A 72,089-nucleotide genomic window follows, 5' to 3' on the forward strand; every position below is an offset into this window, starting at 1 on the left:
CTCTTAGGGCCCCTAGGAACCTATCTATAAAACATAGTGTAGAATACTCTTAGGACTCCTAGGAACCTATCTATAATACATAGTGTAGAATACTCTTAGGGCCCCTAGGAACCTATCTATAAAACATAGTGTAGAATACTCTTAGGACTCCTAGTATCCTATCTATAAAACATAGTGTAGAATACTCTTAGGGCTCCTAGGAACCTATCTATAAAACATAGTGTAGAATACTCTTAGGACTCCTAGGAACCTATCTATAAAACATAGTGTAGAATACTCTTAGGGCTCCTAGGAACCTATCTATAAAACATAGTGTAGAATACTCTTAGGGCTCCTAGGAACCTATCTATAAAACATAGTGTAGAACACTCTTAGGACTCCTAGTATCCTATCTATAAAACATAGTGTAGAATATTCTTAGGGCTCCTAGGAACCTATCTATAAAACATAGTGTAGAATACTCTTAGGACTCCTAGTATCCTATCTATAAAACATAGTGTAGAATACTCTTAGGACTCCTAGTATCCTATCTATAAAACATAGTGTAGAATACTCTTAGGACTCCTAGGAACCTATCTATAAAACATAGTGTAGAATACTCTTAGGACTCCTAGGAACCTATCTATAAAACATAGTGTAGAATACTCTTAGGGCTCCTAGGAACCTATCTATAAAACATAGTGTAGAATACTCTTAGGGCTCCTAGGAACCTATCTATAAAACATAGTGTAGAATACTCTTAGGGCTCCTAGGAACCTATCTATAAAACATAGTGTAGAACACTCTTAGGACTCCTAGTATCCTATCTATAAAACATAGTGTAGAATACTCTTAGGGCTCCTAGGAACCTATCTATAAAACATAGTGTAGAATACTCTTAGGACTCCTAGTATCCTATCTATAAAACATAGTGTAGAATACTCTTAGGGCTCCTAGGAACCTATCTATAAAACATAGTGTAGAATACTCTTAGGACTCCTAGGAACCTATCTATAAAACATAGTGTAGAATACTCTTAGGACTCCTAGTATCCTATCTATAAAATATAGTGTAGAATACTCTTAGGACTCCTAGGAACCTATCTATAAAATATAGTGTAGAATACTCTTAGGGCTCTTAGGAACCTATCTATAAAACATAGTGTAGACTACTCTTAGGACTCCTAGGAACCTATCTATAAAACATAGTGTAGACTACTCTTAGGACTCCTAGGAACCTATCTATAAAACATAGTGTAGAATACTCTTAGGACTCCTACGAACCTATCTATAAAACATAGTGTAGAATACTCTTAGGACTCCTAGGAACCTATCTATAAAACATAGTGTAGAATACTCTTAGGACTCCTAGGAACCTATCTATAAAACATAGTGTAGAATACTCTTAGGACTCCTAGGGACCTATTTATAAAACATAGTATAGAACACTCTTAGGACTCCTAGGAACCTATCTATAATACATAGTGTAGAACACTCTTAGGGCTCCTAGGAACCTATCTATAAAACGTAGTGTAGAATACTCTTAGGGCTCCTAGGAACCTATCTATAAAACATAGTGTAGAACACTCTTAGGGCTCCTAGGAACCTATCTATAAAACATGGTGTAGAACACTCTTAGGGCTCTTTGGCTTTCAACATGTCTTGACCAAATCTGATCCAAGCTCTCTCCTACACGTTCCCAATGAGGGTTCTTAGTGACTGACTCACTTGGGTATGAATAAAAGCTTTTTCTTCAACTACTGGATACCCACAAGTGTTGGATTGGGTTGAGGTCTGGGGACCGTGGGTTGCCAGTCCAGCACTTCTACATCATTGTCATCGAACCATTTCTTTGCTAATCTTGGCGTATGCTTCAGGTCAATGTCCTGCTATGTTGTCTTTGTCATACCCATAGTACTTGATTGTGCCAAGTAACTCATCTTGTAGGATACTCACATATAGCTCAGCATTTAGACCACCATCAATCCTGGTCAAGTATCCAATGCCTTTGGCTGTGAGGCATCCTCATATCATCAGGCTTCTTCCATCAAACATTACAGTTTCTTCAATTTATCAATCATTTAGCCTCCTTTTCCCTGGTTTGTTCCAGACCCATTTGCACCCATTAGAGCCCAGTTTATTGACACTCATCTCATCGCTCTACATCACCCATTTCCAATCTTCTACTCTCCACTTTTTGTACTTTTTTGCAAACTTCTTCCTCCTCCGCCATTCCTCCACGGAGGAAGCAGTCTCAAAGAGAAAACTCCTTACGTGTGCCACCTGCAGAATCTCTCTTCCGGACAACTCCCAGTACTGGATTTGCCAGGGATGTAAAGCTCCCTCCACTGAGGCGACCCCCATGCGTGAGATGGTATCCTGGGTGAAGGGATTTGTCCAGGATTCCATGAAGAGGATGGAAACCTCCGTCTCACACCTGGCCAAGAGACCGCGCCTGGACTGTGAATTGTCCCTCCCGCCCTTGGAGAACCTGCGCCTCAGAGATGTGGAGTTGTCGTTGGATTCTGAGGAAGAGAAGGAGATCTTCCCTATGGAGAAGATGTCAAAATTGTTCAGAGCACTCAGGATCAGAGACCGGGAGGGTGGAGAAGGCGCAAGCCGCAGGTTCCGTACCTTCAAGCCTTCCTCAGAGATGCTCCACCTGATGAAAGGGGAGTGGAGGCGCCCAGAAAAACCCTTTGCCCCATCTAGGCGTTTTAAAACCCTATTCCCTGTCTCTGAAAGCCAGCTAAAGGCGTGGGGCTCTCCACCTAAAGTGGATGTGGCTGTCGCCAAGTTATCAGGACGCACGGTCCTCCCGACTGAAGACGGGTCAAGTCTGAGGGATCCTATGGATCGACGGGTGGAAGGATCCCTGAGGCGAGTGTATTCGGCCTCCTCTGCCCAGGCCTCTCTTGGCATAGTCGCCAATGAAGTAGTCACTGGCCTGCGGGCAGAGCTCTCGTCTCTGGCCAAAGACATTGACTCCGGAGTGGATCGGGACAACCTCCTAGCAGCGATGTCGGACATCACCTTGCTGGTAGACCACTTAACGGAGGCCACCCATTTCCAGACCCGTCTGGCCGCTAGATCTATGGCGTTAGCTACCGCTTCTCGCTGGCCCCTGTGGCTGAAGCCCTGGAGAGCTGACCTCACATCTAAGAACAGCCTATGTAGCCTTCCCTTTGAACCCGGCCGGCTGTTCGGGAAGGAGCTTGATCGCATTAGGGAGGGATTGGCCGACTCCAAGGCAAAAATCTACCTCAGCCCTTTGAAGGACAGAGCTCCTCCTTTCGGGGTCGGGGAGCCTCTAGAAGAGGAACCAGAGGCCAGCGGTGGTCCGGCGGAGGAAGAGGTCGGGGTTCCTCTCGTGGCTGTAAGAGAACCTCCTTCTAATTCTCCCACCTTTCCCCCCCCCCCTTCCCATCCCCCCCTTCCCTGTGGTGGGCGGCCGTCTTTCCCACTATGTGGAGGCCTGGCGCCAAAGTGTTCGGGACCCCTGGGTTATCCTGACGATCCAGGAGGGTTATAAAATCAATTTTATTTACCAGCCGCCAGAGAAGATGGCAAGAACCCGCCCTCTTCAGTGCTCCAAACAACTTCATCTGGAGAAATCGATTCAAGAGTACGTGGACAAGGCCGTGCTGGAGGTGGTACCTCGCGCCAGTACATCACTTATCTTCTACTCGGAAGGTCACCATCAGGATGGCTATGAAGGTCCTTGGATTGATGTCCGCTACCCTAGATGCAGTTCCTTGGGCCCTATGGCATATGCGCCCACTACAGAACGAGATCTTGAGAGTCTGGAATCACAGTCCTTCAGGTTTACAGAAGCCAATCCAGTTAACCATCAGCACCCGGCAAACCTTGCCCTGGTGGACCCATCTACAAGATGGGAAGTCCTCGGTCCATTTCGCCTGGACCCTGTTGACTACAGATGCCTCCCTCACAGGCTGGGGAGCTCATCTGGGGGAGACCCCGGTTCAAGGTACATGGAATCAGCGGGAGAGGACGCACTCATCCAACTGGCGCGAGCTTACCGCAGTTCATCGAGCCCTTCTGTCATTTGCACCACTTCTACGGGGGAAGGCGGTCAAAGTAAGGTCGGACAATCTGACGACAGTCCATTATATCAACAAGCAGGGAGGAACCAGGTCCCCCTCACTCCTGCAAGTCACCAACCTGATCTTCTCCTGGACAGAATGGAACCTCTCCCAGCTGGCCGCGGTACATATCCAGGGCCGCCTGAACATCCTAGCGGATCAACTCAGCAGAGGACGCCCGCAGGCGAATGGTCCTTGAATCAGGACATCTTCCACTACCTGACCAGGAGGTGGGGTCTCCCCGAGGTGGATCTGATGGCCACCCAACACAATGCCAAAGTAGAAAGGTTTTGCTCCCTGTACCGGGAAGACAACCTTTTGGCTGTGGATGCCCTGTCAATACCATGGAGGTTCGAACTGGCATACGTGTTCCCTCCCATCCCGATGATCCCGAAGGTATTGGCGAAACTCAGGCAGGACCAGACTTCGGCTATGGTGATCATGCCGTTCTGGCCAAAAAGGGCATGGTTCACCGACCTTATCCTTATGAGTCGGGGGAACTACTGGAGGCTTCCACCAGTCAGGAACCTGGTGTCACTGAACAGTCGGCCTTGCCTGGGCCTAGACAAACTCAACCTCACTGCCTGGAGGTTAACCGCGCCATACGCGCAGACAGAGGATTGTCCCAGGGAGTGCTAAGTACCTTAGCCCATTCAAGAGCAGAGGCAACCAATCAGAGCTACCAGAGGATCGCCCGGATATTCTGAGATTGGTGTACAGGCAGCCACCGCGGTCCAGACAGAGATGCAGTCCTAGAGTTCTTACAGAACGGCCTGGAGAGAGGACTAGCACCTGCCACCCTCAAGGTTCAAGTGTCAGCTCTATCTGCTCTCCTGGAGACATGGTTATCACAAGATCCTCTTGTCAAACAGTTCCTTAGGGGGGCTGCCAGGCTCCGCCCCCAGGTACGGCCCCCTGTCCCAAGGTGGGACCTGGCCGCGGTTCTACAAGGGCTCTGTGCGCCCCCCTTCGAACCCTTATCTGAAGTGGACTGGAAGTACCTGTCATTCAAGGTGACGTTCCTGCTGGCAATAACCTCCGCCAAGAGGGTTGGCGAATTGCAGGCCCTAGCGGCCTCCGAACCTTTCATAACCTTCTTTCCAGACAGGGTCCAGCTGAGGTTCGTCCCGAGATTCTTGCCAAAGGTACCCACACTTCAGAATACCAACCAAGTGATCACCCTACCGGGCTTCTTTCCCTCTCCTGCTACGGAGCAGGAGGAGAAGCTACACACACTGGATCTGGTAAGAGCACTACGTATCTACCTGGACCGTACAGCACCGTTCCGAAGATCAGAGAATCTTCTGGTTAATGTGTTTGGCCACTATAGAGGCTGTAAAGCATCAAAGGTAACCCTGTCGAGATGGATCAGAGAAGCTATCAGCTGTTCCCTACGGGCCCAAGATCTTCCTGTTCCAGAATTCATACGAGCCCATGCCACCCGGGCACTGGCGACATCATGGGCAGAGAGACGGTTCCTCTCTTTTATGTGCTGCAGCCTCTTGGAGCTCACAACTGACTTTTGCCAAACATTACAGACTGGACTGGCGTACGGCTGATGCTACAGCATTTGGGCACTCCGTCTTGGCATCAGCCTGCCAGGAGGACCCGCCCTAGGGGAAACAATACTTGCTAAATCCCCAGTTGTGCTGCTGTTGGGCGTAGGGGGAAAGAAGGATTATGAATGATAATCTGTTTTCCCTTAGCCCAAACAGCAGCACAAGGCTCCCTCCCTAGGAGGTACTGTTGTACAGATTCTTTATGTGTGTGTACCACTTTGTAATTGCTCTTTATCTACTATACTTGATACTAACACAAGGGAGGAGCATGTCTTCCGGCCTCTTATAGGGGTCAAAGCTGTTAGGTAATTAAAAATTCCACCTGTCCTAACAGCTCATTAGGGGCAGAAATACCCCAGTTGTGCTGCTGTTTGGGCTAAGGGAAAACAGATTATCATTCATAATCTTTCTTTATATTTCAGTGTACAGAGCTGTGTAAGTGTCTTTTCTTGTGGAACAATATGTTGTCTTATTGATACCATGTTGGTATTTTTCACATTTTATTCGATTTTTTTTTTTTTTAAAAAAAGCAGCAAAAAAATCCACTGATTCAGCCATTTAGATTTTTTCCTGATGGGTCCCTACTGTGCGTCCATTCTGCTTCAGAGTAGACGCCATACTTATCACATGCACAAGGACGGGCATGTAGGTTCTGTTACCCCGTCTTTTATGCTGCCGGTGCTAATAACATGATGTCCGATGTCTTCTCCCTGTTCATAGTAATAGAAGTAATACACTGAGAGCAGACCCATGCATATTGTATAGATACTTTATTATTGGCCCATACAACACAAATACATATTAAAGTCATGTGCACAAAGTCTTAATGATTTCTTCGCTTGTATTCCCTCGACTTGCCATTGGCTGCTCCATTAGACTTATGATCAGATTTGCTCATGTCCATGTCGTACACATTTTACACACTGACCACTGTATTGCTGTATAAGTTGCTATGTGTTGCTTGCAGGTACAAAGAATAAGGTGGAACTGTAGTTGCGTATAGCCGATGTACTTTGCACTGGCTGCAACATGATGCTTGGGTTGTGCCAAGGTGAGGGATTATAATTTAAGATTGGCCTTTGCATCTTTTTGAGAGTTCGTACATGGGTTGTTCAGTCCCTGCAATCCCGATAAGCAGCTAACACGTCTACAAGGATCTGAAGGCCAAGTCCATGAGTGTGGAAGCCAAAGCTATTCTTGAGATGAGTTCTGTAACTTTTTGTACCTTATATCTCTTCATCTTTCGGTTCCAGTATTGGAACGTCTAGTAGTCTTCCTTTTGACTCAACTATTCTGTATCACTAGTCCTGTGCTTGGTACGAAAGTAAGAGTCTGTCTAAGGTTCTCTTCCTGAAGTGGACGTGGTTGTGTAATGTCTTGTGAATATCTTCACTTCTTGACGTGGTGGTGGTGGTGGTGGTGATTGGGTTGGAGTATTAGGATTTCTTCTAGACTTCACTCAGTTTAGAACTCCTCTCTAGACTAAGGTTCTCTTATGTTGTTTCTCTATGTTGAGCACTCTTCTACTTCTGGTCCAACTGAGATGTCATTTCCAGGATTCTAGGTTTATCTTCTCCAATCAATAGGTTGAATTCATGACTTATGTAACCAACATAAACCAGACCAATTCTAGAGCTTTACTACGATAAAATCATAATATGTGTTTCCAAATCCTCAAAGATTGAATATGTTTTACAATGGCGCTCCTGATGTCCTGGTTTCTCAAGCTGTAGATTAAAGGGTTAAACAATGGAGTCACCAGTGTGTATAGAACAGAAAGAGCTTTGTTGAGGTTTATGGAATTATCTTTTGGTGGGAAGATATAAATGGAGCACAATGTCCCATAGTACGTGCACACGATGATCAGGTGGGAGCTGCAGGTGGAGAAGGCTTTATGTCGTCTGGTGCTGGAGGGGATCTTGAGGATGGTCCAAAGGATTGATATATAGGAGGCTCCAATAAATATGAAAGGTGATACAAGGACGGGAAATGCCACTATAGTAGTGACCAACTCTACAGAGGACGTACTGGAGCAGGACAATCGTAGAAGAGGAGCAATATCACAGTAGAAGTGGTTGACGGTGTTGAGACAACAAAATGTTAACTTGCTTAAGGAAATGTACACAAAGAGGGACAAGATGAAACCCAACAACCAGCAGGAGGTGACCATCAGAAGCTGATGGGAGAAGGTCATAATGGTGACATAGTGTAATGGTCTGCAGATGGCTACATATCGATCAAAGGACATGGTCACCAACAACAAGCACTGGACAACAGTTGGTGCACTCAATAAGTAGAACTGACATATACATCGGGCAACCGATACTTTTCCTCCTCCCTCCAGTATCAGCCATAACATGGTGGGCACAATGTTACTGGTGAACAGGATCTCACAGAAGGACAACTGGCTGAGAAAGAAGTACATTGGGGAATGGAGGCTCGGGGTGACCCCAACCAGGACAATGACCAGGACATTTGCTGTCAAAGTTGAGACATGGACAATGAAAACCAAAGCAAAAACTAAAATCTTGAAGTTATGGAGGTCTCCAAATCCCAAGAGGAAAAATTCTGTGATTGTCGATTGATTTTTCTTGTCCATTTCCTAGAGAACAGGAGACAGAAGAAGATCAGAGTGTGTTAAGCCAATGGAATACTGTGAATGTAGTCACAAAATGTTATTTATTATGTGCTAGCAATTGTTCCATGGCCTTATCAATGTACAATTGGTCTATATCCAGAATTACTGGTCACTTTCAGGACCATATTTTTTTACGCTAGACTCACACTAGTCACACTAGCCATCTCTCTGTTGCTTGAGTCCTTCAAGGGACCTTTACAATGGAAAGACAAAAATGGCAAATAACACATTGACTATGAATGAAAGTGGAGGGGGAAAAAGTCTGTGAATGCCTCTTTCCTTTGCCACTTTTCGGCAGACATTGTGATGGAGTCTTCAATGGGGACCTTGTCATTTATGCCTCAGTGTCAGGCAGACAGGTTACAAGTTATTGCTGCCAGTGCTAAGGACGTGGCGTCCGATGTCTTCATGGAATGTCGTCTCCACCATCTTCCTGCCATTGACACCCTGTTCTCAGTAATAGAAAGTAATACACTGTACACCTGGAGTACACCTATACCAAGTAATACCCGAGTACACATAGTACACCTATGGAGATTGTATAGATGCTTTATCTGGTCATACAACACAGATACATATTATGACCATGCAAAATGATTTCTCGGCTTGTATCCCCCAGCTTATCACCGGCTGCTCCATTGGACCTACGATCAGATCTGTCCATGTCCATATTGACTCCACTGAATGGAAGGATGTCAGTCCTGTGAACAGAGATGATGTCTGTAACGAACTTGCCGTTTCTCACCTGACATGATCTGTGACACTGAAGACCAGATGTGTTGTATTGAACTACAGAAATGAAGCCATTTTATGTAGCATCGTGAGACCCTCCTGGGAGTCTCCACCGCTCTTCTTATTGTCAGTAGACTTGTTAGTGGTTGTATCTATATTCTCCAAAGACCAGTTATTTATGACTGTGAAGTAAATGTGTTCATATTATTTCAGGATTGATGTTTTTCTTATACATGGTGACCTCCTTCACCCCCAAATGGAGGACCTAGACACAACCTGTGTGTATCCTCCAAATAATCCAATCCAGATGGGCTTAGAAGGAGTTAGTTTGGCAAATGTAAATGGGCATATACACTGTCCAAAATAGGTTGGCGGCCATGCTGCGTTAATGCATTGTGTTAGTTGCTGTGTTTTGCTTGTGGGTGCAAAGCATAAGGTGGAATTGTTGATTAAGTCCCAACACTGGCACAATATGGGGGTATTTCTGTCCGTTTGCTGGTAGAACAACCCTCCACTGTGTCAATTATAAAGAAGAAAATATAAGGGGGACACCCACCACCTCCACCTACCACCATCTCCCGGTTTGTTGCTTGACTTTGGACCACATACGTATGAGTTGAGAGGCAAAGTGTAGGAATGCCAGGTGAAGCGCTCTGAGTTCTCTCCAGTTGGATGACACATTTCTTTCTAGGAAATTCCAGTTCCCTTCTCTCCCCATTGGAGATAGATGCATGCGTTGGTGGTCAAAAGGATCCTATGAGGTTGGACTGTGGACATTTTGTTTTTCAGATGTAGCCACCATCTCAGGGAGGTGGAGGAAGTTTTCCAGCGAGTAGACTCAAAGAAAGAATCAGTTAAGCAGGGAGGTTGGTGGAAACCCTTAACGTGACCAACAAGGTCTTATACAGAGCACATGTTTGTATGTCCCTCATTGGCTTTGATTAAGGGATGGCTGGAAGGTTATTAAATGACTGCTGGATTGAAGAGTCACAGTTCCTATATTTTGCCTGAGCGGCCACAGCTTACTTTGTGTCTGCAGAGCTTGCAGACTATGATGTTTTTGATAGAGGACAATGTATGTTGAAAATTTCCACCATGGGAGATGCCCCCACAAAGCAACCAGCAGCAATGCTTGCAATATTTCTACAACCACCAATACAGCTTGCCCTAGGCCCACCCTGCCAGATTTTTTTTTTTTTTTTTTTTTTTGGGGGGGGGTCAGCTATAGGATTCACACTATCACTGTCACCAATCTCCTCCTCTGATGTCATCACTTCCTTGTCTTCCTAATCTGATTCTTAGGTCCTGTCCAACACATAATCATCATCATCATCATCATCATCACCACCATTCCTGCAACTTTTCTCAGATTTTGATCTCATAAGATCCTTGCACCTCTCATGATTTCAACCTTTAGAATTGCCCTGATTACCACCATGGCTACTAGTGCCCATAACACTGCCACCACCAAAATGGTTGCCACCACCAACATTCGTATAGCTGATCATCAGGAACATTATCTTGAATATCTTCCTAAGAAGTCGCACCCAGTGTTCTGTCTCTCAAAAGAAGGTGATCCACTATGGGTCAGGGAAGACACAAATGATAGAATAAAACATATTTATATAGGCCACAAATGATGGTGGAGGAGGACAAAGGCATCGTATGCTGGCTCAAAGTCATTGTGTCACTGTCAGAGGCAACATCATCCTGCTGAGATAAGGGAAGAGCTATTCAGTCCTCTATGTTATCTGCTTCCTCCACAGCAATATACCTACCAGAGGTAACTGTACCCTGTTACTACTGGCCAAGGGACTGGTACCAACAAATCTGCTGCTGCTGGTTTGGGGTATAACAGTCCGTGGAGTCTCATCTTCCTCTTGTTTGGTGACAGCTGGACACGTATTGGGCAGCGATCTCCACAGTGGCCGTCTTGGTTTTCTCAGAGTCACAGTATCCCCATAATAGTGATTATCTTATTGCCCTAATACAGACTCCTCACGTCTCAGCTGGCAGTAAGCGTCACGTGATCATGTGTATCTCATTTTGGATATCAGTGAAAAACCTGTGATCAGTTGTTATGGATACCTGGAGTAAAGCTGTGTGTATGTGACCTTGTGTAACAGTGTCATCCACAGAGCCCTTGCTATGGAAACCTGAAGTAAAACTCTAATGTGTAGCACTCTGTGCAGAGCCATCTATCTAATCCTCCAGCATATGGTACTGCATGCTCCTCTCCTGTGTAGTACTGTATGTAAACGCACGTATCTAATCCTCTGGCATGTGGTACTGTCTGAAGACATGCGTATCTAATCCTCCAACGTGTGGTACTTTTTGAAGATACGTGTATCTAATCCTCCGGCATGTGGTATTGTGTGCAGTGGCTTGTATCTAATCCTCCAGTGTGTGAAATCGTGTGAAGACACACGTATCTAATCCTTCAGCATGTGGAACTGTGTGCAGACGTGCATATCGAATTCTCGGTCATGTGGTATTGTGTGAAGAGGCGCATATCTAATCCTATGGCATGTGGTACTGAGTGCAGACGTATATATCTAATACTATGGCATGTACAACTGTGTGCATACGCATGTATTTAATCCTCTGGCATGTGGAAATGTGTTCAGATACGCATATCTAATCCTACGGCATGTGGTACTGTGTGCAGACATGTATCTAATCCTCTGGTGTGTGGAACTGTGTGCAGAGGCGCGTATCCAATCCTCTGGCATGTGGTACTGTGTGAAGACGCGTGTTTCTAATCCTATGGCGTGTAGAACTGTATGCAGACGTGTGTATCTAATCCTCTAGCGTTTGGGTCTGTGTGTAGACACGCATATCTAATCCTCCCCCGTGTGGTACTGTGAGCTGAGATGTGTATCTAATTCTCTGGCATGTGGTACTGTGTGCAGAGGCATGTATCTAATCCTCCAAAGTGTGGTACTGTGTGCAGATGTACGTATTGCCAGGGTCTGCGGTTGCTAGGTGGGGTAGCATAGACAAAGTCCAATTTCTTTTAGTCCAAAACAAAGGTAGAGTTTATTTTCACTCAAAAGGTAGTGCAGCAACAAAAGGAAACAATACAAAAATAAACATAGCAATGTCCCTATAACACAGTGCCCTCATAAGTCTCCACACACCTATATGGTGGTCTCTCCCCAAGGAGTGATGATACCCCCCTTACCCTGTCTAAGCCTCTCACCTCTACCAGGTTATAGTCTTTTCTACACTGGGCTGACAAATTGCAAGTACATCAAAACGGCCGTCCTCAATTGAGAGATTATACCTGGTAATAATCCCAGCGTCGTTGCAAAACAAAGGCCTCTTGGAAGGTCGAGCTTGATGCTAAACGGAGCAGCCTTTATTGGGCTATATCAGTGAGATTCTGTCTTCCTAATTACATCAGGGAAGACAGGCTTGCACATTCCAGTGAGCGCCCTCTATTGGTTTGCAACACTGAAGCCGCAGCTGACTTCCTAATTACATCATGGAAGACAGATTTGCATATTCTTCCCATGGTCCCTTGCGAAGTGGAGTGCTAAAGGCTTAATAAGTCTCCACATACCTATATGGTGGTCTCTCCCCAAGGAGTGACAATACCCCCTTAACTCCTAAGCATCATTAATAGTGCCTTTATAACCCGGTGCCTCTATAACACAATGCCCCTATAACACAATGCCCCATTAAGAGAGTCAGTAGCAATGTCCCTATAACACAGTGCCCTAATAGCATCAGTGATAGTGTCCCTATAACACATTGCCCCTATAAGAGAGTCTGTAATAATATCCCTATACCACAGTGCCCTCATAACACAATTCCCCTATTAGAGGCAGATAACTGTGCGAGTATTGTTACCTTGCCCAAACATTCTATTATGGATGACGATGGAGTTAAACTAGGAGATGGTAATGATGCCCATGACCATGTACTAAATATCCATGAATTCTGGTACTATATGAGGATGATCTTGCTCAGATTACTGGTCAGTCCAACCTTGTGTTAGGATTGTGCAGTAACTGCGGCCATGATATGGGCATCACTGTCTGTTCCTCTGCACAATCCAGGGTTGCAGGGGTTAATCTGCCTTGCAACATCCGAGCGTGGTCGACTGGTTGATCTACATGTGTGTCGACCAATGGACGCTCGGATTGGGCAACTGGGCTATTTGCTGGTGACCGCCCCTTGCCTGTATAAGGGGGCTGGTCTGGACGCCCGGTGCTCTAAGATCAAATTCAAATCCTAACCTGAATTGATGTGTGTGTGGTGCTTGGGTTCCAGCCTGTCAACACTTAGTGGCCCTAGTTAGAGTGATCCCCTGAGTCAGCAATGCCATTTCTAGTTGGGCAGCATGCTGCCTTGTGTGTGTGTGTCAGTCAGTATTCACACTGACCAGTTGTTAGGCTGTAGCTGCATTGGGGGTTGGGTGGCTGGAAGCACACAGGGTTTGTTGGTCTCTGGCTAGTCCAGGAGTTCTGGCTAGCCAGTTAGTTTATTTGTGTGGCTGCTCTGACTACACAGGGCTCTGTGATTGGTGACAGAGCAAACCTGGTCCTTTTATTTAGCTGGCAGTGACAGTAACTGTTGACAGCATTCACACCAGGTTGTTTAGCAGTCAGTAGCCCAGTGGGCTCCACAGGGTTTAATTTGTTTGTTTGTTTTTTAATAAATCCTGCTGACCATAACAGTATCTTAGAGCCAGAGCCTTGCCGCAATATGACTTCAAAAACGCATTTAGTGAATCTTGTTGAGAGCCTGAACACACGCCTGGGAGCGGTGGAGCAACACTTGCAGCAATCTCCACCAGCTGCCCCAATTAATTTTTCTGACCTATCTCAAGGTTTAGTTCAGGCTATGGCTCAGTTGGTTGGTAGTCTGCCGACCCCTGCAGCGTCACTGTGTCCTCTCCTGCCTCCGGAGCGGTATGCAGGTGAGTCGCAGGGATGTCGGGGATTCATTCACCAATGTAAAACATACATTTAAGCCTGTCCCAATCTCTTCCCAGATGAGAAATCTAAAGTGGCCTTTGTGGTTTCCTTGCTCACTGGGAGAGCCTTGGCCTGGGTTACCCCGTTAAAAGAACAGGACGCAGCGGACTTGGCTACACTAGCCGCGCTGTGTGAAGCACTATGCCTGGTGTTTCATGGCCCAGTGCCCCAGTCAACCTTTGCCTCTCAGCTCTTACGTTTAAAGCAAGGCCAGAGCTCAGTAGCGGACTTTGCTATCAAGTTTCGAACCTTGGCATCCGAGCTGGATTGGCCAGACAAGGTACTGGTGGCAATATTTTGGGAAGGTTTGTCCTCAAATATAAAGGATGAACTAGCAGGCCGAAGGCCTTCCACCTCCCTCTCTGCCCTAATAAATTCAGCTACTCGTGTGGATACACAGTCGTCTGATAAGAGAGTGGAGCGGGGCTCGAGCGTAATCTTATGTCACAGAGGGGGGTCATAAAATCTACCACTGCCTTACCTGTTGAGGAATCCATGGAACCTATGCTCCTGGTGGCAGCAGGAGTAGGAATATCAGGGGGGTAATATCAGGGGACGCTCAGATTGGGCAGCTGGGCTATTTGCTGGTGACCGCCCCTTGCCTGTATAAGGGGGCTGGTCTGGACGCCCGGCACTCTAAGATCAAATTCAAATCCTAACCTGAATTGATGTGTGTGTGGTGCTTGGGTTCCAGCCTGTCAACACTTAGTGGCCCTAGTTAGAGTGATCCCCTGAGACAGCAATGCCATTTATAGTTGGGCAGCATGCTGCCTTGTGTGTGTGAGTGTGTCAGTCAGTATTCACACTGACCAGTTGTTAGACTGTAGCTGCATTGGGGGTTGGGTGGCTGGAAGCACACAAGGTTTGTTGGTCTCTGGCTAGTCCAGGTGTTCTGGCTAGCCAGTTAGTTTATTTGTGCGTCTGCTCTGACTGCACAGGGCTCTGTGAACGGTAACAGAGCACACCTGGTCCTTTTATTTAGCTGGCAGTGACAGTAACTGTTGATAGCGTTCACACCAGGTTGCTTAGCAGTCAGTAGCCCAGAGGGCTCCATAGGGTTTTTTTTTTTTTTTTTAAATAAATCCTGCTGACCATAACACCTTGCCACATGCTTATTTTCTGCTTGAAGAATTTGTACATCTTGTCAGCGGACAATACAGAGACCACCACACAAAGTCACCACCACAAAGTTTTCTCCAGTTATGTATTTTGCCTTGGTGAGTTATCACCTGTTTAGACTTTTCATTCCCAGTGTGGCGGTTGTGTCTGTTAACAAAACCTGCAGGAATGAGGATTGTCGGCTCCATTAGCATACCTTTGCTAACTTCATTATCCCAGCAGGGGAGCCTCCTGGAGTTGTGCACTGAAAGACCTCTAAATACACAAAACACCAAAGGGAATATGGTTTTATGATATTTGCCTAGGAGGAGATGCCACAGTTGTACCGTTAAATTCTTTGGGTGTGCCAGGTGGAACCGAATGCTCAAAGTCCAAACTTGCTAGTGTTGGGAGCAGGGGAAAGGTCCAGACATAGAAGTCATTACCTAAAGGAAATAGGGGTGTCATCATTGGTGTCTACACAATAGGGATCTCGCCATCAACTGACCACCGGCAAGCCATCCACTATCCAGTTTCTCTGGGGTTTAGCGTGGAAACATGGTGGATGGACAGGGGTGAAGTGTGAACGCCCCCTAAAGCATGCACCCTGTGGCCTGAAAGTGAGGTCCCAGAGAACCAACTACAGACTCATGTTGGTATTTAACCTTTTCTATCTTTTAGTCCAATTTTATGTATTGTATTGTGCTTTTATCTGTTTTTTCTTGTCATCCACTGATATGTATTTTGGTATATGTCAGTGGCCACTTGGGTTAATAAATATATAAAATGTATAAAGCTTGTTTCCTATTATTCTATAAGACCCAGGTATACTCGCAGGGTGCGAGTGGAAGTAAGAAAGAAGGGTGATCGCCAGGTGTGCCAAAGCCGGTTTGGTAAGGTGATATCCTTCACAACTCAGATATAAGCCCTATGTGTCCTTCAAGAATTTGACCCTGGTGGTCTTAGGTATGTAATGGTTTGAGGAATTCCATGTATCCTCCTCGAATCTGTCTCATGTGGGCTTAGGCTATGTAATGATGTGATTTCATATCTACTGGAGTTTGGGATTTTGAGCTTGTATCAGAAATACTAAGTTCTGACTCTGGTTCTAAGTAGGGTTGAGCCGATCTTGACTTTTCAGGATCGATTTTAAAATCTGATTTCCGATCATTTTTCATTCGAACCCGATCTCGATCCCAATTCCGATCCCAATGCAAGTCAATTGGATTTTTTTATTAATCGGAGATCGGATTTTAAAAGCAATCCTATTCACTATACAGCATGGAATCTAAGAATTGTTAGAATCCATGCTGTGTATTGAATCACTAAAGTAGCCAGAGGATTTTTTTTTCCCCCCCTGGTGTCCACTTACCTCCAGAGATGGCAGCTCCGGTGCCTTCCTTCTTCTTTGCCTCGCTGCCGCTCCACGCTGCTCTTCTCCCTTCACTGCCCCCTCCCTGCCAGGTTAGGAGAGTCTGGGCGAGTTAGGAGAGCGTGGGCGGGTACTGGGAGGGGAGAAATCATGTCTCCCCACCCTGTACCCGCCCACACTCTCCTACGCCACAAGCCCCACCTTCCTAGCTCTTTAAACACTAACCTGGGAGGCGGGGCAGCGAGGCAAGAAGAGCAGCGTGGAGCGGCAGCGAGGACAAGAAGAAGGAGGGCACCAGAGCAGCCATCTCTAGAGGATAAGTAGCTGCTAGAGATGTTTAGTTTAGCCTCTCATTCGAATGAATGGAGGCAGCTGGCGCGCAGGGGGTTAAGGCTGTGTGCCGGCTGCTTCCATTCATTCCTATGGAACTGCAGCGGAGCCTTCACACTGAGTATACAGCGTATACTCAGTGTGAAGGCTAAGCAAAGCATTGTGGGAAAAGATCACCGATCTCGATCCCACATAAAAAGATCGTGTTCGGAATTCTGATCGCAATCGGAAATTTTCTCGATCGCCGATCGGAATCCGATCTTTTCCGAACACGATCACTCAACCCTAGTTCTAAGTTCTCATTTTGGCATACAATGGTGTCTGAATAGTTCAGTAAAGCTGAAGGCTCCCTTGCACCCAGCAGAATACAGAATACAATTTTACCAATTTCATTTTTAGTGCAGCCGGTGTATAACTTCACCATCCCAGGGGTTCATGTAACTTGTACGTAACTAATCTTTATCAATGAAAAACAGGTCAATTTTTAATGAACAAACAAGTTTTATAAAGCAACAACTCTTAAGAGGAATAAGAATGAAGAACCCTGATGTTAGTGCAGTCAGCGTAGGAAACAAGAGCTGGTATTGTTATTGTGTATCACTTCACTGGGAAAAGCAATAGCCAAGTTACACCACACCAGATTTTGCATCCAAAAACTTCTGCAAGTACATAAAACTCAAGGCACAAGAGAGCACACAGGTTGCACCCGTCAGAGGTGTGGTGTAGGGGCGTGTGACCCTGAAATGCCATATTGGCGTTGTGCTTGTGTGTATTAGACAGAAAATAAAGGATCGTGGATTTTTACAATATTGGGTGAGCGCTGAGCCTTCCCTGGATCGCTTTTTCCCTTGATTGGAATTGGATTTGGACTTCTTTTGCTGTATTGACTCAACGTCCTATTCTTTGAGATGTATTCTGGCTCTGGCTGCTGTCACACACATCAACTTGAGGATAGTAAAAGCATGTAAGGTTGTCGTGTCCAACACACAACCCAATTGTTATGTTCTCACCTGTTCGAACCTCTGTGCCATCCTCTAGACACATTGTACGGTGCAGGAGACGTTTCCACTCATGATTACCTGATCTGGACTCTAGTCATTTTATTTTGGCACTGTCAGGGTTTGTGTGCATTGTGATTGACAGCTGATCTACCAATCAAACCCGGGGTGAGTTCTGGACTTCCTATCATCTGGTCATCAGCCCACATATGGCTGCAGGCTATTGTGTCTCTGACCTTGCTAAGCATTTGTCCTTGCTCTTGTTTTATATTTACTGACCTCTGCTTTTTGGCTTTTGACTTCTCTTTGGATTTCGATTCGGCACTGTTTGGTCTCTCTGGTTTGCCCTCGGCTTGCTGACTCCTCTTCTGTGTTGTGTGTCCTGTCCTGTTTTGTGTAACACTTATCTTGAGAAGGAAGTGTCGCCCAGTTGTCCTCTACCGCCTAGGGTAGTTGAGGGAAGTAGGTAGGGACCTGGGGCTGGATCAAGTTTAGGACTCAATGTCTCCACTAGGGTTGAGCGATCGTGTTCGGAAAAGATCGGATTCCAATCGGCGATCGAGAAAATTTCACGATCGCCATCGGAATTCCGAACACGATCTTTTTATGTGGGATCGATAGCGGTTATTTTTCCCACAATGCTTTGCTTAGCCTTCACACTGAGTATATAGTGTATATTCAGTGTGAAGGCTCCGCTGCAGTTCCATAGGAATGAATGGAAGCAGCCGACACACAGCCTTAACCCCCTGCGTGCCGGCTGCCTCCATTCATTCGAATGGAAGGCTAAACTAAACATCTGTAGCAGCTACTTACCTCTAGAGATGGCTGCTCCGGTGCCCTCCTTCTTCTTGCCTCGCTGCCCCGCCTCCCAGGTTAGTGTTTAAAGCGCTAGGTAGGCGGGGCTTGTGGCTTAGGAGGCTGTGGGCGGGTACAGGGCGGGGAGACGCAACGTCTCCCCTCCCAGTACCTGCCCACACTCTCCTAACCTGGCAGGGAGGGGGCAGTTAAGGGAGAAGAGCAGCATGGAGCGGCAGCGAGGCAAAAAAGAAGGCACCGGGCACCGGACCTGCCATCTCTGGAGATAAGTGGACACCAGGGGGGACTAAGTAGCCAGAGGATTAAAAAAAAATCCTCTGGCTACTTTAGTGATTCACTACACAGCCTGGATTCTAGCAATTGTTAGATTCCATGCTGTATAGTGAATAGGATTGCTTTTATAATCCGATCTCCGATTAATAAAAAAATCCCATTGACTTGCATTGGGATCAGAATTGGGATCGAGATCGGGTTCGAATGAAAAATGATTGGAAATCAGATTTTAATATCGATCCTGAAAAGTCAAGATCGGCTCAACCCTAGTCTCCACAATTCCCTTCCTCCCAGGTTTCAGCAGCAGCCACTGGGAATTGCTCAATGGGCAATTACATAACACCATTAAGGCATGAGTCCCTCTCTTCCTTTTTAAGATGAATTATGTACTGTCTTACACGGTGTTACACTATGCACCACTCGGTGCTTTTTTCTTTTGTTTCTAAGCACATGATGGTCTTGGTATCATTTTAAAGATGAAATTCTCATCATCTTCACATTCCTGATGGAGATATGGGGCTCCAAAGTGTCAGCCTGGCTCGATGAATAAATATGTGGATGGCAAGTAAAGGGTTACACTCCATCCTGGTAGTCTTTCTTGTGCCCATTACATGCACATTACAGTCTATAAGCCCAGTTCTTGAAATCCACTATGGTGAAATCATATTATTTCTATTGTCTCAAAGATTGACTATGTTTATAGATGGCATTTCTGATGTCCTGGTTTCTCAAACTATAGATTAAAGGGTTAAACAATGGTGTCACCAGTATGTACAGAAGAGACAGGCCCCTGTTGAGATTTACAGAATTATGTCTTGGTGGGAAGATATAAATGGAGGACAATGTCCCATAGTATGTGCACACGATGATCAGGTGGGAGCTGCAGGTGGAGAAGGCTTTATGTCTTCCAGTGCTGGAGGGAATCTTGAGGATGGTCCTAATGATTGAAATGTAGGTGGTTACGATAAATATGAATGGTGATACAAGGAAGGGAAATGTTAGCACAGTAGTGATCAGCTCTACAGAGGCTGTGCTGGAGCAGGACAACCGTAGAAGAGGAGCAACATCACAGCCAAAGTGGTCGATGGTGTTGAGGTTACAAAATATTAACTTGCTTAAGAAAATGCATACAATAAGTTCCATGGCAAATCCCGACAACCAGCTGAAGGTGACCATCTGAAGCTGATGGGAGAAGGTCATAATGGTGGGGTAGTGTAATGGTCTGCAGATGGCTACATATCGATCAAAGGACATGGCCGCCAACAACAAGCACTGAGCCATGACAGCAACACCTAAAAAGTAGAACTGAGCTATGCATTGACCAACCGATACTTTTCCATGTCCCACCAGTATCAGCCATAACATGTTGGGCACAATGTTACTGGTGAACAGGATCTCACATAAGGACAACTGGCTGAGAAAGAAGTACATGGGGGAATGGAAGCTCGGGGTGACCCCGACCAGGACAATGACCAGGACATTTGCTGTCATAGCTGCAATGTAGACGATCAAAACCAGAATGAAAACTAAAATCTTGAAGTTGTGGAGATCTCCAAATCCCAGAAGGAGAAATTCTGTGACTGTCGATTGGTTTCTTGTGTTCATTACCTGGTGAGTAGAAAACAGAAGAAGATCAGAGGAAAAGTTCGGATTCCGATCAGCGATCGAGTAAATTTCGCAATCGGAATTCCAATTCCGATCTTTTCTGGCGGGATCGAGGTCGGAGGTTATTTCCCACAATGCTTGTTTACTGGCCATGTTAGCTACTACTACTACAATGTACAGTAATGGAGATGTAGCAGAGTCCAATATACGGCATATCAGGGAGGAAACAGAAGAGTAGATACTATCTATCTACTCGCGAACTTCAGCCATGGCTTATTATATGGCGAGTGCCTCCTCGTCCTCACAAAGTGATTAAAAAACAATGTTTCATGGCCATTTAAGTGTTCCCTTGCTCTTTCTATGCATACTAATGTATTTTTGGTAACTTTTTATAGCTTTTGAAAACGATCTTAGAAAAAAAAATCCCATTGACTTGCATTAGGATCGAAATTGGGATCGAATGGAAAATGATCGGAAATCGGATTTCAAAATCGATCCTGAAATCTCAAAGATTGGCTCAACCCTACCAAAGAAGTAAAAGTCTCAAAATTGTATATGTTATGTTCTAGTCATTGTCCCCTCTACCCAAAACTTCGGTTCAGAGCTGGCTATGCTTGTAAGGCAACTGGCTGCAGCAGGAACGTTCCCCTAGATTAGGAGTAAAAGACCAAGTACACGCAGGTCTCTTCTCACCCACCTTTCATCAATGGAGATAAGAAAGTAAATAAGCCCAGACTTTATGGCTGGAATGACCCATCATCATCACCACTAAGTCCTATTGAAATTTCTGCTGCTATAGAAAGGAAGGCTATGACCACCATTTTGATTTGCATTACAATGATTCAGTAGCCACAGTCACAAAGACTTGTAGCTACAATGTTGCGTCAAAGTTTGTGAACCTTTCAGAAATTTTGATATTTCTGCATAAATTTGACCTAAAAGTGCATCAGATGTTCACACAAATCCTAAAAGCAGATCAAGAGAGTCTGGAAGACAATGGTCCAATATCAGGAACCTTCGAGAGGCAACAGCATGTGAACCTTTGGAATTAGCGGATAATATAAAGTTAAATTTAGAGTCATGTGTTTCCAATCGATGGGATAAGAATCAGTTGGAACTTGTCACCTTTAATTGAGTGTCCTGCATACTCCGAGCTGCACCAAACCCAAACCTCCAGAGATGTTCACCAGAGCCCCTGATGGTGGAGATGGAGTGGCAAGCTACTATTGGGCAGGGTGGTTACAGGTAAGAGAGCACCAAATTCACAGTGCATCAGTCGTCTGAGCAGACCCAGAAACTGAAATCACTTACCAGAAGGCTTCCAGAGACAAGATGAAGGTCTGAAGAAGCATAAGGCCGTGGATGGAGGTGGCCAGAAAATGGAAGCAGTACTCCAATAGATTAGCTGTCCAATCCAAGTCATCAAGTGCAATACAGAGGGTAATCCAGGAGAGAGGTCAAGCAAGCTGGGTCAGTAACAGGAGAACAGAACGGTACCAAATCTTGTTCAAGGAGCAGGAGTGTTTAGGCAAGCTGGGGTCATTAACAGGAGAGAGCAGAGTAGAGAGTAAGGAGGTGGGAAGCAGAGTCAGGGACAGAGCCAGGAGATTAAACTGGAGACACACGGGATACCAGTATGGACCGAATAGCCAGCGGGGAGCAGAAGTAATGAAGATATAGGTTCCGACAGGCCCAGCATTAACCCTTCACAGGAAGAAGATGGGAGGTGGTCCATGTCAGCAAAAGACCGTCAAGCCCTCATGCCTCCTGAGAGTTTCCTACCAAAATACCTTCAAAGCAGAGCTCAGGTGAACAGGTTGGGAGCGAAAACCCAACAAGAGCACAGAGCTAAAGAGAGCAGATTGGGAGAGAAAACCCACCCACATAGCAAGATAAGAGTGTCAGTAACCATGTCCCCATAACACAGTGCCTATATAGAGTGTTAGTAATAGTGCACCTACAGTACTGTGCCCCATAAGAGTGCTGAACACAATGCATCTATAATAGGGTAGAGCCAATCGTGAGATTTCAGGATCGATTTTAAAATCCGATTTCTGATCATTTTCCAGCCGATCCCGATCATGAAATTTTCTCGATCGCCGATCGGAATCCGATCTTTTCCGATCCCGAACCTCAACCCAAGTCAACGCTTCTCTATGGGAAAAGTCACTTTTAGGGTTGAGCCCAACTTAAGATAACCTCCGACCTCGATCCTGCTGGAAAAGATCGGGATCGGAATTCTGATCGCGATTGTGAAATTGACTCGATCGCCGATTGGAATCCGATCTTTTCCGATCCTGACCGGTCAGCCCTAATCTATAAGGCTCTATGTATAAGACTGTTTGCTTTGTAAGGGTGCTTTGTGTTCTTCACAGCTATCACACTGACCTATATGTCTTTATGGTCCCATGCATACCCCAACAGTGAACCTGGGGCAAAATTTAGGACAGCTCCTATACCTATCCATTTTGTGGCCCCGTCTCACAAGATGAAGTGAATGGGTCGGTGGAGTCAGGGGTGTACAAGGATGTCATCCTTGTGTAGTTGGTGGGATTTACCATAAATTGTCTACATGTAGCCTAAGAGAGTCATTTTGGGCTTCCTTATAACAGGGTCAGAACACAGTGACCCCTTAAAGGGACCCTGTCATTTGCGCTCCAGTTCTAGAAGATAGTATCAACTGAAATCTCACAAGATTCAGTGAGCGACAACACACAAGGCACAACGTAAAACTCACCGACCAAAAAAATTATTGTAAAATTCAGACTTAAATAAATATATAAAGATAGAAAAACACAGAACAAAACCCCAATAGGAATCATCATAGGAATAATACATCACAATATGAAAGAATGGACCAGCAAGGTGAACGTCGCCAAGACACGTTTCGCCACTTAAAGCTTTGTCTCCTCTAACCTTCCAAGATGATTCCTGTTGTGGTTTTGTTCTGTGTTTTTCCTCCCTTTATATAGATGGTGTTTGTTACTTTTAATATGACTTGTCTACAAGAGATTGTATTCGGGCTAAACTCTTAGTCTATTTATTGCCGCCGGTGCTAAGGACGCGGTGTCCGATGTCTTCATGAGATGACGTCTCCACCATGTTCCTGCCATTGACTGTCTTTTTCCTGATCGGAGTGATAGGAAGTAATACACTGAGCTCCAGAACAAATTTGGGTACAGACCTATAGATGTTTTATTAGGGGTCCTGACAACACAGATGTATATTATGGTCGTGGGCACAAAGTTTGGTTTCTGGTCATGAATCCTCCCCAGGCTGCCCTGTTAAACCTATGACCAGATCTGTCCATGTCCAGGTCGGCTCCCTTACGTGGAAGGATATCAGTCCCATGATATCTGGGTGTAGGAATAGTCTGTAGTCGCTGCTGTTTCTCACCTGACGTGATCTGTGATGCCGAAGACTAGATGTGTTGTATTCAATTACAGAAATGAAGCCATTTTATGAAGTGACACGAGACCCTCCTGGGAGTCTCCACCGCTCTTCTTATTGTCAGTAGACTTGTTAGAGGTCTTATCTATATTCTCTGAAGAGAAAACCTACAATTGTGCCGTAAATTGTTCATATTTAGAGATGTGTGTGTGTGTGATGCGGTAAGACCTTCCAAAATTCACTTTTATGGCCCTTTACGTGAGCCCTTCCGAAATTAAGTTACAGGCCCTTAAGCTGAGCTACCTGCAGAGTTTTAGGCCCTTTAATTTAGTTCAGCCTTCACCAGCAGAGATTTGTTGGTTCTTTGGGTGAGTTGAACCTTTAAAATACAGTGTTTTTGGCCCTTGGAGTGAGTAGAGTCTTTATAAAGCAGAGTTTTTGGCCCTTGGGGTGACCAGAGCCTTGTAGCAGCATTGCTTTATTTTTTGGCCCTTGGGTTGACCCCTAAAAAATTAGATTTCAGGTGCTTGGGGGTGAGCCCTAAACCATTAATTTTCAGGCCCCTGTGTGGGGTATGCATGAAAAAATTTATTTTCTTTTTTTTTTTTTTTAATTAAAATAATTTATTACTACATTCAGTAGTAGGGGCTGGGGTTGTAGGAGGAGGATGAGAACTCCTCCGTTGTCGTAGTTCCTGTCCCACCTCCCCTGTGCAGTTATAGCGGACCAGGGAAGGTGGGAGGGGAATACGAATTTTTACTGTGTATGCGGCCTTGTATTCGATTGTGAACAAATACATTGAACGCCATGATATTCGATTGAATACCTATTCGATCAAACGGCATTCGCTCATCTCTATTCATATTATATCAGGCTTGACATTTGTGTTATACATTGTGATGGTGACCTCCTAAATCTCCAAACATAGTGGAGGACCCGTATACAAGTCCCATGTGTCCTCCTAGAATCTGACCCTGGTGGGCTTAGGTTATGTAATGATGTGAGGGGTTGTTGTGTCCATTGGAGTTTCCTCTGTCTATGTGAAGGGAAATTTGGGATGATGAGGTTATATCAAAAATACTAAGTTCTGACTCTGGCTCTAAGTTCTCACTTTGATATACAAAGGTTCCCCAATAATTCTGGCCCCCTTGTACCCACCAGAATATAGGATCTTCTTATTCAATTGCAACTTTTATGAATTGGATTTTTTATGCTTTTCCGTATATACTTGAGTATAAGCCGAATTTTTCAGTACAGTGTTTGTGCTGAAAAAGCCCCCCTCGGCTTATACTCGAGTCAATTAGTTTTACCCAGTTTTTTGTGGTAAAATTAGGGGCCTTGGCTTATATTCGGGTTGGCTTATACTCGAGTATATACAGCACTTTTTAATAACAGAACCATCCTAGTCCTGGTGTCAGTGCAGCTGACAGGTCATTGTGGCTGCCCAGTGAACGCCGTAAAAACGAAGCCCGTAAGAAAGTCGCACAAATGCACGTTTTCTTCAAATCCCCCCATTCTGATTTTTTTCAGCTTCCCAGTACATTATACATTAAGACCTCATATGGCTCTGTGAATGGAAAAATAAAAAAGTTTTATGAGGTTTGGAAGTCGAGGAGTCAAAAACGAAATTCTAAAAATGTCACCAGTGGGAAGGGGTTAAATAAAAAGACCCCGACCAAAAATAAATAAATAATAAATCACCGATTCTTGCCAGCCCGACACAATATTTTTGTGAAATTCTGTAGTTGTCACTCCTCCGCCATGTTGGTGAGCCAGCTGCCCTGGGATAAAGGGATAAGTCTAGGTGGCCAAGATGGCTGCCGTGCTGATCATAGTGGCTTTTGGCATCGGGCCCAAGGCTGGCACACTGATGATTGGGTCTCACTGAGGGGTGCTCCCGACTACTTAACTCTCATGTGATATTTTTTGAGGTGTCCTTGATGTTAAATGTGAATGAAGGTGCAAGAGACAGGACGGCTGGCAGGCTCCACTTACTTAGCAAGAATCCTCCATTTAAAGAACAACATGGCGGCATATCCCTTAGAGCAGCAGGTTCCACATGTTTGGCGGTTTACGCATACAGACAGGATTGGCTATGGCTCTTCATCTCTTCTTCAGTCCTCTGACCCTTTCTACCATGACATTCTGGAGCAATCCCTGGGCTCTAGTCCTCCTTTTCAGCTACTATTGGGGAAATGCAGGGTGCGTCTCAGCGATGGATACATAAGTTTAGCGTCTTAGTTCTACAAGCCTCGGGCTCACTGACAAGGAACTACCTGTTAGCCCTATATGTCACAAGCTAACGTACAGAGCTAGAAGTAACCTGCAAGAAACTAAACTGTCTACATCTAACACTAGAAGGAAGGAGGCCAACGGCTAGAGATGGATGTCTGCGCTCTCTGGCCAAAGATTGGAGTGTCGACAAGGTGAATAAAATAGATGACCTTTATTAGACAAAAACATACTGCACAACGCGTTTCGAGCTCCACAAGCTCTTCTTCAGGTGCACAATTACTTGCCAGGTAAGGTAGGATGTGTGGCAAGCAAATTTTGAGAGGTTCACCCATGTCTATGGATCACCATGTGCCAGGTGAAGATGTGTCCTGCCTATAAAGACGATCATGGGGAAAAGGAATAGAACAGTCTTGCTCTCTTGGTGGCATTGGCAATTCCATTTAACCAAATGAGCTGGTGATGCCAATTCATGTGACTACAGTGACCTAGTTCATCTGGTAATGTTCAAAAAAATTCCTGTATGGGAGATGAGCGCACGTAACTGCCACCGCCAAAAGCAACAGCGGTGGTAACGTAACAGTCAGTGCCATCATCTACCTGAGGTTGCCACAAATCTTCTCCAGACAGGCCTTTTGGGTGTCGGGCCTGCACATAGGTAGGAATTTTTACCCCTGACCGAGTTGCCAGGTCCAGATCTGCAATAGAATCATTATAAGATTATGTATCATCTGTATGACTTTTTCATGACTCATGTAATTGGATTCCTAAATGCATAGATTTCCCCTCACCAGTACTACCACCAGTAGCATAACCCCTGCCTCTACTACCTCCTCCAACAATGTGTTTCATTTCTACCTCCTCTACATTCAAAATACAATGGCCATTCTCATCCAACTCATCAAAAAGAGGAGGAAGAAAAGGAAGCCTTAGACTATCAGGAATACCAGGACCTCTGCAGATCAGTTTTTCCAGGACAGTGCTGCCAAAGGTAATGGTAACAATTCCAGGAGTTACACTACTATTTGAATATTAGTGATTAGGGTCAGAGGGGTATTACAGAAGAATACCCCTGTGATTAGGGTCAGAGGGGTAATACAGAAGAATACCCCTGTGATTAGGGTCAGAGGGGTATTACAGAAGAATACCCCTGTGATTATGGTTAGAGGGGTATTATTGAAGAAAACTCCTGTGATTAGGGTCAGAGGGGTATTACAGAAGAATACCCCTGTGATTAGGGTCAGAGGGGTATTACAGAAGAATACCCCTGTGATTAGGGTCAGAGGGGTATTACAGAAGAATACCCCTGTGATTAGGGTCAGAGGGGTATTACAGAAGAATACCCCTGTGATTAGGGTCAGAGGGGTATTACAGAAGAATACCCCTGTGATTATGGTTAGAGGGGTATTATTGAAGAAAACTCCTGTGATTAGGGTCAGAGGGGTATTATAGAAGAATACCCCTGTGATTAGGGTCAGAGGGGTATTACAGAAGAATACCCTGTGATTAGGGTCAGAGGGGTATTACAGAAGAATACCCCTGTGATTATGGTTAGAGGGGTATTATTGAAGAATACTCCTGTGATTAGGGTCAGAGGGGTATTACAGAAGAATACCCTGTGATTAGGGTCAGAGGGGTATTATAGAAGAATACCCTGTGATTAGGGTCAGAGGGGTATTACAGAAGAATACCCTGTGATTAGGGTCAGAGGGGTATTACAGAAGAATACCCTGTGATTAGGGTCAGAGGGGTATTACAGAAGAATACCACTGTGATTATGGTCAGAGGAGTATTACAGAAGAATACCCCTGTTATTAGGGTCAGAGGGGTATTACAGACGAATACCACTGTGATTATGGTCAGAGGGGTATTACAGAAGAATACCCCTGTGATTATGGTTAGAGGGGTATTATTGAAGAATACTCCTGTGATTAGGGTCAGAGGGGTATTACAGAAGAATACCCTGTGATTAGGGTCAGAGGGGTATTACATAAGAATACCCTGTGATTAGGGTCAGAGGGGTATTACAGAAGAATACCACTGTGATTATGGTCAGAGGGGTAATACAGAAGAATACCCCTGTGATTATGGTTAGAGGGGTATTATTGAAGAATACTCCTGTGATTAGGGTCAGAGGGGTATTACAGAAGAATACCCTGTGATTAGGGTCAGAGGGGTATTACAGAAGAATACCACTGTGATTATGGTCAGAGGGGTATTACAGAAGAATACCCCTGTGATTATGGTTAGAGGGGTATTACAGAAGAATACCACTGTGATTATGGTCAGAGGGGTATTACAGAAGAATACCACTGTGATTATGGTCAGAGGGGTATTACAGAAGAATACCCATGTGATTAGGGTCAGAGGGGTATTACATAAGAATACCCCCTGTGATTAGGGTCAGAGGGGTATTACAGAACAATACTCCTGTGATTAGGGTCAGAGGGGTATTACATTATCCCTCTATGTGACAATCAGAGACAATAGTACATTATGCTCTGTGATTGATAGGAGAGGAGATAACATGAACAGAAGTTGCTGCTAATCCCTAGGATCACATACAGGCTATGCACAGATGATGACGCTTTATCATGTCTCTGCAGTTCTGCTCCTTCCCCCTCCTCCTTCAAGATGCTGCCAAGGCAGAAGAGGGAAGGACACTTTAGAGCTCAGGATCTGTTAGGGCTATGAAGTTGATGAGAATCTCATCTTTAGAATGATTCCAAGACCATAACGATAGCCCTTACAGATTCATTGTTAAGTACACTGTCAGGAATGGAGATCTGCATTGAGATTTCCATACTGACTAGCATTTTCACCAGCCAATACCTCTGGATCTGCGGCTATCATGATGATCTTGATATTGTTTTAAAGATGAGATTCTCATCCTCTTCATAGCCCTGACGCACCCTAAGATATGGGGCTCTAAAGTGTCACCCTGACCAGACGTATAAATATGTGGGTGGCAGGGAAAGGGTTACACCATCCTGGTAGTCTTTCATGTGCTCATTACATGCACATTACAGTCTATAAGCCCAGTTTTGAAATCCACTATGGTGAAATCATATTATTTCTATTGTCTCAAAGATTGACTATGTTTATAGATGGCATTTCTGATGTCCTGGTTTCTCAAGCTGTAAATTAAAGGGTTAAACAATGGTGTCACCAGTATGTACAGAAGAGACAGGCCCCTGTTGAGATTTACAGAATTATGTCTTGGTGGGAAGATATAAATGGAGGACAATGTCCCATAGTACGTGCACACGATGATCAGGTGGGAGCTGCAGGTGGAGAAGGCTTTATGTCTTCCAGTGCTGGAGGGAATCTTGAGGATGGTCCTAATGATTGATATGTAGGTGGTTACGATAAATATGAATGGTGATACAAGGAAGGGAAATGTCAGCACAGTAGTGATTAGCTCTACAGAGGATGTGCTGGAGCAGGACAACCGTAGAAGAGGAGCAACATCACAGCCAAAGTGGTCGATGGTGTTGAGGTTACAAAATATTAACTTGCTTAAGAAAATGCATACAATAAGTTCCAAGGCAAACCCCACTAACCAGCAGAAGGTGACCATGTGAAGCTGATGGGAGAAGGTCATGATGGTAGGGTAGTGTAATGGTCTGCAGATGGCTACATATCGATCAAAGGACATGGCCGCCAACAACAAGCACTGGGCCATGGCTGGAACACCCATAAAGTAGAGCTGAGCTATGCATTGACCAACTGATACTTTTCCATGTCCCACCAGTATCAGCCATAACATGTTGGGCACAACGTTACTGGTGAACAGGAGCTCACATAGAGACAACTGGCTGAGAAAGAAGTACATGGGGGAATGGAGGCTCGGGGTGACCCAAACCAGGACAATGACCAGGGCATTTGCTATCAAAGCTGCAATGTAGATGATCAAAACCAGAGTGAAAACTAAAATTTTGATGTTATGGAGATCTCCAAATCCCAGAAGGAGAAATTCTGTGACTGTTGATTGATTTCTTGGATTCATTGCCTAGTAGCAAAAAATAGAAGGAGATCAAAGAAGTTAAAGTTTCACAAGGTTGTTATTACCTGAGGAAGCCCTTGCATGGGGTACTTCTATGGAGTCTCATATAGTTACATAGTAGATGAGGTTGGATGAAGACATCAGTCCATCAAGTCCAACCTATAACCCTACAATCCCCTACAGTGTTGATCCAGGGGAAGGCAAAAAACCCCATGAGGATGATGCCAATTGGCCCATTTCAGGAGAAAAAATATTCCTTCCCGACTCGAATCTCTTCAAGAAATGCATCCAGGTCCTTTTTAAACTTGTTTAATGAATCCAACATCACCACTTCCTGGGGCAGAGAGATTCAGAGCCTCGCTGTTCTTACTGTGAAGAATCTCCTTCTATGTTGCTGGTGAAACTGTCTCTCCTCCAGACATAGAGGATGTCCCCTTGTCACTGTCACTGGTCTAGGTATAGAGGACATCCCCTTGTCACTGTCACCGGCATAGGTGTAGAGGACATCCCCTTGTCACTGTCACCGGTCTAGGTGTAGAGGACGTTCTCTTGTCACTGTCACTGGTCTAGGTGTAGAGGATGTCCCCTTGTCACTGTCACTGGTCTAGGTATAGAGAACATCCCCTTGTCACTGTCACTGGTCTAGGTGTAGAGAACGCCCCCTTGTCACTGTCACTGGTCTAGGTGTAGAGGACGTCCCCTTGTCACTGTCACTGGCCTAGGTGTAGAGGATGTCCCCTTGTCAATGTCACCGGTCTAGGTGTAGAGGACGTCCCCTTGTCACCGTCACTGGCCTAGGTGTAGAGGACGTCCCCTTGTCACTGTCACTGGTCTAGGTGTAGAGGACGTCCCCTTGTCACTGTCACTGGTCTAGGTGTAGAGGATGTCCCCTTGTCAATGTCACCGGTCTAGGTGTAGAGGACATCCCCTTGTCACTGTCACTGGTCTAGGTGTAGAGGATGTCCCCTTGTCAATGTCACTGGCCTAGGTGTAGAGGACGTCCCCTTGTCACTGGTCTAGGTGTAGAGGATGTCCCCTTGTCACTGTCACTGGTCTAGGTGTAGAGGATGTCCCCTTGTCAATGTCACTGGCCTAGGTGTAGAGGACGTCCCCTTGTCACTGGTCTAGGTGTAGAGGATGTCCCCTTGTCAATGTCACCGGTCTAGGTGTAGAGGATGTCCCCTTGTCACTGTCACCAGTCTAGGTGTAGAGGACGTCCCCTTGTCAATGTCACCGGTCTAGGTGTAGAGAACGTCCCCTTGTCACTGTCACTGGTCTAGGTGTAGAGGATGTCCCCTTGTCACTGTCACTGGTCTAGGTGTAGAGAATGCCCTCTTGTCACTGTCACCAGTCTAGGTGTAGAGAACGTCCCCTTGTCACTGTCACTGGTCTAGGTGTAGAGGATGTCCCCTTGTCACTGTCACTGGTCTAGGTGTAGAGGACGTCCCCTTGTCACTGTCACTGGTCTAGGTGTAGAGGACGTCCCCTTGTCACTGTCACTGGTCTAGGTGTAGAGGACGTCCCCTTGTCAATGTCACCGGTCTAGGTGTAGAGGACGTCCCCTTGTCACTGGTCTAGGTGTAGAGGATGTCCCCTTGTCACTGTCACTGGTCTAGGTGTAGAGGATGTCCCCTTGTCAATGTCACTGGCCTAGGTGTAGAGGACGTCCCCTTGTCACTGGTCTAGGTGTAGAGGATGTCCCCTTGTCAATGTCACCGGTCTAGGTGTAGAGGATGTCCCCTTGTCACTGTCACCAGTCTAGGTGTAGAGGACGTCCCCTTGTCAATGTCACCGGTCTAGGTGTAGAGAACGTCCCCTTGTCACTGTCACTGGTCTAGGTGTAGAGGATGTCCCCTTGTCACTGTCACTGGTCTAGGTGTAGAGAATGCCCTCTTGTCACTGTCACCAGTCTAGGTGTAGAGAACGTCCCCTTGTCACTGTCACTGGTCTAGGTGTAGAGGATGTCCCCTTGTCACTGTCACTGGTCTAGGTGTAGAGGACGTCCCCTTGTCACTGTCACTGGTCTAGGTGTAGAGGACGTCCCCTTGTCACTGTCACTGGTCTAGGTGTAGAGGACGTCCCCTTGTCAATGTCACCGGTCTAGGTGTAGAGGACGTCCCCTTGTCACCGTCACTGGCCTAGGTGTAGAGGACGTCCCCTTGTCATGGTCACTGGTCTAGGTGTAGAGGACGTCCTCTTGTCACTGTCACTGGCCTAGGAGTAAAAAGATCCTTAGAAAGTTCTTTGTATTGTCCCTTCATGTATTTGTACATTGTTATTAGATCTCCCCGTAGACGAGTTTTCTCTAAACTGAATAACCCCAAGTTTGTTAATCTCTCGTTGTCCTCCAGTCCACCCATTCCCCTAATCATTTTGGTTGCCCGTCTTTGCACTTTTTCAAGTTCATTTATGTTTTTCTTGTATATCGGGGCCCAAAATTGTGCACAATATTCTAAGTGTGGCCATACCAGTGATTTGTATAGAGGCAGAACTATGTCCTTGTCATGAGAATCTAGACCTCTTTTGATGCATCCCATAATTTTATTTGCCTTGGCAGCAGCTGCCTGACACTGGTCACTAAAGATAAGCTTGTTGTCCACCAAAATCCCTAAGTCTTTCTCATTAATGAAAGAACAAAAGGACGGCGCTCTCAGATCCAAAGGAATTTATTCAAAAAGAAGATTGCACAACGCAAAAACAGTTGCCGCGTTTCGGGTCGGAACCCTTTATCAAGTGCGTAACTTCACTAATCGAGCTTCACTCAAGCTAGGAAGAAATAAACTCTATCCGGAGCGCTACTCGGCCTATTTAACCGTACCGTTCCATGTGCCACTTCCGGGTTAAATTCTCTCTATTCTCTAAGTCTTTCTCATTGGCAGTCTTACCCAGTAATTTACTATTAAGTACATAGTCAGACATTTTATTACATTGACCAAAGTGCATTACCTTACATGTGTCAACATTAAACTTCATTTGTCAAGTCTCCGCCCATGCTTCCAGCTTCCTTAGACCCCCCCCCTGTAATATTCTACTATCTTCCTTATTGATTACCTTAAAAAGTTTAGTATCATCTGCAAATATGGACACCCTGCTCTGTAATATGGACACCCTGCTCTGTAATATGGACACCCTGCTCTGTAAACCCTCTACCAGGTCATTAATAAAGATATTAAACAAGAGAGGACCTAATACTGACCCCTGCGGCCGCCCCACTGGTGACTGTGATCCAGTCTGAATATTCACTATTAACAAGTCCCCTCTGTTTCCTATCAGTGAGCCAGTTGCTAACCCAATTGCATATGTTTTCCCCCAGTCCCAACATTCTCATTTTGCATACCAACCGTTTATGTGGAACAGTATCAAAAGCCTTTGTAAAGTCCAGATACACCACATCTACTGCATTACCCACGTCCAGATACACCACGTCCACTGCATTACCCATGTCCAGATACACCACGTCTACTGCATTACCCATGTCCAGATACACCACGTCCACTGCATTACCCATGTCCAGATACACCAGGTCTACTGCATTACCCATGTCCAGATACACCACGTCTACTGCATTACCCATGTCCAGATACACCACGTCCACTGCATTACCCATGTCCAGATACACCACATCTACTGCATTACCCATGTCCAGATACACCACGTCCACTGCATTACCCATGTCCAGATACACCACGTCTACTGCATTACCCATGTCCAGATACACCACGTCCACTGCATTACCCATGTCCAGATACACCAGGTCTACTGCATTACCCATGTCCAGATACACCACGTCCACTGCATTACCCATGTCCAGATACACCAGGTCTACTGCATTACCCATGTCTAGATACACCACGTCCACTGCATTACCCATGTCCAGATACACCACGTCCACTGTATTACCCATGTCCAGATACACCACATCCACTGTATTACCCATGTCTAGATACACCACATCCACTGTATTACCCATGTCCAGTCTTGAACTAACCTCCTTAGCCATTACTGAATCCTTAAATATTAGATACAAGGGTCTATCTATGACCATGCTTAATTCCCTCAGAACTCAGGGGTGTATTCCATCTGGACCGGGTGATTTCTCTATTTTAGTGTTTTGCAAGCGGTGCCGCACTTCTTCCTGGGTTAAGCAGGTGACATTTAATTGAGAGTTATCATTCCCCCTAATCATGTCGCTGGCCAATGGATTTTCTTGTGTAAACACTGTAGAGAAGAAGGCATTTAATACTTGTGCTTTTTCCTCATCCTCCTCCACCATTACACCCAGATTATTTTTGAGAGTGCCCACATTGTCAGTTTTTATTGTCTTATTATTTATGTAATTGAAGAATAATTTTGGATTACTTTTACTTTCCTTGGCACTTTTTCTCTCAGCCTCAATCTTCTCCACCTTTTTTTTCTCTTTTGCACAATTTATTTTCTTCCTTATAGTATTTAATGCTGTGTTGCTACTCTCTTGTTTTAGTACAGTAAATGCTTCCTTTTTATCCCTCATTGCACTCCTTACTGTTTTAGTCAGCCATATTGGTTTTCTATGATTTCTGCATGGGTGTCCAAATACTTATTGGTAGATAGAGTATTATTTGTGTTTTTCATGGCTCCTTCTCATTGCTCTGTTGCTATGTAACTCCACATGTGTATAAATAACATGTAAAAGCTTTCTAGATTTTGTATTTCCCCAACTGATAAATCTTATTCGCTCCTTCAAACAGGCTGGTTATTTCCTGCACTATTTATGTGTACTTGTTATTAGATTCTTTTCTTGATGTTTTTTCTGTTTATATTTTTCAGATGGCAGATTTGTAATCATTATTATACATATATTATATATATATATATATATATATATATATATATATATATATATATATATTACAGGGATAGCTCTATAGGGACAGCTATATTCACACTTCATCCTGCAAAGAGCGCGTATTCAGATATATTCATGATTATAGAAATCATCATCCACTATATAATAAACACTCTGCTGACCTAAACCCAACGGAAAGGTTGTGGAAGGACTTCAAGTGAGCAGCTCGTAGGAAGAAAAGCACCAAGAGAACAGAGGTGAAGCGAGCAGATTGGGAGAGAAAAACCAGCAAGAGAACAGAGGTGACGTGAACAGATAATAGGAATAAACCCACCAAGAGAACAGAGGTGACGCGAGCAGATTGGGAGAGAAAAACCAGCAAGAGAACAGAGGTGACGTGAACAGATAATAGGAAGAAACCCACCAAGAGAACAGAGGTGACACAAGCAGATAATAGGAAGAAACCCACCAAGAGAACAGAGGTGACGCGAGCAGATAATAGGAGGAAACCCACCAAGAGAACAGAGGTGACGCGAGCAGATAATAGGAAGAAACCCACCAAGAGAACAAAGGTGACGCGAGCAGATAATAGGAAGAAACCCACCAAGAGAACAGAGGTGACGCAAGCAGATTGGGAGAGAAAAACCAGCAAGAGAACAGAGGTGAAGCAAGCAGATTGGAGGAAGAAACCCACCAAGAGAACAGAGGTGACACAAGCAGATAATAGGAAGAAACCCACCAAGAGAACAGAGGTGACGCGAGCAGATAATAGGAGGAAACCCACCAAGAGAACAGAGGTGACGCGAGCAGATAATAGGAAGAAACCCACCAAGAGAACAAAGGTGACGCGAGCAGATAATAGGAAGAAACCCACCAAGAGAACAGAGGTGACGCAAGCAGATTGGGAGAGAAAAACCAAGAGAACAGAGGTGACGCGAGCAGATAATAGGAAGAAACCCACCAAGAGAACAGAGGTGACGCAAGCAGATAATAGGAAGAAACCCACCAAGAGAACAGAGGTGACGCAAGCAGATAATAGGAAGAAACCCACCAAGAGAACAAAGGTGACGCGAGCAGATAATAGGAAGAAACCCACCAAGAGAACAGAGGTGACGCGAGCAGATAATAGGAAGAAACCCACCAAGAGAACAGAGGTGATGCAAGCAGATAATAGGAAGAAACCCACCAAGAGAACAGAGGTGACGCGAGCAGATAATAGGAGGAAACCCACCAAGAGAACAGAGGTGACGCGAGCAGATAATAGGAAGAAACCCACCAAGAGAACAGAGGTGACGCGAGCAGATAATAGGAAGAAACCCACCAAGAGAACAGAGGTGACGCAAGCAGATTGGGAGAGAAAAACCAGCAAGAGAACAGAGGTGAAGCAAGCAGATTGGAGGAAGAAACCCACCAAGAGAACAGAGGTGACGTGAGCAAATTGGGAGAGAAAATCCAGCAAGAGAACAGAGGTGACGCGAGCAGATAATAGGAAGAAACCCACCAAGAGAACAGAGGTGAAGCGAGCAGATAATAGGAAGAAACCCACCAAGAGAACAGAGGTGATGCGAACAGATAATAGGAAGAAACCCACCAAGAAAACAGAGGTGAAGCGAGCAGATCATAGAAAGAAAACCGCCAAAAGAACAGAGGTGAAGCGAGCAGATCGTAGGAAGAAACCCACCAAGAGAATAAAGGTGAAGTGAGCAGTTTGGGAGAAAAAAAACACCAAAAGAACAGAGGTGAAGCGAGCAGATCGGAAGAAGACCACCAAGAGAACAGAGGTGAAGCGAGCATATAATAGGAAGAAACCCACCAAGAGAACAGAGGTGACGCGAGCAGATAATAGGAAGAAACCCACCAAGAGAACAGAGGTGACGCAAGCAGATTGGGAGAGAAAAACCAGCAAGAGAACAGAGGTGAAGCAAGCAGATTGGAGGAAGAAACCCACCAAGAGAATAAAGGTGAAGCGAGCAGATCATAGAAAGAAAACCACCAAAAGAACAGAGGTGACGCGATCAGATTGTAAGAAGAAACCCACCAAGAGAATAGAGGTGAAGTGAGTAGATCATAGAAAGAAAACCACCAAAAGAACAGAGGTGAAGCGAGCAGATCGTAGGAAGAAACCTACCAAGAGAATAAAGGTGAAGTGAGCAGATTGGGAGAAAAAAAACACCAAAAGAACAGAGGTGAAGCGAGCAGATCGGAAGAAGACCACCAAGAGAACAGAGGTGAAGTGAGCAGATCGTAGTAACAAACCCACCAAGAGAACAGAGGTGAAGCAAGCAGATTGTAGGAAGAATCCCACCAATAGAACATAGGTAGGTGAAATGAGCAGATAATAATAAGAAATCCACCAAAAGAACATAGGTAGGTGAAGCGATCAGATTGTAGGAAGAAACCCACCAAGAGAACAGAGGTGAAGCGAGCAGATTGGGAGAGAAAACACATGAAGAGAACTGAGCTGAAAGGGATTGTCCATGCAAAAAAAAGGATAATAAAAATTTTTTTTAAATAGACCAGGGGAGCTGAAAAAATGTGAAAAAATGACACTCACCTTACCCTGATGCTCCAGTGCCTCCCGACGCGATCTGGTCCTTCCAGTTCAGTGCTGACAGTCCCGGACACACGTGACCGCTGAGGCCAATCAGCCGCTTCAGCGTAAGGGACCCAATACATCAGTTGGCAAACAATTTCACCTTGAAGAAGACACCAAAGCAGAAGGACCGGACCACAGCGGGAGGACACCAGAGCATCAGGGACAGATGAGTAGATCTGAAGCACCGTAGAAAAATAAGAGTGTTAGTAACAATGTCGCCATAAGAGTGTTAGTAATAGTGCACCTACAATACTGTGCCCTATAAGAGTGCAGGTAATAGTGTCCCTATAACACAGTGCAGCTATAAGGCTCTATGCATAAGACTGTGCGCTTTGTTCTTCACAGCTAGCACACGGACCCATATATCTATATGGTCTCTATTACCACAACAGTAAACCTGGGGCAAATCTCACCTGACCATCTTGTGCCCCAGCTCACTAGATAAAGTTAATGGGTCAGTGGAGTTATGGGTGCACATAGATGTCATCCATGTGCCGTTGGGGTTATTTTATCAGGGACCATGTACATGTAGCCTAAGTGTATCATTAGCAGCTTCCTTATAACAGGGACCCCTTAACGGGATCCTTATCTTTTATGTTGTAGTGTCAGGCAGATTGATCGCAACCTTGTGTCATTCTCTACATATGATTGTATTCGGGCTAAACTCTTAGTCTATTTATTGCTGTCGGTGCTAAGAGTTGTCGTCTTCACCATCTTCCTGCCATTACCTGCCTTCTCCCTATTCACTGTAATACACTGAGCTCAGAACACATTTGGGTACAGTACAGACCTCTAGATATTATACAGATGGGAGTCCTGACAACACAGATGTGTATTATGGCCGTGGGCTCATAGTCTTAATGATTTCTGGTCATGAATCCCACCAGGCTGCTTCAGTAGACCTATGACCAGATCTGTCCATGTCCAGGTCGGCTCCCTTACGTGGTAGGATATCAGTCCCATGATAAGAGATGATATCTGGGTGTAGGAATAGTCTGTAGTCGCTGCCGTTTCTCACCTGACGTGATCTGTGATGCCGAAGACCAGATGTGTTGTATTCAATTACAGAAATGAAGCCATTTTATGTAGTGACACGAGACCCTCCTGGGAGTCTACACCGCTCTTCTTATTGTCAGTAGACTTGTTAGAGGTCTTATCTATATTCTCCAAAGACCAAACTTACAATTGTGCAGTAAATTGTTCTTATTATTGCAGGCTTGACATTTGTGTTATACATGGTGATGGTGACCTCCTATATCTCCAAACATAGTGGAGAACCCGGATACAAGTCCCATGTGTCCTAGAATCTGACCCTGGTGGACTTAGGTTATGTAATAATCTGAGGGATTTTTTGCGTCCAAAGGGAATTTTTTTCACTTTGAGCTTGTGTAAGAAATACTAAGTTCTGACTTTACATACAATTGTACCCAAATAGTTCTGTGTAGTTGAAGGCTCCTTTGCACCCACTAAAAAATAGAATCTCCTTATCCAATTGCAATTGCCGGTCCACACTGACCCCATACCTTTATCGTTGCAGGACAGCTCCAGCATGGTAGGATCGTGAGATTTCTCCTGTTCCTTTGACAGCCTTATGAAGGTCCCAGGCTTGTCATTGTAAAGGGTGTCCCACTCGGGAGTACAACTTTAAAAATGCAAATTACTCGCCCCAATGTCCACGCACAAGGAGACAATGCTCCATATTTGAGAATATCCTCTGCAACATGTTACTGTCGATGGCAGCAATTTCAGGCTCGACGTTTGCTACTTGTTGCCTCCAACTTTTTGTCCAATTTTGTGATGGTTTTGAAGGTAAGCAGTTTTCTCCAAAAATGGGTACCCCCCCCCCAAACGAAAGAAAATATTAAAACGTAGCTTTTATTAAGTGATGAGTAAAAGTAGGACGGGTGCCTATAGTACATTAAAAAGTGAGAAAAGGACCTCCAATAAACTATCCTGGTCCCAATTCTAAGGTCTACTAGTGCAGGTATTCTTAACACAACCAACTTCCCACAAATCCCGTTCCCACATTCCCAATTCTGGTTAATAAAAGCTACGTTTTAATATTTTCTTTCGTTTGGGGGGTACCCGTTTTTGTCCAATATAACTTCATGGTACTACCACACCCTACGTACAAAATAGGCATTTTTATCCCCCCAAATTTCTTCAAATATTCCCTCTGACACTGTTTTACTGACCCAGTAGGTCTTCACAATGAACACTCTCCTTGAGTCTCCTCTCCTCAAGTTTCCTTGAATCACCTCATGGAGAGTCAGGTCTCCTTTCCTCGAGGAGACTTCAAGAACCAAAACCGGTTAATTTTGAATCCGTTCCCTCACATCTAGTCATCAGTACATGATCAGTTTGGGGCCGATTAGCTGATTTTCCCACCAGAAGCCATTTATGAGGTATCTGCCTGGAAGCAGCTCTGCTCTTGTTCAAGCGATTGGGATCAGATCTGCAGTTTCTGGCACTACGGCTACAGCGTATGAACAGAACACCCTGTGTAGATCTCTGCACACTATAGCAATCTGTTGTCCTCCCATTCACTCATGTAGGAGCAGAGCTGCTTCTGGCCATGCACCTCATAAATGGCTTCTGGTGGGCAAAACTGCTGATTGTAGCAGGGTCCTGGTGTCTGACCCTGACCGATCTGATACTGATGACCTACAATATCCTGTGGATGGGTCATCAGTATCAATTACTCTTAGATGAGGAGCATATAATATAGTGGGGCGGTACTGAGGCACAGATAATACTGTGTGGGGGGACGTACTGAGGAGTAGATAATACTGTGTGGGGGGGGGCCTACTGTGGAGCATATTATACTGTGGGGGGGCCTACTGTGGAGCATATTATACTGGGGGGGCATGCTGTGGAGCATATAATACTGTGGGCGGCGCTACTGTGGAGCATATAATCTTATTATTTATTAAACTATATTTTGGCCCTCCAGTGGTTTGAGGAACAGTGAACTGGCCCCCTGTTTGAAAGGTTTGAGGACCCCTGTCCTAGACAAACACTTTAATATTGTCTTATGTTATTTCACCAGCACAAATTTTCAGCTCTTGTCTATATCAAACTTGTCAATTTATTATTGTCTTCTGCTCCAGACAGACGATCGATTCCAGGGCTCTAGAATTATGAGCTTATTAGAACAATGATGGAACTTTTCACGCAAAGTGACAATCATGTGGCTACTCCTGATATGGACCATGCCCAGAATCTTGGCAATTTCATGCCATGTTGTATAACCAGGCCAAAAAAAAAACACTAGACCCTTTTTATTCACTGGAACGAAAATTTTATTTAGCTTGCTTCCAGTGAAAAATCAGAGGTAGAAACCTGCAGGATATGGCACACACAACAGTTTCTGAAACAACACAGCACTCGCTCACATGAACCAGTGGATATTCCACAGTTCTCGCTGGCAATGCCACCAGCTGTACTCATGGAGTGAGCCTCAAACTTCTGTGTCATGGTAGTAGCTTCACAGAGACTAGGGTTGAGCGATCGTGTTCGGAAAAGATCGCGATCGGAATTCTGAACACAATCTTCTTAGGTGGGATTGAGATCGGTGATTATTTCCCACAATGCTTTGCTACTGGCCAAGCATTGTGGGAAAAACTAACAATGTTAGCCTTCACACTCAGTATATGCTCCACTCATTCTGAGCGGAGTGTATACTCAGTCTGAAGGCTCCGCTGCGGTTCCATAGGAATGAATGGAAGCAGCCGGCACACAGCCTTAACCTCTTGCGCGCCAGCTGCGTCCATTTATTCTAATGGGAGACTAGCTAACATCTCTAGTAGCTACTTACCTGCAGAGATGGCTGGTCCGGTGCCCGGTGTTCTCGTTCTTCTTCACCTTGCTGCCCCCGCCTCCCAGGTTAGTGTTAAAGAGCTAGGAAGAAGGCGGGGCTTGTAGCTTAGGAGAGTGTGGGTGGGTACAGGCCGGGGAGATGTGACGTCTCCCCTCCCAGTACCCGCCCACACTCTCCTAACCTGGGAGGCGGGGGCAGCGAGGCGAAGAAGAACGAGAACACCGGGCACCGGACCAGCCATCTCTGCAGGTAAGTGGACACCAGGGGGGACTAAGTAGCCAGAGGATTAATAAAAAATTGTCTGGCTACTTAGTGATTAAAAAAAAAATCACAGCGTGGATTCTAACAAAGCGTCCAGTTGTTAAATTCCATGCTGTATAGTGAATAGGATTGGTTTTAAAATCCGATCTCCGATTAGTAAAAAAAAATCCCATTGACTTGCATTGGGATTGGAATTGGGATCGAGATCGGGTTCAAATGAAAAATGATTGGAAATCGGATTTCAAAATCGATCCTGAAAAGTTAAGATCGGCTCAACCCTAACAGAGACACATGGGACTGAAATGCCTGTAATATGGCGTAACCGAAGGGCCACTAGTGGTTCAACCTAGGGGTACAGCCTAAGGAGGTCAACTATTTTACCCCCTTACAAAATCATAATAAGACTTTCCACAGCCTTAAAGATTGAAAATATTTAGAAATGGCGCTCCTGATTTCTTGGTTTCTCAAACTGTAGATTAAAGGGTTAAACAATGGCGTCACCAGTGTGTATAGAACAGACAGACCTTTGTTCAGATTTACAGAATTGTCTTTTGGTGGGAACATGTAAATGGAGGACAATGTCCCATAGTAGGTGCACACGATGATCAGGTGGGAGCTGCAGGTGGAGAAGGCTTTATGTCTTCCAGTGGTGGAGGGAATCTGGAGGATGGTCCGAAGGATTGAAATGTAGGTGACTAAGATAAACGTGAAGGGCGACAAAATTACAAGAAATGCCACCATGGCGGTGACCAACTCTACAGAGGACGTACTGGAGCAGGACAATTGTAGAAGAGGAGCAACATCACAGCCAAAGTGGTCGATGGTGTTGAGGTTACAAAATATTAACTTGCTTAAAAAAATGCATACACAAAATGTCAAAGTGGACCCCAACAACCAGCAGAAGGTGACCATCAGAAGCTGATGGGTGAAGGTCATAATGGTGGTGTAATGTAATGGTCTGCAGATGGCCACATACCGATCGAAGGACATGGCCGCCAATAAAAAGCATTGAGCCATTATTGGAACACCTAAAAAGTAGAACTGAGCTATGCACCGAGCAACCGATACCTTTCCTCCTCCCTCCAGTATCAGCCATAACATGGTGGGCACAATGTTACTGGTGAACATGATCTCACAGAAGGACAACTGGCTGAGAAAGAAGTACATGGGGGAATGAAGGCTCGGGGTGACACCGACCAGGACAATGACCAGGACATTTGCTATCAAAGCTGAAACGTGGGTGAGCAAAATCAGATTGAAAACTAAAATCTTAAAGTTGTGGAGATCTCCAAATCCTAAAAGAAGAAATTCTGTGATTGTCGATTGATTTTTATTGTCCATTCCCTGGAGGGAAGATCAAGAGGAAGATTAGAAGATATTAGAGCGAAGAAGTAAAACTCTCAAAACAGTATTTATTATGTCCAAACCATTATCCCTGTTCTCCAAAAATTCAGTTTAGAGCTGCCCATGGCTGTAAGGCAACTGGCTGCAGCAGGAGCCTCCCCTCTATTCTGTCTGTCCTAGGAGACCAAGCACACACAGCCTTCTCCTTCACCTGCCAACCAAATCTGAAAGAGGTCAGGACAAAAGTAAGCCAAGTATACAGTCTGCATATCAGTGACTGCAAATGGTAAGATTGAAATCCAAGCAATTTTGATTCTTTTCAAGTCCTTTAGAAAGGGTAAGATTACTTTATTGGTCTACTAGCTGGTACCCGCGACTTGGTCTGCGGTGATTGTAGCAGTGGGTATATACAGGCGTGGGTAAGGTTTTCGTACTGTGTATAAGGTATGGGATATGAAATGTAAGTTTGTATCTTGTTTTTGCTGTAATGCAGAGAATACGTGAGACTTTTGTGTTACAGTTACTTTGTATTAGAGCTGCTATATATACGGTGTTGTGAGAAACTTTACATAGTGACTTTGGGACAGAGGGATTTGAAGTTAACCCTTTCCCGCCGATGGCATTTTTTGATTTTCGTTTTTGACTCCCCTCCTTCTAAACCCCATAACTTTTTTTATTTCTCCGCTCCCAGAGCCATATGAGGGCTTAATTTTTGCGGGACAAATTTTTCTTCATGATGCCAGCATTAATTATTCTATATAATGTACTGGGAAACAGGGAAAAAATTCAAAATGGGGTGGATTTCAAGAAAAAATGCATTTCTGCGACTTTCTTACAGGCTTTGGTTTTACGGCGTTCACTGTGCAACCAAAATGACCTGTCCTCTGTATTCTGTGTTTCGTTACGATTCCGGGGATACTAAATTTATATGGTTTTAGTTACATTTTGACCCCTTAAAAACAAATCCAAAACTGTTAAAAAATTTTTTTTTGAAAAGTCGCCATATTCCGACAGCCGTAACTTTTTTATACGTCCGTGTACGGGGATGTATAGGGCGTCTTTTTTTGCGGGACCGGGTGTACTTTGTAGTTCTACCATCTTCAGGAAATGTTATTGCTTTGATCACTTTTTATTCAAATTTTTAACAGAATCAAAACAGTGAAAAAACGGCAGTTTGGCACTTTTGACCATTTTTCCCGCTACGGCGTTTACCGAACAGGAAAAATATTTGTATAACTTTGTAGAGCGGGCAATTTTGGACGCGGGGATACCTAACATGTATGTGTTTCACAGTTTTTAACTACTTTTATATGTGTTCTAGTGAAAGGGGGGTGATTTGAATTTGTAATCCTTTTTTTTTTGTTTTTAATATTTTTTTTTACTTTTTTTAAACTTTTTTTTTTGCATTTATTAGACCGCCTAGGGGTATTGACATGGGTGGGGGGTGTTGCGGATTGTCAGAGCGGTGGGGGTCGACAAACATGGCTGCTCCGGAGCGTTAAAGAGAGCCTCCTGGAGTATCGTTAAGGTGAGGGGCAAAGTGGTAAAGTATATGTATATGAGATTGTGTGGGGTTAGGGGCGAGGCTGTAGAGGGCAATAGGAATTTTGTGGCTTGCTATGGTCCAAAGTGTGTGAGATTGCAGAGATGGTGGTGTGAGTTTGGGGTTTGTGGGGGTCCTGGGAAAAACGTATGTGCGCTATTGTGATGAAAAGTAGCCTATTGCGCAATGGGGTGTATTAACTATGTTTGTGGAAAATTTCAGCCAAATCGGTCAAGCGGGTTTTGCGTGATTGACTAACAAACATCCGAACACACAAACCCACAAACATCCAAACTCACAAACTTTCACATTTATAATATTAATAGGATACTAAATTTATTTGGCAGCCACAGTAATGGAAGATGGTTGCTGTAGTGCAGAGGTTCCCAGTGTTTGGGCCATGGACAAGTACCAGACTGTGGATCACTTGGTACCGAGTCAGCCCGTTCATTGGGAACCTCTATAGGCTACTAGGTTTCTCCTGATGCTTCCATGTTCCATGTAATATGCGGCAATACATACGTACAGCTTCCAAGTGTTATGGTCAGCAGGCTTACTTAAAAAAAAAATAATAAACAAATGCCTGCAGAGCCCAACTAGGCTCTGAACTGCAGGGCACACTGGTGTGAACAAGCCTGACAGTTAACTTCACTGCCGGGCTACACCACCAACTGAGTGCTCTCTGTTACTACACAGGGAGCAGGAGACTGCAGAACAAAGCAGCCGCTTAATGGAAACAGTGTCTAACAGTTGCTTCACTAACATAAACAACTATGGCCGTGTCCTCCAAGTAACCTCCTGGGCCGCACCCACTACAGCCTCCTGCAGTTGAAGCACCACAGGTAGCAGAGTAGCTAAGGTAGGAGTTCCTTGGGTACTTACTAAGGAAACAATTCTATCTAGAGGACAAATCTATGTAGGGAACAATTCTAACTAAAGACCTACCTAGCTAAGCCTGCCAAACTAATTTTTGCACTGCCGTGCACAAATCTTAGTTAAGGCTCAGGCACCAGGCAAACAAACCTGCCTCCTTAAATAGAAGGCGGGTCTAAACAGCAAGCCCAGGTGCCCGCGCCAGGTGCTCATAGGTTAACACCACTGTCAGTCTGGAAACCAACCATGCCTATCGGCTGCAAGGGAATTAACCCCGGCTATGCTGGACTGAGCAATAACAGCGGAACAGGCTGCGACCCTGATCCCATGGCCGCACCTGCCACACAGTCCTAACAACGAGCATCGGGTGACACCTAGTAAGTGTCCACAGGACCCATTTTCAAAAACATCCTAAATAGGACCAGTGGAAAACATATACCTTATGGGAATAAGCAGTTTACAAATCGTAGAAAACCAATATGGCTAACTGAAATGGTAACAGCAGATGTTGGATATTTTAATATGGCGGCCACTCAGGAGGCCACTCAAAAGGGCCATTTTTTAACTGATTAGTCTCTGATAAAAAGTGATCAAAGCAATAGACATTTCCCAATAACTAAAAAGTACACCTGGCCCTGCAAAAAAAAAGCCCTGTGCATCACCATGCATGTAAATATAAAAATGTTACAGTTGTGATAACATATGGCAATTTAAAAAAAAAAAAAAAAAGTGCAAAGTTCTAAACTTGTATTAAGGTGTTAAAATATAAATAAAACTACACAAAATTGGTATTTCTTGGATCATACTGAAACATAGAATACAGGTGACAGCTCATTTTGGCTGCAAAGTGAATGCCATAAAAACAAAGCCCATAAGAAATCACACCAATGCAGTTTTTCTCCAATTCCACCCCATTCTGATTTTTTTTCTAGCTTCCCAGTATATTGTACAGAATAAGAAATAGTAACATTATGAAGAACAATTTATCCCACAAACATTAAAGGGGTTGTCCCATCTTAAGGATCCTATCTATACTGCTAGTTTATGTGCATTTAAGACTTTTCCTAAATACATTGATTCATCAAAACTGCTTTGTTTGGCCGCTATCTTAATTTATTCACTTCATTGTTTACACTGCGTTTCCATAATGATGGGCCTGGCGATGAGTTTATCGCCTCGGTAGACAGGTGACGTAGCTCCTTGCTCTCAGGAGGGGAGGGGGGCTGAGTACATGGAAGCAGCTTGTATTTCTGTGCTGTTTATGTCACTGCACCACACAAGTGACACAGCTCCTGCTCTCAAATAGGGAAGGGGGAGCTGAGTGGGGGAGCAGCTTGTATTTCTGAGCTGTTTATCTCTCTGCACCACACAAGTGACTTAGCTCCCTGCTCTTAGACAGGGGAGGGGGAGTGCTTTGTTCTTGTATTTCTGAGCTCTTTATCTCCTGATCTTCCAGTTATCCTTCGGTTAATTGAATTTGGCTAAGAGCTGACATAGGGAGTCTGTTACCTCTGTATGTAAAAAAAGACCTAAAGCGGAGTTTATTGCAATCAAATCCAGCTCTGCTACATCAGCTTCATATTGTGCATCTTCCACTGATACTGTGGTAATTTATGTACAACCAAAACCTCATTACTGACTGCAAACATACTGCTATGAATAGAGCAGTGAAACCCCACCCACCAATGTACCGAGAAAACCAGGAAGTGAACCGAGCATACAGCATGCAGGCTGCTGAACAAGCCAGTTGGTTATACCCCTTTAAGCCCTCATATGACTTTGTGAATGGAAAAATAAAAAAGTTTGGGGTTTGGTAGGCGGGAAGTCAAAAAAGAAAATTGGAAATGTCACTGGCGGGAAGAACTAAAACAGAAAGGTAATGACGCAGCATTAAAGCGGAAAATAAACTGTGTAAAAGACAAATAAAATGGCAAAGATTGGGTTGAGAGAATAAATGACAAGGAAAAATTATCCAAAATTATTCTTTCTGGAACTACATAAATAAGAAAGAAAAAACTGATACTGTGACAAATATAATCTGGGTGTAATGGTGGAGGAGGATGAGCCTCAACTATTAAATGGCAATGTTGTGATGTATTCAGGAGGTGTATACACACACCCGACTGACTGCTCTGTCCTTATGCACAGTAATAGGGAGTACAACAGTAATGCATAATACGCCATGTACTCATAGTCTAAACCAGGGGTAGGGAACCTGCGGCTCTCCAGCTGCTGTGAAACTGCAACTCCCAGCATGCTCTATTCACTTCCATGGCAGTTCCAAGAACAGTAGAGCAAGTATGCATGCTGGGAGTTGTAGTTTTGCAACAGCTGGAGAGCCGTACGTTCCCTACCCCTGGTCTAAACGATTTCTGAGCATAAATCCTCCCAGCCTGTCATCAGCTACTCTATAGGACCTATGATCAGATCTGTCCATGTCCACTTTGACTCCTTTGCCTGGAAGAATATTGCTTGAATGATTGTATCTGGGTATGGGAAAATATTGAAGACTCTGCAGTTTCTCACCTGAAGTGATTTGTGATGTTGAAGACCAGATGTGTTGCCTTCAATTACAGAAGAGAAGCCACTTTATATAGTGACACGAGACCCTCCTGGGAGTCTCCACCGCTCTTGTTTTTGTCAGCAAACTGGTTAGAGGTTAAATCCATATTCTCCAAAGACCAATTATCTCATGGTTGTGGAGTGAACTTGTCGATATTATTTCAGACTTGACATTTTTCTGATACATAGTAGAAGTGGCCTTCTAGGTCCTCAAGGTAGTGGAGAACCTTGACGCAAGTCTTGTGTGGCCTACTAATAATCTACGCTTAGGTTAGAGCATGATAGGAGTGAGTTCAAGTATCTGCTGAGGTTTCTCTTCAACTCAATGGCTATGTGAAAAGAACAATAGAACTCTGATCTATATACTTGAGTGTTTATGGTTCACGTCCGTCCATTTTCCCACATTGGTATCCAGTGTTGCCCGAATATGCTTGTTGTGTGTGAAGCTAAAGACTCCCTTGCATTGGCAACACAACTGGTTCCCCCAATTCAATTGCAATTTTAACAACTGGGCCTAAGATACCAGCTGGAGAAGTGAGGCTACTGGAAGCTCCTCAGGTCATCAAGGTGGTGCCATGGTACATGAATCATCTGGCTTCCTTATAATGGATGGGTTAGGTCAGAGGGTGGTGGAACGGCTATATAAACGTTGTGTGTTCACCTACAATTCACCTAGAGAATGGTCTCTGAAATTTCATATGATCACCCTGAAATGAGGTTGCTCAGAGAAAAACACCATGGCCACAGAATTCATTTCCAAGGTGGAGAAGTTCTTTTGGTTATACTAGAATGACAATCTTTTGGTAAGAGATGCCCTGTCCATCATGTGGAGGTTGAGAATGACAGAGATCTTCCCTCCAGTTTCCATGATACCAAGACAAGATCAAGCAACAGTAATTGCCAATATACCATTCTAGCTAAGGAGGTTGTGATTTTCCCACCTCATACAGATGAGTTGAGGGACCTACTTGAGACTTCCCCCTATTCAGAACCTGGTGTCTTAGGGCTCACAGCTCTGCCGAGATCTGAAGAGATTCAACCTGACAGCCGGGAGATTGACAAGTCCAAGAACTCTCAGAGGCCATCCTGAACAATCTAAGAGTCCACCAGGAGACCCTAAACCAGAATAAAGCTCTAATCCTTCAATCAATAACATTCCCGACTTCCTGCAGGACGGACTCAATAAAGACTTAAGTCTGAAAGTTCCGCTTTATCTAGCTTTCTCAGGATCCTTTAAACAAGGGATTCCTAGAAGGAGCTGCAAGACTCAGATCCGCTGCAGTCGGGACAATTCCTAATTAGGACCTATCAACAGTCCTAGAGGGTCTAGGTGAACCCCTCTTTGAACCACTGGAGACGGTAGATTTCAAGGTTCTTCCACTTAAGATCACATTCTTACTAGTCACATCTGCCAAGAGGATAAATGAGCTTCAAGCTTTCTTTGCGGCAGGACCCTATAAGTTTCTTCCCAGATAGAGTACAGTGGAGATACCTTCTATGGTTAGGACCCAGGGTCAGACTGGGATGTCTAGGGCCCACCAGTGGAATTGTTTCTAGGGGCCCACCGCCAGGACCCTGCAGATCAGCGGTACCGAGACAGGGCGGTTAAAGGTTATAACATGTTGGGAGCCATGCTACTCACGCACTATACCATGCGCACTACATATACCTACTGCTACAGCCTGTATGGCAAGTGAACAGCATGGCTCCTAGAAATGTTACCATTACCCGTAGCTGAAGTGTCCTGGAAAAGCTGATCTGCAGAGGTCCTGGCTGTTGTATCATCGCAGATGTAATATTGATGGCCTATCCTAAGGACAGACCATCAATATTAGAAAGATGGATACATCCTTTAAAGTGGTTGTCCAGGAATTGGAGCAACTCATGTGGTGGGAGGGAGGTGTAAAATAAAAAAACAAATAAATAAAAAAAGAATACTCATCTGTCCTTAGCGGTTAAACGGTTTTGCAGCGGAGAGCATAAAACGCACACCGCCGCACCCGGTCTGACAGCTTTCTGTCTTCTACATGCAGAAGACGGAAAGCTGAGAACGGACTGCCGAACGCTAGTGTGAACCTAGCGTCAGCCTAAAGCCCCATGTAGCAAGACAAAGCAAAAAGCGCTGCGGGAAAAACCCCGGCGGCAACACATCAGTTTTTCCTGCAGCGCTTATTGCAGAAACTCCGCAGAGGTTTCCTCTGAGGACTTTGTTTCCTTTAGGGTAAGTTCACGCGGGGATTTTTGGTCAGGATTTTGAGGCCGTATCTGCCTCAAAATCCTGACCAAAAAGATGGCTCCCATTGAAATCAATGGGAGTCGGTCAGTTCTTTTTTTTCCGGGAGCTGGTTTGTTCCAGCTCCCAGAAAAAGAAGCGTGGTGCTCATTCTTCAGGTCGTTTCGCCTCGCGATTCAGCCTGAAGACACTCCCTCCTCCCATCTAGGCCCATTTATTGGGCCTAATCTGGAGCAGAGTGCGTGACTGGATGCCGGTGCATCCAGTCGCGGCTACCCGATTTTTGGTCCGGAACCTGAGGTGGCCTCTGCCTCAGGTTTCGGACCAAAAAACCCCGTGTGAACTTAGCCTTATACCTATAGTGAAACTGCAGGTGTTTCTGTAGATATAAGTGACATGCTGCGATTTCCAAAACCGCAACAGTTTTGGAAATTGCAGTGTGTCCGCCGTGTGTGTTTTTCTGCAATGTGTGGATGGGATTGCACTCACTATATACCTACACACTCAGGCCTGGTTCACATCTGCGTTCAGTAATCCATTCGGGGAGTCCGCATGGAGACCCTCCCAAACAGACTACCGAACGCATTAGCAGACGGTGTGCAGTGAAAGCACACATAGACTATAATGGGGTCCATGTGCTTTCCGTGCGGTGTCTGCATACAACATGCGGACAGAAAAGTACTTTACAATCTACTTTCCTGTCCACATGACTCATGCGGACACCGCGTGAAAAGCACACGGACCCCATTATAGTCTATGCGGTCCGCGTACTTTCACTGCACACCGCTTGCTAATGCGTTTGGTAATCCGTTCGGGGGGAAGGGGGAGGGGGTTCCCGTGCAGACTCCCCAAACAGATCACCGAACGCAGATGTGAACCAGGCCTTAAACATATACCATATATACTCACACATATACAATACAATATACACATACAATACTATAGCACATATACATTTATATACATTCATATACCATATAAGTCATATATATACTTGTATGAATACTATATATACACACACATACATATATACATACACATTATTATAGCACACAGTATATACTCACACATACCTGTATACAAACATACAGTACTCACACAGTATACAAGTCACATACTTTACACAAATGTACATATATACATATTAAACATACAGATTTTACAAAAAGAGTTTACTCACCTATTCCAGCAGCAGTCGGCTCCCTGTCCTCCCCACACGCTGCGATGTAACAGGACTCAGTGTGAGGAGGAGGGGGAGGGGGAGGAAGTGCGTGCGTGCGTGCAGCAGGGGAGATCTCACAGGACAGCAGCTGCAGGTAAGTGAAGGGAGAAGCCATTAGCTGATGCTGAAGAAAGACACGTTGTCCTCTGATGTGTACTTCTTCAGCATCAGCTAATGGGGGCCCCTGTGTGTGGAGGCAGATGCATTGGCCAGGTGCCCGGTTGGGGCCCCTGGCCATCCCGATCGGGCCCCGACCAATGCATCTGCATTGGTAAAAATCAAAACTTTAAGTCAGGGCTCGGGGGCCCACCGGGGGATTCCCCGGTACACCGGTGGGCCAGTCCGAGCCTGTTAGGACCTTATCTATATAAACCCGGTCATCTCTCCCTGGTTTTTACTCTAACCCTTCTTCAGAGAAAGAGTATCAGCTTAATTCTTTGGAGCTCTCCAGATGTCTCAGAATCTGCCTGGGAAGTTCTAATAGTTTGCGGATGTCTTCCCACCTGTTAGTAGTCAGACAGAAAGAAAGGCCTTAAATCCTCCAAATCTACTGTGGCTAGGTGGATTAAGGAGGCCATTAAACTGTCCTTTGTCTCCTGGGATCTAGGTCCCTTAGAGTTTCTTAGGGCCCACTCTACGTGATCCATTTCCACTTCGTGGTCAGAGAGGAATTTGATTCCATTATTCTTTTCTCTACTCATTTTAACCATTTAAGTATATGGGCCTTTGAAAAAAAACAGATATCATATGGACGTCATTCGTGTCCATTTTTTAGAGATAAATTGCTTGGTGAGTGCGGAAAAATAAAGCCGATCTTGAGTTCTCAGGATCGATTTTAAAATCCGATTTCCAATCATTTTCCAGCCGATCCTGATCGCCATCGTGAAATTTTCTTGATCGCCAATGGGGATGCGATCTCTCCCGATCTCGATCGCTGAACCCTATTAATGATATATACATGAATAGGGTCGAGCAGATCTTGAGATAACCTCTGACCTCGATCCCGCTGGAAAAGATCAGGATTGGAATTCCGATTGCGATTGTGAAATTTACTCGATCACGGATCAGAATCCAATCGTTTCTGATCCCGATCGCTCAACCCAAGACACCATCTAATTTTTGCGGATGAAAAAAAAACAGATGACACACAGAAAGTACGCTAGGATATACAACATTTTTGATATCCTAGTCCTCGAAATGGATAAATAGTGTGAAAGCAGTCTACCCTAGTGTACCTCATATAAAATGGAGGAGTCAGACACGGAATAGAGGGGCATGCTACCTGATCGTGGTGCTGTTACCGTGTTTCCCCGAAAATAAGACAGTGTCTTATATTAAATTCTCTTCCGAAATATATGACCCGTCTTATTTTCGGGGGATGTCTTATGGAGCAGCTGGAGCGGGGGACAATCGGCAGTCATCCTTAGCAGAGTGCCGGTATGACTGCCGGTTATAGGTGGTGCAAAGGGTGGGGGGGGAGGTATGCTAGTTACCTTCCCCATCTTCGTAGCAGCGCTGGTGCTGCTGTTGGTCACGGTGGTGGAAGTGGTTGGCGGGGCTTAGCAGAGATTAGCGAGGCTTCCGGCGGTTGTGCCGGAGAGCCTCACTTAGTGGGCATTGCAGCCGGCTGAACGCTGTGCTCCATGTGCACAGGAAAGCTGGCTGCCTCCTCTGCTGTGATACCACTGTTCCGGCTGCTGTGGGATGAGCTGGGAGAGTGGACTCCCCGCAGCATATGATGCTTTCCCAGCTCATCTTACAGCAGCAGGGACAGTGGTATCACAGCAGAGGCAGCAGCCGGCATACCTGTGCACACGGAACATCATGCACAGTGTTCTGCCGGCTGCAGTGTTTTTTTGGGGATGTCTTATTTTCGGGGGGTGCCTTATATTAGGCAATTTAACAAAACCTCCCCATGCCTTACTTTCGGGGGATGTCTTATTTTCAGTGAAACAGGTTTTTGAGTTTGGAATAGCACTGAATGACTAGTAAGGTCAGGAATGACTGCGGAGGCAGATGGTGCAGTTTAACCAAGGTGAAGCCTTTCTCTGAGAAGTTATGTAGCTTTCCGATGAGAGTAGTATTGTCCACCTGGTTGGCTATTCCTAGGCTTGGGATGAGGGATGCCCAGACTATGATGGCAATGGGGTGCCTTTACTCCACTCAAGTTTAATGTACAATGCTCTGCCTCTCCCAGTATACAGTATGGGGGATGAGCAAAATTACGTCTCAGGGGCCCGAATACCAGGATGCAAAATGGGTGCGAGCAAATTACTCTCAGGCACGCTTGGTATCTCCTTGGGGTTGATAAATATGTCTTTCCTATCTTGGGGCTTTCTTGGGGAGATAATGGTCTTCAGCAGTAACTTCTCCCTCAGGGGCTGCTAAGGAGTGTACACCTTGATGTAACCTGTTTTCAAGGATCCTTCCTAGATTTTGTCAGCCATGCCCTCATTGCACAGATATTGTAGGATGGTCATTGTCAGTGATCTATGGCTCTAACATACCCTATACCATAAGGTCAGTTTGTGACTATTCTCTAGTTCAAGGTTATCTCAGGTTGTTTTATTACTATTCAATAATTACCAGCCTTGCCAACATCGATTCTATCTTTAGAGATATCTGAAGTGTGTAGCGGTATCTTCTACACCTGTTCCAGTAGGAGAACCATCTCTAAGGATCTACAGGTATCTAATGTGTACGGCTCTTATGTTTCCGTTGCTTTCCACAAGCTCAGATATTGGAAATATTTGCAAATAGCCCCTTTTATGTCCTGGTTTCTCAAGCTGTAGATTAAAGGGTTAAACAATGGGGTCACCAGTGTGTATAGAACAGACAGAGCTTTGTTCACATTTATGGAATTATCTCTTGGTGGGAAGATATAAATGGAGGACAAGGTCCCATAGTAGGTGCACACGATGATCAGGTGGGAGCTGCAGGTGGAGAAGGCTTTATGTCTGCCTGTGCTGGTGGGAATCTTGAGGATGGTCTGAATGATTGAAATGTAGGTGGCTACAATTAATGTGAAGGGCGACAATATTACGGGAAATGCCACCATAGCAGTGACCAACTCTGCAAAGGATGTGCTGGAACAGGACAACCGTAGAAGAGGAGCAACATCACAGTAAAAGTGGTTGATGGTGTTGATGCCACAATACATTAACTTGCTTAAGGAAAGGTATATAAAAAGAGCCAAAGTGAACCCCAACAACCAGCAGGAGGTCACCATCAGAAGCTGATGGGAGAAGGTCATAATAGTGACGTAGTGTAATGGTCTGCAGATGGCTACATGTCGATCGAAGGACATGGCCGCCAACAACAAGCACTGGGCAATGGTTGGAACGCCTAACAAGTAGAACTGACATATACACCGAGCAACTGATACTTTTCCTCCTCCCTCCAGTATCAGCCATAACATGGTGGGCACAATGTTACTGGTGAACAGGATCTCACAGAAGGACAACTGGCTGAGAAAGAAGTACATGGGGGAGTGGAGGCTTGGGGTGACTCCGACCAGAACAATGACCAGGACATTTGCCATCAAAGCCGCAACGTGAACAATCAAAAATAGAGTGAAAACTAAAATCTTGAAGTTGTGGAGATCTCCAAATCCCAAAAGGAGAAATTCTGTGACTGTCGATTGATTTCTCTTGTCCATTTACTGGAGAACAGAAGAAGATCAGAGGATATTAGGACAAAGAAGTGAATGTGTCAACATTGTTTTTGATGTGTCCTAGGAGATAAGTCATTGTCCTTCATTGTTACAACCTCCAGATAAATGTAAGGTAACTGGCTGCAGCAGGAGCCCTCCCCACTGCTCCGGCTGTCTTAGGAGCCCTCCCCACTGCTCCGGCTGTCTTAGGAGCCCTCCCCACTGCTCTGGCTGTCTTAGGAGCCCTCCCCACTGCTCCAGGGTCTTAGGAGCCCTCCTCACTGCTCCGACTATTTTAGGAGCCCTCCCCACTGCTCCAGCTGTCTTAGGAGCCCTCCTCACTGCTCCAGCTGTCTTAGGAGCCCTCCCCATTGCTCCGACTGTCTTAGGAGCCCTCTCCACTGCTCCAGCTGTCTTAGGAGCCCTCCCCACTGCTCTGGCTGTCTTAGGAGCCCTCCCCACTGCTCCAGCTGTCTTAGGAGCCCTCCCCATTGCTCCGATTGTCTTAGGAGCCCTCTCCACTGCTCCAGCTGTCTTAGGAGCCCTCCCTACTGCTCCGGTTGTCTTAGGAGCCCTCCCCACTGCTCCGGCTGTCTTAGGAGCCCTCCCCACTGCTCCAGCTGTCTTAGGAGACCTCGCCACTGCTCTGGCTGTCTTAGGAGCCCTCCCCACTGCTCCAGCTGTCTTAGGAGCCCTCTCCACTGCTCCGGCTGTCTTAGGAGCCCTCCCCACTGCTCTGGCTGTATTAGGAGCCCTCCCCACTGCTCCGGCTGTCTTAGGAGCCCTCCCCACTGCTCCAGCTGTCTTAGGAGCCCACCCCACTGCTCCGGCTGTCTTAGGAGCCCTCCCCACTGCTCCGGCTGTCTTAAGAGCCCTCCCCACTGCTAAGGCTGTCTTAAGAGCCCTCCCCACTGCTCAGGCTGTCTTAGGAGCCCTCCCAACTGCACCAAGCACATAAAGCTCCATATTTTCACAAGGCCTCACTGCATCATGAACATGCCAGCATTTATTTGCAGAAATCAGAAGAAAAGTAACACAAATGTAAGATTTCTATATGAACATATTTTAGTAATGGCCCAAGCAATAAAATAAATAGGTCAAACTTTTTATGAAAATCTCTTTATTAAATTCCCTATAATTTGGCCAAAGTGAAGGGTACGATTACCTTTTGTGCTCAAAGAAGGTTTCATCCCTTAATATTTCATATTGCTTAGACTACCAAAGTCACGGAGGCTGGTTGCTATAGTGTCAGTAGGGGCATAACTATAGGGAGTTATTGCTACTGAGCCCTGGAGCCTTACGGGGCCCGAAGGCCTTTCCGCAAGATAGGAAGACACCTGTATTATAGATGGCACATAGTAAGTGGAGGACTCATGACATACTTTGCATTGGGATACAGGAGCTTAAACTTTCACCATTGACTGTCACCCACCAAACTAGGGATCTCACCTTATTGTGTGTGATTCCAACTGTTACCTGTCTTTCTAGGGGAGAAGGGAAAATTCCACTTAGCAAGACAATGAACACAAGACTCTGGAATTATCTCCAAGACCTCCTATGAATACTTGATTTAGGACTTCACCTATCACATTTCATCCAATGAGAATGTTGCCTATAGGGCTTCACCTCCAAACAGAAGTGCCATAACTGTATGATGCATGTAAACATTAACATAACATAGAGCTGGCTGTAGACAAAGACCCTAGAACAAGAATGGAAACCTCCAGTACCTATTATACATTGATCAGCATTTACCAAAGAAATTAAGTAATGTTTAATCCTATATGCAGTGCACAGATTACTATTTATATAGGAGTGTCACTGAATGGTGCCACACCCCAGTAGCCACAATAAGGCTAAAGCCCCAAGTTGCGAAAAAGCTGCTTTTTTTTTGTTGCAGATTGTGCTTCAGTTTTTTTAGCCCAATTTAGTTGGAAAAGCAGGATGCAGAATTCTTGGCTAACAATGAATTTGTGGTTTGATCTACTGAAGATCTGCGAAGTCAACAGACCGACCGTGAATGAACCCCCTTGAACTTTATGACTACGATAATTTTTTTAGTCTTCCATGTTGATGTCTTTCTTACAGTATTACTTTGTTGTGAGACCTTTTAGGGAGACGTGCCTTCCATCATCTGTAATTCACGCAGTGTTGGGCTGGAGTAATTCTCAAGCTCACAATCTGACAACCCCTAGGAAACAGACCATAATACCCTTTTAATTTGAGTGTCTTCTGCTGGACCATTATTGTGTTAGAGCCTGGGCCCACTGGAGGGTTCTCTGGTACTCGGGGCTTGTATACCCCCCAGTCTGACAATTGCTGATACACTGGACCTATGATCAGATTGATCCATGTCCATGTAAGATTCTGTGACTGGTATATAAATATGGTCGTAGTCCTTGTAGTATCTCACCTGACATGATATGCGATGCTGAAGACCAGATGAGTTGTATTCAATTACGCTAATCTAGCCATCTTATATACTGATATGAGCCCCTCCTGGGAGTCTTTGCCGTGCTCGGTATTGTCAGTGGACTTGTTAGTGGTTGTATCTTTATTCTCCAAATACCAATTAACTTATGACTGGTTCAAATCATAATATCTTAGACTTAACATATTTTTGATATAAAGTGGTGGCCTCCTACATACCAAAAGCTGATGGAAGACCCAAGGATAAGACCCATGTGTCCTCCAAATAATGTGACCCTGGTTGGCTTCGGTATGACTTTACGTACACAGTTGTAGGGAATGTGAAAACTGTAATAGACAGCACACGTATGGTATCCTTGTGTCCTCCATGTTTTTCAGAAACCCATACACTTAAATGAGTCAAAAAACCCACATGACTAGGTCCTATTTTGTATTTTGCTGCCCATGTTCACAGCCATGGCACGGACCCATGAAAAACACAATCGTGAGTGTGGAACCATAGAAAATTGGTCCAGATACTATACGTATCTACAGGACTGGGGAATGATGGGATTGATTTTATGTGTCTGAGTTTATTTTTAGATCTAGGACATGGAGGATGATGGAGTCCCCTAGGTTCTTCATGTGGTTGAGGCCCCAAAAATATGGCTCTCCAGCAAACAATGGATGATTATGTAGATAATCTGTTTTCCCTTAGTCCCAACAGCGGCACAAGGCGGGGTATTTTCTGCCCGTATTGTGCTGCTGGTGGGACAACAGGGAAAGAGTATTCATGACTCTACAAGGAGAAAGTGGACAAATGTGGGATTTATGTTAGGACAGCAAGGATGAACGCTCTAGTATTAGAAAAAGGAATCAATGCTGGTGATAGAACAAAAGTGAATGGACCTTTGTAATTGTCGTGGTGGGGGGTAGTGCAAAAGTGGATGGACCTTTTGGATTATGGTGGAGGTAGTGCAAAAGTGGATGGACCTTTGAGACTGTGGTGGAGGTAGGGCAAAAGTGGATGGACCTTTGGGATTGTGGTGGATGTAGGGCAGAAGTGGATGTACCTTTGGAATTGTGGTGGGGTAGGGCAAAAGTGGATGGACCTTTGGAATTGTGGTGGGGTAGGGAAAAAGTGGATGGACCTATGGGATTGTGGTGGAGGTAGGGCAAAAGTGGATGGACCTTTGGAATTGTGGTGGAAGTAGTACAAAAGTGGATGGACCTTTGGGATTGTGGTGGAAGTAGTGCAAAAGTGGATGGACCTTTGGGATTGTGGTGGAGGTAGGACAAAAGTGGATGGACCTTTGGTATTGTGGTGGAGGTAGGGCAAAAGTGGATGGACCTTTGGGATTGTGGTGGAGGTAGGGCAAAAGTGGATGGACCTTTGGGATTGTGGTGGAGGTAGGGCAAAAGTGGATGGATCTTTGAAATTGTGGTGGGGGTAGGGCAAAAGTGGATGGACCTTTGGGATTGTGGTGGAGGTAGGGCAAAAGTAGATGGACCTTTGTAATTGTGGTGGTGGTAAGGCAAAAGTGGATGGACCTTTGGGATTGTGGTGGAGGTAGGGCAAAAGTGGATGGACCTTTGGAATTGTGGTGGGGGTAGGGCAAAAGTGGATGGACCTTTGGAATTGTGGTGAAAGTAGTGCAAAAGTGGATAGACCTTTGGGATTGTGGTGGAAGTAGTGCAAAAGTGGATGGACCTTTGGGATTGTGGTGGAAGTAGTGCAAAAGTGGATGGACCTTTGGGATTGTGGTGGAGGTAGGGCAAAAGTGGATGGACCTTTGGAATTGTGGTAGGGGTAGGGCAAAAGTGGATGGACCTTTGGAACTGATGTGGCAGGAGTAGGGCGATGGTGAGCACATATCAGGACTCATTGTAATGGTGGTAGTAGTGAGATAGTTTGAGGAACCATAATGTGACAATGACTGTTACTGACAAAAATAACAGGGAACTAATATATAAAGATGGGGTTGCATTCTTGTAATTTTTACATTTTAATGGGTGAAATTCTGCAACTAAGTGTCTGTGGCCACCAGACACACAATTCGTTTAACACTTTAAGCCATTTACAAGCAATTTTTACTCCCTGAAAAAATAAAGTAAGCCTAAACAGTGGTATACAAAGACCAGATAGTCTAAAGATATGCCAGATAGAGGGGTGAAGGAAGGGTACCCATGGGGCCTGCGCTGTTAATAAAGCACCCCAGAGTAATAATAATAATAATAATACATTTTATTTATATAGCGCCAACATATTCCGCAGCGCTGTACAATTTGTAGGGTTAAAATACAGACAGATACATTACAAAGAGAATCATTTCACACAATGGGACTGAGGGCCCTGCTCGCAAGAGCTTACAATCTATGAGGTAGAGGGGGTGACACAAGAGGTAGCAGGGGCGGCATTACTTATATAGAAAAAAAAAAAACGTTCACAGCCCTGTGGTTTTCTCGTGGTCTTAGTGCGAAAGAATTTTTTCTTGTGCTACTACTGGTGCACGGAGAACCATGGAATCCTGCCGGTGCAGGTACCAATACAAAGTCCAAAGAAAATCCAATAGTAGTCCAGCAACCAGTTTTGCATTAGATTAAAACATTATGTTTTATTAGTCCATTTAAAAAAGGTAATTCCTTTTCTTTAACAGAAAACCAGTGACAATAAATTTAAAAAAGACACAGCACTTACATGAAAAAACGTTTTCGGATTACATAGGACAATAGACACAAGATGCTTAACCGCCTACGCGTTTCAGGGTCCAAGCCCCTTCCTCATGGCGAAGTAAAGACTGAATGTGAGAAGGTGATAATTTATACATTCCCTAACTGAGTGTTAATTAGCTGAAATTGGACACAGACGTGTTCTGGCCCAAACCAACACTTTGTTCATACGTGACATAAATACATATACATACACTTAACGCCTACACAAAACATATAATATAAACCGTACCAAATAAAAAATGAAAAAATGTACTAATAAAAAATAAAAACATGTTCTATTGATCTCGTATACCAGTCTCATTTGTTTGTCCTGACAGTTATTTCTGTTATGTATCCCTTGATTTAGTTATGCTCACTACATTCTATTCTCAGAGTTTTATTTCTCCCTGTAATCTACTGGTGTGTAAATTAACTGGTTTTTAACAATATACCCTACCTATATGAAGTTGATCCGCATCTTTCCTACACGCGTTCTCCATTCCTTCACTCCTTGTGCGTTAGTACGTACTGCGTAAATCACTTATTACTTATACAGGGGTCAGACACTTCTGTAATAGAGGTGACTGTCATTACACAAACATAAAACTTTATGAGCCGTCAACAGTCGTGTCCTGTAACATGTGGATGGAGCTTGGACCTATAAAGTTATCCTGAGACAACATCATATCATGTGGGGTAATGTGGGAGCGGGAACAGAGGAGGGTTAAGGGTTTACGTTAGACATTGTGATAGGCCTGTCTGATAAGATGCGTCTTCAGTTTGCGTTTGAAGCTGTAGAAATTGGGAGTTAATCTTATTGTCCGGGGTAGGGCATTCCAGAGAAGTGGTGCAGCTCGGGAGAAGTCTTGTATACGAGCGGGGGAGGTTCTGATAATAGAGGATGTAAGTGTTAGGTCATTGAGTGAGCGGAGAACACGGGTTGGGCGGTAGACAGAGATGAGGGAGGAAATGTAGGGAGGTGCGGCATTATGGAGAGCCTTGTGGATGAGAGTGATAACTTTATATTTTATTCTATATTGAATAGGCAGCCAATGTAACGACTGGCACAGACCAGAGGCCTCGCTGTAGCGTCTAGCCTGATAGATAGCCTGGCCGCTGCGTTCAGAATAGATTGTAGAGGGGAGAGTTTAGTGAGGGGAAGACCGATTAGTAAGGAGTTACAGTAGTCAAGGCGAGAATGAATCAGAGAGACAATAAGTGTCTTTAGTGTATCTCTGGTAAGGAAAGGGCGTATTCTGGAGATGTTTTTGAGGTGGAGGTGACATGAACGTGCAAGTGATTCAATATGAGGGGTGAAGGAAAGGTCTGCGTCACACATGACCCCGAGGCAGCGGGCATGCTGCCTAGGAGTTATAGTAAGGCCTGAGACTGCAATGGATATATCAGGGACAGATCTATTAGATGGTGGAAACAGTAGTAGTTCAGTCTTGGAGAGATTTATTTTCAGATAGAGAGAGGACATGATATTAGAGACAGCAGAGAGACAGTCACTGGTGTTCTGTATGAGTGCAGGGGTGATGTCACGGGAAGATGTGTATAATTGGGTGTCATCAGCATAAAGATGGTACCTGAAGCCAAATCTGGCAATGGTTTGTCCAATGGGGGCTGTGTAGAGAGAGAAGAGCAGGGGGCCTTGGACCGAGCCCTGAGGAACCCCAACAGCAAGGGAAAGAGGGGAGGAAACAGAGCCCGCAAATGATACGCTGAAAGTGCGGTCTGAGAAATAAGAGGAGAACCAGGAGAGCGCAGTGTCATTGAGGCCGACTGAGCGGAGCATAGTGAGGAGGAGATGATGGTCAACAGTGTCAAAAGCTGCAGAGAGGTCTAGAAGAATAAGAAGAGAGAAGTCACCATTGGATTTAGCCATTAGGAGATCATTAGAGACATTTGTGAGAGCCGTTTCAGTAGAGTGCAGAGCGCGGAAGCCAGATTGTAAGGGGTCAAGCAGAGAGTTAGCAGAGAGATATTATTATTATTATTATTATTATTATTATAGAGGGGTTGGTGATCTAGGTGTGTCTTATGTAAAGAGTTAGAGTTGTGTTGGTTTTTATGCCATGAGGAAGGGATCTTTCCCGAAACGTGTAGCTTGACATGATCTTGCCGACTCCTGTGGTCGTGATTAGAGATGAGCGAGTACTATTCGAAACTCACGTTTCGAATAGCACGCACCCATAGGAGTGAATGGACACAGCCGGAATGCTGGGGTTTAAGCGGCGGGCCGCCAGCAAAGTCTGTGTGCCGGCTGCTTCCATTCATTCCTATGGGTGCGTGCTATTCAAAACGGCCGTTTCGAATAGTACTCGCTCATCTCTAGTTACGATGTAACTTTTTAAAAAAATTTTCAATAAAAGTTAATTTTTATATATATAACTACTAGAGATGAGCGAACAGTAAAATGTTTGAGGTTCGATATTCGTTTCGAGTAGCCCCTCAATATTCAACTACTCAAATCGAATATCGAATCCTATTATTCTCTATGGGGGGAAAATGCTCGTTTCAGGGGTAGGCAACATTCAATCAAATTATACTTACCAAGTCCACGAGTGAGGGTCGGGCTGGATCCTCCGAGAAGTCTTCTCCTTGCAGAGTCCCCGCGGCATCTTCCGGCTCTGAATTCACTCTGCCAGGCATCGGGCCCGCACTACAAGCGGACATTCGCAGTCGGCTCTGCCCAGGTCCGATGCCTGGCAGAGTGAATTCAGAGCCGGAAGACGCCGCGGAGACGCTGCAAGGAGAAGACTTCTAAAGGTCGGAGAAGAAGCAGCATTGATTGGCCGACTGTATAGCATTCAGCCAATCAACGCTGGTTCTGCATCAAACTTTTCCATTCAAACAGCGAGTGGTACTCGATTGAGTACTACTCGCTCATCTCTAATAACTACTAGAGATAAGCGAGTAGTATTCATTCGAATATCAAATCCTATTATAGTTTATAGGAAACCAAAGTTTGACACCTTAGATCCTCTAAGTTCCGGAAATAGCAGGATGAGGATCACAAGGAGTTTTTTGCATTGAATTCAATGGAATTTTCCCGCGTGGTATTCGACCGATATGAGTATTCGATCGAATAGTCATAATCGATCGAATACTACTCGCTCATCTCTAATAACTACAATGTAATTATTAGAAAATTGTTTCATGGTTGAAGCTGGATTTTATCGACATTTGTATTGGCAGATCATGAGGTTGGATTATAACATGGGCAAATGAGCAATTACTTGCCACTGGGCAACCTTTGCAGCCTCAGGCCCTGGATGGGAAGGCATTAATTAACCAGAGCCAGCACGGCTTTATGACCAATAAATCTTGTCAGACTAACCTGATTTCCTTCTACAACAAAATCACTGAATGGTTGGACCAAGGGAATGCCGTGGACATAGTATATCTTGACTTCAGTAAGGCATTTGATAAAGTATCACATAACCTTCTTATTGAAAAAATGATTAAGTATGGCTTTGACAAAAAATCAGTTAGGTGGATTCACAACTGGCTTAATGATCGGGCACAACGAGTAATACTAAATGGCTACACATCAAACTGGAAGAAAGTCAAAAGCGGGGTGCCGCAGGGCTCTGTTCTGGGCCCAGTACTTTTTAATATCTTTATAAATGATCTGGACGATGGAATTATTGGGGAACTCATAAAATTTGCAGATGATACGAAGATAGGAGGAATAGCCAACACTAGAGAGGAGAGAGAGTGTATTCAAAAGGACTTAGACACACTGGAACAATGGGCTGAGGCCAACAAAATGGTATTTAACAGGGACAAATGCAAAGTTCTACATCTGGGTAACAGAAATGTAAAAATCATATATAGTATGGGAGGAATAGAACTAAGTGATAGCATAGGGGAAAAGGACTTGGGCATAATAGTAGATCACAAATTCAACATGAGCCAACAGTGCGGTGCTGCTGCAAAAAAGGCGAATAAAATTCTGGGATGTATTAAGACAAGCATTGAATCTAGATGAAGAGAGGTCATTATTCCGCTGTACTCTTCCCTGGTCAGACCACACCTGGAATACTGTGTACAGTTCTGGGCGCCTCAATTCAAGAAAGACATCGATATATTGGAGCAAGTCCAGAGAAGAGCAACCAAAATGGTGGAAGGTCTGCAAACCATGTCCTATGAGGAACGGCTAAAAGAACTGGGATTGTTTAGTTTGCAGAAGAGAAGGCTGAGGGGAGATTTAATAGCAGTCTACAAATATCTGAAAGGTAGTCACAGTGCAGAGGGATCTCCCCTATTCTCATTAGCACAAGGAAGTACAAGAAGCAATGGGATGAAACTAAAGGGAAAGAGATACAGATTAGACATTAGGAAAAACTTTCTGACAGTGAGGGGAGTGAGAGAGTGGAATAGGCTGCCACGGGAGGTGGTGGGCGCTCCATCAATGGAAATCTTCAAGCGGAATCTGGATAAACATATAGCTGGGATGATTTAGGAAAACCTGCACTCGCAGGGGGTTGGACCTGATGGCCCTTGAGGTCCCTTCCAACTCTACCATAAGAATAAGAATAATAAGAATAAGACAACCACACTTTTCATGCCTAGAATTATCATAATTATTATAATCTGCCCCTGGCCAGATTTATCACCCAGCATCGGCCACTGTGAGAAATCTGGTATCTTCTCCGACTGCCTATCTTAGCCTACATTCACAAGAACCTTGGGGGAAATGCCTGTTACCCCTTTCTCGTTAACTCCTTGGGAGTCATGGCTTCTTGATCTCGGCTGTAGTACAATAATGATCATGGCATCTAGGTTGTTCAGGGGCAACTCACCCCACCTTTCCACCCTTCGGATCCCCCTATGATGAGATTGTGATGTCCAAGGGGTTGCCATTGCATCCAGGAGGTCGATCAATGGCCTCTTGGCTGTCTATCCCTATTGCACATACGGAGCTTATGTGCTGTGTTCTGCAATAAAATCAGCAGATCTCAGGTTCAGGGAACTTTTTTATAAATGGACCATCAAAAAATTGGTAATGTGAATAGCCCCATTCACACACATTGAATTCAATGCACCCATGTTGACGGTTGGCTGCCACATTTTCACTGTCGTGTGAAGGTAGGCTAAGTTTGCACTGTCTAACTATTAGTAAATCTGGGCCAATGTTTTATGGGTTGGAATATTTCAGAACCTTCCAGATACAAACATAATTATATATATACACAATGAACAGAGTCTTCAAAATGGAGAAGATTTCTCGAAAGGTAGATGCATATCGGGAACATCTTCTTATCATGACTTATGCCACAGCCTTAAGATTTGAACATACTTTCTAATGGGTCTTCTGATGTCCTGGTTCCTCAAGCTGTAGATAAGAGGGTTGAACATTGGAGTCACCAGTGTGTATAGAACAGACAGACCTTTGTTGAGATTAATGGAATTCTCTCTTGGTGGGACGATATAAATGGAGGACAATGTCCCATAGTACGTGCACACGATGATCAGGTGGGAGCTGCAGGTAGAGAAGGCTTTATGTCTTCCAGTGCTGGAGGGAATATTGAGGATGGTGCGAATGATTGAAATGTAGGTGACTAAGATAAACATAAATGGAGTCAAGAGGACTGGGTAGGAGACCAAAGCTGTGACCAATTCTACAGAAGATGTACTAGAGCAGGACAATCGTAGAAGAGGAGCAATGTCGCAGAAGAAGTGGTTGATGGTGTTATAGCTACAAAATTCTAATTTGCTTAAGAAAATGTAAACCGAAAGAGGAAAGATGAACCCCAACGACCAGCAGGAGGTGACCATCTGAAGTTGATGGGAGAAGGTCATAATGGTGGCATAGTGTAATGGTCTGCAGATGGCTGCATATCGATCGAAAGACATGGCCGCCAACAAAAAGCATTGGGCAATGCTTGGAACACTCAATAAGTAAAACTGAGATAAACATCTGGACACGGAGAGTCGTCCTTCTCCCACCAGTATCAACCATAGCATATTGGGTACGATGTTACTGGTGAATAGGATCTCAGACAATGACAACTGGCTAAGAAAGAAGTACATGGGGGAATGAAGACTCTGGGTGACCCCGACCAAAACTACGACAAATATATTAGAAGTTAAAGCCATGATGTGGATGATCAAAAAGAAGGTGAAAATTACAATTCTGAGGTTGTGTAGGTTTCCGAATCCCAAAAGGAGAAATTCTGTGACCAGGGATTGATTCTTCTGGTCCATTTGCTGGAGTCCATAAGACAGTGAGACCATAATAATATCCAATTTTCTATAGGTCAACTTGGGACCTAGTGGACTTCCACCTGAGCCAGCTCTATCTCTCTACTTATCTGTCTGGGTCACATACATTTGTGTATATCGTACCCAAAGAGGGTCAAGTGGGATCCAATTTTCTGAGGTTTTACATTTTGCGCCCACAGCCAATGTCTTGACTAAATGGTCATCTATATAGTTTAGACCTCATACATGTGGCAGGCCAGTATGAAGCAAATTAAGCTCCTATTGTTCTCTACTATGGTGCCATAGTCGTTCTGCTGGCTGTCCAAATGACCCCCTATATCTACATAAAACTAGGAACATGTACTCAAAGTCATAATACATCTACAGCTATGAGGGCCTCTATGGACATCTACCCATAAAATAGTCCTCTCTTGAAGACTGAGTTGGTCATCTGTGGATTTGGTCACCACAAGCTCATAAGAATATACAATTCCTTTCTATTAAAAGTCCAGAAGGTGATGAAGATAATTGATTGGTTGATGGTTGATCTTGTTATATACTATGATGAAACACGTAGAACATATCACCACCAATTTGGTAAATGTCAGCGTGTCATCGGTGTAACCACCATTGTAGTGGTGGACATAACAAGGGATTATGTAGATAATCTTGTTTCCCTTAGTCCTAACAGCGGCACAATGTGGGGTATTTCGTGCCCCTGTGTGCTGGTAGGACAGGCGGAATTTTAATTAGCCATGTATTAATTTCACATGGCTTGTTCCCTTTAAGAGGGCACAGATACCTCCCCCCTGTGCGTAAATAACAAGTAATAATACATACATTCCAAAATAAACAACAATAGGGGGGGAATCCTTGTGCCGCTGTTAGGACTAAGGGAAACAAGATTATCTACATAATCCCTTGTTCCCTGTCGTCCCTACCAGCGGCACAATGTGGGGAAATAGCAAGTAATCCCCATAAGGGTGGGAGATTAAACACAAGCAGAATGTAATACAGTACGCCCGAAGGCAGTAGCTTCTGAGCCATACCGATCAAGTCGGTAGTGCTTCACAAAGGTCAATTCTGAAGACCAGGATGCTGCTGCACAAATCTGGTCCAATGTGAGAGCCTTGACCTCTGCCCAAGAGGTCGATACTGCCCGCGTCGAATGGGCCCTTAGGACGGTCGGCGGAGGTAAGCTCTGACTCACAAACGCCAACTTGATTGCTTCCTTCACCCAGCGAGAGATGGTGGTCTTAGAAGCCTTGCGGCCTTTATGGCCCCCTACATAATTTATTAACAAGTTCTCAGATCTCCTGAAAGCGCGTGTGCGCTGAAGGTAAATCTGCAGGTTCCGGACTAAATCTAGGGTATGCCACTTCTCCTCCTCAGGGGAAGTGGGCACGGGAAAAAAGGTTGGCAAGCAAATGAGCTGACTCACATTCGCCCTAGAAGAAACTTTCGGCCTGAATCCTGGCAGAAATCTCAACTGAACACGGTCTTCAAAGAAGGCAATGTAAGGAGCTTCCGATGAGAGTGCTTGAAGCTCCCCTACTCTTTTTGCCGAGGTGATAGCGAGGAGAAAAGATACCTTATAGGTCAGCCACTTTAGATCCACCTCCTCCAGAGGTTCGAATGGAGCAACACAAAGTGCCGTTAGGACCTTGCTGAGGTCCCATTGGTGGACAGGAGCAGAAACTGCTGGTCTCAGCCTAGTTGCCCCTTTGATAAAGGTGCTCACTAAAGGATCCTGAGACAACCGCCTCCCCAGATAGGCGGACAAAGCGGCTACATGTACCTTCAGGGTAGAAGCTGCAAGCCCTCTGTCTAGGCCGTCCTGAAGGAAATCCAGGATCGCCCTCACAGGGGGATCGGAGGAGTCCACTTCGTGTTCCGTGCACCAGGCCTGGAAAATATTACCGATCCTACGGTAATTCTTATTGGTCGAGGTGGCTCTGGCGCTGGCTAAAGTCCTTAGGACGCCTTGAGACAGTCCTCTATTCCTTAATAGGGACTGGTCAACCTCCAGGCTGTCAGATTGAATCTCCTCAGATCGTGGTGTCTCAGCTCTCCTTGTGTCACCAGATCTGGGAGGGGGGGAAGCCTCCAATACCTGCCTTGACTCATCCACATGAGCTGGGCAAACCAAGTCCTTTTCGGCCAGAACGGGATTATGGCAATTCCCGAGACTTGGTCCTGTCTGATTTTCATCAATACCTTGGGTATGATGGAAACTGGAGGGAAAATGTATATCAGCCTGAACCTCCATGGGATGGACAGGGCATCCACTGCCAAGGCATTGTCCTCCTGGTACAGAGAGCAGAAGGTTTCCACCTTGGCGTTGAGTCGGGTTGCCATGAGGTCGACATCCGGAAGGCCCCATGTTTGGACAATCTGATGGAATATGTCTTGATTGAGAGACCATTCTCCTGATACAGGGATACCCCGACTCAACTGATCCGCTACTATGTTCAGGGAGCCCTTGATGTGAACAGCGGATAGGTGGGTCAGATTCTTCTCTGCCCACGTGAAGATCAAGTTCGCCTCTCTCAGTAGGGCTGGAACCCTGGTGCCGCCCTGTTTGTTCAAGTATATTACCGTCGTCATATTGTCTGACCGGACCTTGACTGCCTTCCCTTCGAGAAAGGGGGCGAGTACTTCAGCGCCAGATACACTGCTTTTAGCTCCTTCAGGTTGGAGGTTCCTACCTCTGGATTCCTCCACAGACCCTGGACAGTCCTGCCGTCCAGGTGGGCTCCCCATCCCGAATGGGACGCATCTGTTGTCAACAGGGTCCAACGAGGTTGAACCGAGGACCTTCCGTCTTTCAGGTGTCTCCACCATCTGAGGGAAAGACGGGTACCGGGAGAAAGGCAGATCTTCCTGTGCAGTCCCCGTGGAGATCCGTTCCAGGCTCTCAACACTTCCATCTGAAGGGGACGCAAGTGCCATAAAGCCCAAGGGACCGCCTTGGCTGAAGAAGACATCAGGCCTAGGACCCGCATGGCGGTGCGAATGGTGATCCATCGGGACCTGAGGAGGCCCCGAACCGAAGCTTCTATTTTTGCTCGCCTTGGACGAGATAGGAAAATCTGCATGCTCTGGGAATCCAGAACAAACCCTAGGAATTCCTTCCGGGTGGATGGCACTATTTCTGACTTCTCCCAATTGATCAGCCAACCTAACTCCTGGAGGAAGGCGATGGCTATCTGGAGGTGGTGATGGAGAATTGAAGTAGACTGAGCTTTTATAAGCCAGTCGTCGAGGTAGGGAACCACGAAGAGGCCTTGAAGTCTGAGAGCGGCGGCAACTGGTGCGACCATCTTGGTGAATACATACGGAGCTGACGATATGCCGAATGGCAGAGCAGTGAACTGTAGGTGCTCTCTGTGACCAGCCATAAGAACGGCTATACGTAGATATTTCCTGTGTGGCGGGAAGATGGGGATATGTAAGTAGGCATCCTTCAGGTCCAGGGTGACCATGACCTCGTTGCGCAATAGGAAACTGGTTACTGAGTCTATGAACTCCATCCTGAAAGGTTTTTTCTTTATGAAGAGGTTGAGGAACCGAAGATCTATAATCATCCGCCACCCTCCTGTGGACTTTGGAACCAAGAACACGGGTGAATAAACTCCTTGACCCACTTCGGGAGGAGGGACCCTTTCCAGGGCCCCCTTTAAGAGATATTCTGCGACGGAAGCCTCCAGGCAGTCTTGTTGTAGGGCTGGTAAGACCCGCGTAGTGATGAAACGATCCACCGGAGGATGGGAGAACTCTATTGCGTATCCTCGCTGAACAACTTGAAAGACCCATGGGTCCAGAATGCGAAGATGCCATGCCACAAGGAAATTCGAAAGGCGCCCTCCTACGGGAGAGCTGGTCACAGAGAGCGGCGTCTCCTCAAAACCCCTTCTTCTTAGGGTCCTCCTTGGGGATCCCGCGACCCGCCCCTTTCGGACGGTATCTGGGGCGTCTCTGGCTTCCTTGTTGAGGCCTGTATTGAGACGTGGAGCCTCGACCCCTAGAAGGGGGAGGCCTTCTTTCTCTGGTTGCTTGTGGTAGTGATCTCCCTCTACCATCAGCCAATCCCTCCATCAGATCGTCCAGCCCTTGGCCGAAAACCTTCCCAGGTTGAAAGGGGAGGGAACACAAAGAAAACTTGGAGGCGACATCAGCCCGCCAAGGTTTGAGCCACAAGGGCCTCCTGGCGGCGGTATTGAGGGCCATGGCCTTGGAAGCCAGCTTCACCTGCTGTCTTGCCGATTCTCTCAGGAAATCCGTAGCGAGACGGATCTCCCCCATGGATGCCAGGATGTCGTCCCTGTTAACCCCGGAGTCGATATCCCGTTCCAGGCGGTCCAGCCGGGCTTGAAGCTTATCAGCTACTTCCGTTGAGGCGATGCCCACCGTCACCTGGGCTGAAGCAGACGAATACGCCTTCTTGAGCGTTGAATCCACTCTTCTATCAAGCAAATCCTGAAGATTTGACCCGTCATCGATGGGCACGACAGTGCGACGGGAAAGCTTAGAGATGGCTAAATCCACCTTGGGTGGTGGACCCCAGCGATCCAGCTGGGAGGGATCAATCGGATACACTGCTTTGAAAGCTCTGGTGGTGACGTAAGCCTTCTCCGGCTGCTTCCATTCTTGTTCCATTAGGCTGGCCATGGAGGCGTCCACTTGGAAAACCCTCCGCTTCCCAGAGGTGGACGCAGAGGCTTCCCCCTCGCCAACCTGGTCCCACGACCGGATGGCCTTCAGCAGTTTATTAGTCTTTTCCCGATGGAAAATTGGTCTGCTGGTACAGGAGGACTGATCGTCCGATGATATGGACACCTCCTCCACCTGGAGGCGCTCCAGGGAGGGCAGTGAAGCAGAACGCCTTTCCACGCGCTGCTTCTTGGTGAGCTGAGCCAGTGAAGTACGGATATCCTTTAAAGAATCATCCTGCAAAAAACACAAGGATACTTAGAAGCCGGAGGGGACCCTTCCCCTCTTTGCGGCAACCGTACTCACCATGTACTCCTTGACCCATGCTACCATATCACTGGTAACGGGTTCCTCCCGCAGAGGTCCCCTGCATTGCTGGCAGCGTGACCAGTCATAGCCTAAAGGCAAAACAATGACATTCAGGATACTCCCACCATTGGGAGAATTAGCAGACGAAAAAAACGCACCTACCATCAGGTAGTGGAACGTCACAATCAATGCAAGCCAGGTGTCTCCTTTTAGAAGACTTCTTCCGTCTTACTTGATCCCCGGGAGGGGTAGAAGAGGAAGACATGACAAATAGAAGCTAGCTTTCAGCGATACCTAAGCATGGAATATGAAACATCAGAGGAGTACATTCAAGGAACCATATGAGGAGACTCACCCAGCTTCTGCAGACCACTTACCAACCTTCAGCAGAGTTTGCAGTAGAATAAATGCAGTTTGAAGCGGTAACCACAAGCCACAGCGCAGAAACCAGCTAGGGATTAGACTAGCAGGCAATGAGGGATGCAACCTGCCCCCTTTTTACAGCCCCATATCCGGAAGGGGCGTGGCCTTAGTCAAAAGCTCCGTTCCTTTGCCCTTCATAACACTCCTAGCCCTTCAAGTCACGCTCCCCCCTTGAGCCAACTACATTGGCACGTACCTTAATCTCCTGAGGACCTCCAGTGTCCAACGCTGCTGTTCGCGTGGTCCCGGAGCGGCGAATGCCGA

At 45.3% G+C, this 72,089-nt stretch overlaps 6 protein-coding genes across 6 annotated transcripts; all 6 read right to left on the reverse strand.

The window, feature by feature from the left end:
- Positions 1-7,291: 7,291 nt before the first annotated feature.
- LOC142204386 (olfactory receptor 6Q1-like) lies at positions 7,292-8,239 on the reverse strand. The gene has a single exon (XM_075275698.1). The coding sequence runs from the start codon at positions 8,237-8,239 to the stop codon at positions 7,292-7,294; it is 948 nt and encodes a 315-aa protein (XP_075131799.1).
- Positions 8,240-19,554: 11,315 nt separating this feature from the next.
- Positions 19,555-20,487, reverse strand: LOC142204387 (olfactory receptor 11A1-like). Its single transcript, XM_075275699.1, has one exon. The coding sequence runs from the start codon at positions 20,485-20,487 to the stop codon at positions 19,555-19,557; it is 933 nt and encodes a 310-aa protein (XP_075131800.1).
- Positions 20,488-29,185: 8,698 nt separating this feature from the next.
- LOC142204388 (olfactory receptor 6P1-like) lies at positions 29,186-30,118 on the reverse strand. Its single transcript, XM_075275700.1, has one exon. It carries the CDS (start codon positions 30,116-30,118, stop codon positions 29,186-29,188), a length of 933 nt encoding a protein of 310 aa, XP_075131801.1.
- Positions 30,119-42,010: 11,892 nt separating this feature from the next.
- On the reverse strand, positions 42,011-42,958 carry LOC142204389 (olfactory receptor 6Q1-like). Its single transcript, XM_075275701.1, has one exon. It carries the CDS (start codon positions 42,956-42,958, stop codon positions 42,011-42,013), a length of 948 nt encoding a protein of 315 aa, XP_075131802.1.
- Positions 42,959-54,101: 11,143 nt separating this feature from the next.
- LOC142204390 (olfactory receptor 6Q1-like) lies at positions 54,102-55,052 on the reverse strand. The gene has a single exon (XM_075275702.1). It carries the CDS (start codon positions 55,050-55,052, stop codon positions 54,102-54,104), a length of 951 nt encoding a protein of 316 aa, XP_075131803.1.
- A 10,386-nt stretch (positions 55,053-65,438) lies between these two features.
- Positions 65,439-66,383, reverse strand: LOC142204675 (olfactory receptor 10R2-like). Its single transcript, XM_075275981.1, has one exon. It carries the CDS (start codon positions 66,381-66,383, stop codon positions 65,439-65,441), a length of 945 nt encoding a protein of 314 aa, XP_075132082.1.
- Between the last annotated feature and the right edge of the window lie 5,706 nt (positions 66,384-72,089).

The sequence above is a fragment of the Leptodactylus fuscus genome, chromosome 5, assembly GCF_031893055.1.
Source record: "Leptodactylus fuscus isolate aLepFus1 chromosome 5, aLepFus1.hap2, whole genome shotgun sequence".
Lineage (NCBI taxonomy): Eukaryota > Metazoa > Chordata > Amphibia > Anura > Leptodactylidae > Leptodactylus > Leptodactylus fuscus.

Excerpts from the sequence above, each read along its gene's own strand:
- LOC142204386 (XM_075275698.1), bottom strand. The coding sequence starts at position 8,239 with ATGGACAAGAAAAATCAATCGACAATCACAGAATTTTTCCTCTTGGGA.
- LOC142204387 (XM_075275699.1), bottom strand. The coding sequence starts at position 20,487 with ATGAACACAAGAAACCAATCGACAGTCACAGAATTTCTCCTTCTGGGA.
- LOC142204388 (XM_075275700.1), bottom strand. The coding sequence starts at position 30,118 with ATGAATCCAAGAAATCAATCAACAGTCACAGAATTTCTCCTTCTGGGA.
- LOC142204389 (XM_075275701.1), bottom strand. The coding sequence starts at position 42,958 with ATGGACAATAAAAATCAATCGACAATCACAGAATTTCTTCTTTTAGGA.
- LOC142204390 (XM_075275702.1), bottom strand. The coding sequence starts at position 55,052 with ATGGACAAGAGAAATCAATCGACAGTCACAGAATTTCTCCTTTTGGGA.
- LOC142204675 (XM_075275981.1), bottom strand. The coding sequence starts at position 66,383 with ATGGACCAGAAGAATCAATCCCTGGTCACAGAATTTCTCCTTTTGGGA.